Below are 72,089 nucleotides of genomic sequence, written 5' to 3'. Positions count from 1 at the left end.
CTCACATGATATTCAACAAAGTGTTGATGGCGTCCCCGGGAGCATGGTTATCGCACAACAAGCAACTTAATAAGAGATAAAGTGCATAAGTACATATTCAATACCACAATAGTTTTTAAGGCTATTTTGTCCCATGAGCTATATATTGCAAAGGCGAATGATGGAAATTTAAAGGTAGCACTCAAGCAATTTACTTTGGAGTGGCGGAGAAATACCATGTAGTAGATAGGTATGGTGGACACAAATGGCATAGTGGTTGGCTCAAGGATTTTGGATGCATGAGAAGTATTCCCTCTCGATACAAGGTTTAGGCTAGCAAGGTTATTTGAAACAAACACAAGGATGAACCGGTGCAGCAAAACTCACATAAAAGACATATTGTAAACATTATAAGACTCTACACCGTCTTCCTTGTTGTTCAAAACTCAATACTAGAAATTATCTAGACTTTAGAGAGACCAAACATGCAAACCAAATTTTAGCAAGCTCTATGTATTTCTTCATTAATAGGTGCAAAGTATATGATGCAAGAGCTTAAACATGAGCACAACAATAGCCAAGTATCAAATTATTCAAGACATTTTAGAATTACTACATGTAGCATTTCCCGATTCCAACCATATAACAATTTAACGAAGAAGATTCAACCTTCGCCATGAATACTATGAGTAAAGCCTAAGGACATATTTGTCCATATGCAACAGCGGAGCGTGTCTCTCTCCCACACAATGAATGCTAGGATCCATTTTATTCGAACAAAAACAAAAACAAAACAAACCGACGCTCCAAGCAAAGCACATAAGATGTGATGGAATAAAAATATAGTTTCGGGGAGGAACTCGATAATGTTGTCGATGAAGAAGGGGATGCCTTGGGCATCCCCAAGCTTAGACGCTTGAGTCTTCTTAAAATATGCAGGGGTGAACCACCGGGGCATCCCCAAGCTTAGAGCTTTCACTCTTCTTGATCATATTGCATCATTTTCCTCTCTTGATCCTTGAAAACTTCCTCCACACTAAACTCGAAACAACTCATTAGAGGGTTAGTGCACAATAAAAATTTACATGTTCAGAGGTGACATAATCATTCTTAACACTTCTGGACATTGCGCAAAGCTACTGGACATTAATGGATCAAAGAAATTCATCCAACATAGCAAAAGAGGCAATGCGAAATAAAAGGCAGAATCTGTCAAAACAGAACAGTTCGTAAAGACGAATTTTAAAGTGGCACCAGACTTGCTCAGATGAAAATTCCCAAATTGAATGAAAGTTGCGTACATATCTGAGGATCACTCACGTAAATTTACATAATTTTCTGAGTTACCTACAGAGAATTAGGCCCAGATTCGTGACAACAAAGAAATCTGTTCTACGCGCAGTAATCCAAATCTAGTATGAACCTTACTATCAACGACTTTACTTGGCACAACAATGCACAAAACTAAGATAAGGAGAGGTTGCTACAGTAGTAAACAACTTCCAAGACTCAAATATAAAATAAAAGTACTGTAGTAAAAACATGGGTTGTCTCCCATAAGCGCTTTTCTTTAACGCCTTTCAGCTAGGCGCAGAAAGTGTATATCAAGTGTTATCAAGAGATGCAAGTATCAACATTACCTTGGGCTTTACCCTTACCTTTCTTGTTCTTTTTCTTACTCTTTGATTTAGGGAATATATGTCTACCCCCGGGTGTAGAGGTGAATTTTAGGGTGCCTTCTCCCATATCTATGACTGCTCCCAAAAGTTTCAACAGGGATCTTCCGAGTGTGATTTGTTCTGTTCCTGCACATTCAATAACAAGATAATCAAAGGATATTGTTCTCCCAAGAACGGTTGTATGCACACCCGCAGCTATTCCTCTAGGAATTATAACAGAGTTATCAATAAGAGTTATTCCTTCTCCCCCTTCAACGAATCCCAAAGTTTCAAAGATTCATGAATACTCTTAGGCATTAAGCAAAATTCAGACATAATATCACAATTGGCATGAAGAGTTTGGTCACCGATAACAATTTTAATAGTAGGATCCCATAATGAAGGTTCGAGTTCACTAAAACTTGATCAAGACGGTTACGAACATATCTATAATTTTCATTCAAGCGAGATGCACTTGTCTCAAGAGTGTTTAATCTATTATAAATGCTAATAAGGGCTGAATCAAAGTTATTAGCTGAATCATGTGATGCAACCAACTTCTTTATGGCATTAAAACCTTGATCCCCATTGCAATGAAGGAAATCTCCTCCCACTACAGCATCCAAGGCATATCTATAGCGAATCATAAGACCAAAATAAAAGTTACTAAGGAGCAAACTTAGAGTCATTTGAGGTTCAGCTTTACGATAAGAAGTAAAAATTCTGGACCAAGCATCTTTAAAACTCTCTTCATCCCCTTGCTTAAAAGTGAAGACTAATTCCTCAGGTGAAGAAGTAACAGGTGCAGAACTAGACATGGTAGCAAAAGTAAAATGCAAGTAACTAAATTTTTTTTTTGTGTTTTTTTTTTGATATGGAGAACAAGACAGTAAATAAAGTAAAGCTAGCAACTAATTTTTTTGTGTTTTGTTTTAAGTGCAGCAAACAAAGTAGTAAATAAAATAAAGCAAGACAAAAACAAAGTAAAGAGATTGGATTGTGGAGACTCCCCTTGCAGCGTGTCTTGATCTCCCCGGCAACGGCGCCAGAAATTTACTTGCTGGCGTGTAGTTGACGTGGGAGTTAGAAATCTTTGTGGTGTAAATTTTCTTTGTTCTCCGGCAACGGCGCCAGAAATTTAGCTTGATGACGCGTAAAGCACACGCTCGTTGGGAACCCCAAGTGGAAGGTGTGATGCGTACAGCAGCAAGTTTCCCTCAGTAAGAAACCAAGGTTTATCGAACCAGTAGGAGTCAAGAAGCACGTCGAAGGTTGATGGCGGCGAAGTATAGTGCGGCGCAACACCAGGGATTCCGGCGCCAACGTGGAACCTGCACAACACAACCAAAGTACTTTGCCCCAACGAAACAGTGAGGTTGTCAATCTCATCGGCTTGCTGTAACAAAGGATTAGATGTATAGTGTGGATGATGATTGTTTGCAGAAAATAGTAAAGAACAAATATTGCAGTAGATTGTATTCGATGTAAAGAATAGGACCGGGGTCCATGAGTTCACTAGAGGTGTCTCTCCCATAAGATAAATAGCATGTTGGGTGAACAAATTACAGTCGGGCAATTGACAAATAGAGAGGGCATGACAATGCACATACATGATATGATAAGTATAGTGAGATTTAATTGGGCATTACGACAAAGTACATAGACCGCTATCCAGACATGCATCTATGCCTAAAAAGTCCACCTTCAGGTTATCATCCGAACCCCTTCCAAGTATTAAGTTGCAAACAACAGGACAATTGCATTAAGTATGGTGCGTAATGTAATCAATAACTACATCCTCGGACATAGCATCAATGTTTTATCCCTAGTGGCAACAGCACATCCACAACCTTAGAACTTTCTCGTCATCTGTCCCAGATTTAATGGAGGCATGAACCCACTATCGAGCATAAATACTCCCTCTTGGAGTTAAGAGCAAAAACTTGGCCGAGCCTCTACTAATAACGGAGAGCATGCAAGATCATAAACAACACATAGGTAATAGATTGATAATTAACATAACATAGTATTCTCAATCCATCGGATCCCGACAAACACAACATATAGCATTACGGTATAGATGATCTTGATCATGTTAGGCAGCTCACAAGATCCAACAATGAAGCACATAAGGAGAAGACGACCATCTAGCTACTGCTATGGACCCATAGTCCAGGGGTGAACTACTCACTCATCACTCCGGAGGCGACCATGGTGGTGAAGAGTCCTCCGGGAGATGATTCCCCTCTCCGGCAGTGGTGCCGGAGGCGATCTCCTGAATCCCCCGAGATGGGATTGGCGGCGGCGGCGTCTCGAAGGTTTTCCGTATCGTGGCTCTCGGTACTGGGGGTTTCGCGACGGAGGCTTTAAGTAGGCGGAAGGGCAGGTCAAAGGGCGTCACGGGGTGGCCACACAACAGGGCCGCGCGGCCAGCACCTGGGCCGCGCCGCCCTAGCGTGTCGTTGCCTCGTGGCCCCACTTCGTGACTCCTTCGGTCTTCTGGAAGCTTCGTGCAAAAATAGGCCCCTAGGCGTTGATTTCGTCCAATTCCGAGAATATTTTCTTTGTAGGATTTCTGAAACAAAAAACAACAGAAAACAGCAACTGGCTCTTCGGCATCTTGTTAATAGGTTAGTGCCGGAAAATGCATAAATACGACATAAAGTATGCATAAAACATGTAGATATTATCAATAATGTGGCATGGAACATAAGAAATTATCGATACGTCGGAGACGTATCAGTGGGGCATTGTTTGTTTTTAGGCACGAGGCCCTGATGGCATGTTACTTCACCCATTGGTAGGTTTTTAGGTGTTTTGTGGTGGCTTCGGATTTGTGATGTATGCTCTCAGTAGATTTTTGTTGAATAAAATCAAAATAGAAGGTGTATGCACAACTTAGGCTTCCCCATTTCTAAAAAAATAAACATGAACCCGTTGTAGCAAATTTGTTGCATGAATGTTGAAACAGAACCAAGAAGGCAAATAAAATATGCAACAATGATTTAGCAAGGTGGCAACAATGACGTGGGAAGAGGAAGGTGGCGGCGATTTGGGGGACGTGGATGCAGGGAGAGGAGAGATGTTGAGGAAGAAGGTGAGCAAGCAAAAAGGAACAAGGAGTAGTCGAGTGGAGCTCACGGGGTATTTCCGGAAACCCAAAAAAAATTGTACAACGGCCAAGCGATGCGGTGATGTCTAAACCGTTATACTACCTTTCTCCATAAAGGATGTTGCAAGTTTATCTAAATTTAAATGTATATAAATATTTGTTAGTGTATAGATACACTCGAATTTAGATAAATCTCCGACTTCTTTTTATGGACGAAGGGATTTTTTTTTGGGTCTGACCAATTCTCACTCCATTGAGAATTAAGTTAATTGCCACTTAGTTGATGTCATTGAATTTTAATGTCAACTCATAACTAGCACGAATCACGAAGCAATCTAACGGTTCGGGACATTTTTATTAGTTGCAACTTATGACTTACACGAATCACAAAGTAATTAAATGATCTATGTTTTTTTATCAGTTGTAGTCCTATGTTGCAACGTATGTTATCACGAATTACGGTGCAATTCAATTGTCTACAAGTTGATTGTGAACTAATCTAATTATAATTCCCACAAATAGGAAAATCATACGTAGAACGTTATACCTTTTTTTACAGCGGCACTTTATTGATCACATAACGTCAATATAAAAAATAGTCTTCCAGGTAGAATTTGGTGCAGGATGGAACTAAAACCAAGACTAGTTACATCACAAGACCTAGCCAAAATATATGCCTCTTCATTGAGAGAGCGTTTCGTATGTCGAAAAGAGACAAAGGCAAAGCTCGCCACCGCCTTCTTGATCTCCCCTATCGCCGTGTCCACCGATGAGCAGTCAAGTTTCGACGATAGTATACGTTGGATAAGGGACAAACAATCAGATGCAAAATCACCTTGTTGTAGCCATGCTCAGCCGCCACGTTCACCGTACGCAGAAGTGCCAAGGCCTCGGCCATCTAAGAGGAAGGAAATCCCCTCAACGGCTCGCTGACGGCAAGAGCACATTACCCACCGTTATCTGTGATGACTGCTCCAATGGCCGATCAAGGTTGCTCCGAACATAGTGCACTGTTGGCATTGACTAAAACCTCGCTGGGTGGCGGCGGTTTCCATCTCTCCATCTTACTGGACTCACACGTAGTACATGGCTTGGATTCGAATCAACCAACACATATATTTCGGAAGGGGTTTGCTAATTCTCAGTTAGCGGAGAACTAAATTCGTGCTCAATCAGATTCTATACCATTTGATTTGCTTCATGATTTATGCTACCGTAAGTAAGGAGTGAGATTAGATGAGTCAACTTCCAGCAGAGAAGACCGGGAGAGGTTGGAGTGTCGATCTCAAAGACTTGAGGCTGCAGAAGTAGGTCGCCTGGGCTTTGACCCAGCAAAGGCATCAGTTGCTTGGGCCTACAACACCATTAACCCGATCGCTCCATTCCAAGACGGCAAGACCCCGCAAGTCCAAGCTAGTCCGGTGTCCGTCTCTTTCGCCCTAGACCGAAGGCCCAGTGCTGTCGCCACACCTGCAACGTTTCCCTTCGCTCGACACCGCTGCAGCGCTGTTGAAGCAACGTACCGCAGTGGTACTACTCCGGTCGCCGTCCCTCTGCCCCAATCAGGCAACCACCCTCCTCAACCTCAACAACTACCCACCCCACCACCAGCTCCACCGCACCCTCTCCCCCTCCCGCCCGCCTCCGGCAGCCCGCGCGCCGCCTCCCTTCCCCTCGGCCCTCCGCGCGCGGATAGATCCCTCCGAGTCGAGGAGCGAGTCCTGGCGGCGGCGTGGAGCGCCTGCCGGCGTCATGGGCAGGACGGCGGCAGGGGAAACGTGCCTTAATCGCCGGCGAGGAACACCCCGCGACGCGACGGAGAGTCGGAGAGGCGGCGGCGGATTGACGCGCCCACGGGGTCAACTTCTTACTCGGCAAGCCTGGAGCGGTCCACGTGGCGCGCGCCAGCTGGTTGGGCCCACGCGTCAGTGGAAGAAACCCGCGCCTTGGGTTCGCCGCCCCTCCGCGTCCGGGAAGCTTATTTAAAACGCTGCGCGTTGGCATTGGCGCTACAGTGATAACCGCCGCAGGCCGCAACAACAACAAACATCCTCTCTCCCTCCCTCCTCGTCGTCTCCCTCTCTCTCTGTTCCCCACGCGCATGATCCAGTCCCTCCCCGGCATGTCGTCGTCGGAGGACCAGGACCGCGCCAAGTCCCGCTCGAAGAACGGGGCGGCGCCCGGCAAGTCGAGTTCGGCGAGGGCCGCGGCGCCCAGCAAGTCAACTTCGGCGAGCACGGCAGCGGCGCGCGCCAAGTTCAGCTCGGCGTCCCTGCCCGTGGGCGGCAAGTCCCGCTGGTCCGACGTCGGCGTGGCGCCGTTCCAGGACGGGCAGTACGTGCGTCTCCTCAACCGCGGGCGCGGCGGGTACCTCTTCGCGGACGAGACGGGGCGGGGCGTCTCCGTGGACCGCCGCCGCGAGATGGCCAACACGGCGTGGGTGGCGCAGGTGCTCGAGACCGACACCAACTACCACGTGCTGCTCCGCAGCGCCTACGGCCGCCACCTCGCCGTCACGCGCGCGCCGGCGCCCGAGGGCCACGTCGGCTGCGGCGCCGCGCAGTGCGCCTTCGACGGGCCGGACGACGCCCACGTCATGTGGTGGACCACCCCGGGGAAGGGCGGCAGCGTCGTGCTGCTCCACGGCACGTCCGCCAACCTCAGGGCGCTCCGGGCCAACGGGCGGTACCGGCGGTGGCACAGGGGCGTCACCGTCGAGGCCATCAACCGCTCCCGCGTCACCTCGATGATGGAGTGGGAGGTGGAGGTCATCCCGCTGAGGGTCGAGAGGCCGCCGTACCAGCTGCGACCAGGAGGCGCCGATGCTGTAAGCTCATCACCCTCAAGTCTTAACCCTTCCTCCGTGCACAATTCATCATGGCTATTCTTCTGGTACTTGGGACTTAGGCTATGGATCGCTTCTGACAACGTTGCAACAAGTGCTGCACAGTACACCAGTTGTATTGCCAATTCTCGGCATTGTCTGCTCAAACAGAATCCATTGCTTTCAGAACCGATCGACTATTTTTTGCTGATTGCTAGAACCTAGGCCTTGCATCATAGGTTTTCAATCGTGTTGCATATTAGCTAATTTGGGGACGTCCCCTGCTTAATTATCACTGTATGAATTGGATCCTTTGATGACCACTATCGTATTTTTTTTTTTTTTGCGAATGATCACTATCGTATTCGTATCTAATTCCCTCCACGTCACTAAACACAAAGGATAAGGTTGCAACCAGCGCTAGCAGCAACGAGAGCAGCCACACCGTTGCTTCTCAGTTCTCAAATTCTTGCCCGCGTCTCTTCGACCTGTGCAGCTTTGGCTGATTACTAGAACCTAGGTCTTGCATCATAAGCTTTCAATTCGTGCTGCATATTGGGTACTATGGGGGCGTCCCCTGCTTAGTTATCACCGTAGGAGGTCCTTGCTTAAATCTGATAATTGTGTCCTTTGATGACAGCTAATATTGTACTTAGCACTGTCAAAACTCTTGATTCTGTTCTGATTGCCCTGTAAATGCTTCAAATCGATCTTTGGAACTGAACTACTCCCTTTGTTGATTAAGGTGTTAATTTCGCGACTTGGTTTCTTTATTAGAGGACCGATCATGTGTGTCACCTATGCCTTATTTTGTGTCGCCTAAGCATTCTTCTGCAATTCGCATGGCAGCTATGGCACCCAGGTTCTGCAGAGAAGATGGAAGTCAATTGCGCTGTGGCAGATGATAACGGCAGCACCGATGGCCGGGGCTGGGAAACTATCCAGTTCCGTGGCAGGAGTCTGATGGAGCTGGGCAATGAGTTGGCACAGCGGTTGGGCGACGGCGTCAGCTTCCAGGACATCACCCTCTTTATTCAGGCAGGCAACCTTGGGCAGCCCACGCTTCTGCTCACCGACCTTCCCCATAGAGACGACCGCGTTGACATCGTGGTGTTCAGGGTTGGTACAGCAGGTGAGGATGTTTGTTCCTTTTTAGTAGTACTCTGCATGTTTGTTCTGCTGTTGGAAGATGGAACTATGCCTTTTCTTTTTGGATACATTCATCACACTGGTCCCTATGTCACATCGATGGAATTAAAGAAATAAGAGTCAAATTAGAATTAAGAATAGGTATGCTCACCTGATATGTGTAGTGTGCCATCTTGCTGTGTAGGTAGAATGTGAAACTTAAAATGCCTAATGGGCAAGTACATGTGAGTTATAATGTGATTGCATAAAGCTGTGTATTACTTCCTGTATTTCCATTATGCTAGGTCAGGATAATTTGACATAAGTACTGTCTTAAGCTATTTGGTGGGTTAAATACGCTAGTCTAAAGGGACGATCACTCCCATCTGCTTTTTAAAATATATTTATTAGTTGGTTTGTCATTCTGTGGTCTTCCATGTATAAAATGAATCCACCGGATAAAATTACTAATGGTCAACATATGTTAAGTATTCCAGTTTTTTCATGTTCAATCACCCGTTTGATACTTTGAGGTGTGTTCGGGCTCAAAGCATGTGCTGTCAGCAGCAGCAAATATTCAGTCTACTGCTGACTTCTGGGGCTGTACTAGTTTAAAGTGTGCTGACAGTGACATTCAAAGGTATCCAGCTAGCCAGTGTACAGATATACAGGCGTATGTAAAATGCTAAATAGCATATGACCTTATGCTGATACATAAATATTGGATGACTGGAAACATTTTTGTTAATGACACCCAGTTTTGTCCTGTGGTTACCTGGTTTCATGCTGTAATCAACCCCGAGAAACCAATGAACTAAACTAGCACAAACTTACTCTATTGGCAATGTACATTCTGCTGTTCCTTCCTTCATATTATATGCTTTTGTTCTAAAACTTCAAATGCCAAACTGTTTCTGAAATAGAATCCTGTTATGTTGTTTCATTTGAGTTACTGTCATATACATATTCCATGAGCGACGACATGTTATATGATTTTTGTTAGGAACGTAATATTTCATGATAATGTCTATGCTCATCTTTTGTGCACTACCTCCTGATACATGGCTTGGATTATTTTTCTTATTGTTTCTGACCTAATCTCTATCACTCGGCTCCAGGGCACGACCGACTACTGTTTCCAGATCTTGATGCTGAATAGAAGAGAATGGTGGGATCTGCAAACAATTCTTCCCCTGGATAGTACTGTCAACTCCTTCACTATTTTACAGCACAGTGATGGCCTGACAAGGATTAGCAGTTCACTTTTCTTATAGAACAGTCAGTTAGTTTATGAAACAGTGCCAAGTGATGCACCCTTCTTTGTTACCTCACTTTTGGAGCACCAGGAGACGATGCTGTTTGTTTTGGTGTTTTTTGAGACTTCGGAGAAATTAATCGCTGCTGCTTGCCTGTAGGAAGAATATGTGTTAAAAGTGCCTATAGTTGATTTCACTCGTTCTTTATATCTGTTGAACGCGACATTCTTACTCTCGAAGTCGTTGATTGCATTATTCAGTGTCATTTTTCTCATTTCCAGCTTGAGTATTTGATGCCTTTTGAGAGTAGCCAAATCTCATGAGTAGTCGAGCCTGTATTTCGGGGCAAGACAAATGGCAAGATTACAAAGAACACATCACTGATCCCTATTTACGCGAATGTTTGGAGTTACTCTCTTTTTTTCGAAAAGCTTTTTTCCCCGATGGAAAAGTTACCGATAATATTTGTTGTTTACATTTAAAGGGATTTGGAATTTTACTTGGGACCTTGGAGCATCGAACCACAAATAGGCCCTTCAAACAGTGTTTGGGGGTTGGATAGGTAGGGGTCAGCTCCTATTTGGTCTTTAGGGGCTCTGCTTTCAGCCAGTTCATCTCCAGTCGCGTCCCCAAACGGCGTCGGATTGAGCGTTTGGTGGACGTGTTTTGTTCGTGCCGCGTTTGGAGGACGTCGCTTCCCAGTCGCGTCCCCCAAATAAAATCCCCAAATAAATATTAGTGCACGAAAATAAAGGTTTTCATTCAAATTTGATTATTACAAAGTTTGAATGAAAACGGCTACATTTCATCTAAACCCTAGCCTACTGACCCGACGGTGCGTTCGACGGCCCTGCCCCGTCGTCGCCTCCCCTCCACCGCAGCTCCTGCTGCGCGCGCCGCCTCTCCATGCGTAGGGCGGTGGCCAGACGCCGCTGCTCCAGCAGCGCGTTGTGGCCTGCCCTCCCATGTTGTGCCGTCTGGTGGGAGAGCTCGACGGCGCGGTGAATCCGCGCCTCTTCGCGGACACGGGCGGCGTCCTGGAGATTCTTCTCCGACTCGAAGGACTCAACTAGCGCGTGTTGCTGATCGGCCGTCTCGTCCGGGTGCGGCCCATCGTCGTCGGACCACTCGAAATCGTTGTTCTCCTGCTCCGTCTCCTTCTCCTCCTCCGCCTCGGCCTCCGTCTCCTCCTCCTCCTCCTCCTCCTCCTCCTCCTCCTCCTCCTCCGCCTCAGCCTCCGTCTCCTCCTCCTGCTCCTCCTCCTCCGCCTCGGCCTCCGTCTCCTCCTCCCCCGCCTCGGCCTCTCGTCTCCTCCCCTCCTCCTCCATTCGTGCCTCGAGGCGCGCCGCCAACGCATCCGCCCGCCTCCCCCAGGCCGCCTCCGTTGCCACCAGCACCACCTCCCGCTGCTGACGCTCCTCCGCCGACAGCTGCAGCGACCGCTCCATCGACTCCCGCCGCCGGCGCTCGATCGCCTCCCGCCGTTCACGGTACTGCACCTCCCGCTCCTCACGCTAGTGACGGCGGTCATCAGCCCACCGCTGGGGAATCTCCTCCGTCTGGCGCCGCCGCGCCTCTTCTGCCGTGGAAGCATCGAACGCCGCAATGGTGTCCGCCAGCGCCTCCTCCTGCCACACTGCTGTCGCCGTGCTCTCGTCAGCTGCGGGGTCAGGGGCGTAGAACACCGCTTCTGCCGCCGCGTGCGCCGCCTCACGCTGCTGGCGGGTCTGCTGCTCGAGTGCCTCCCACCGCTGCTGACGATGTGCACGCCAAACCTCCATCCCTCGATGCCGCCGCTCTTCCCGAGCGTCGACGTCGATGTCGAACTGCGAATCCGGTGGTGGAGGTGGTGGTGGTGGAGGAGACGGTGGAGGGAACTGGCCATCGCCGGGGCGGTTCATCATTGCGCACTGGTGGTGGAGGAGACGGCGGTGGAGTGACGAGGGCTGTGCTTGTGGCGGAGAAAGGGGTGTCGACGGCTATGGTGGCTACCATTGAGCCGGAAGGGCCTTTTATAGACGCCGGCGTCGGGAAGAAAGCGCGGGAAGAGGCGAGAAGAGGTGGGAAGTAAGTGCGGGAACGCGCGGTGGCGTGCGAACGCCGGCGATGCGTGGAGGCTGCGCAACACGGACGAGACGTCTTGCTTGCCCCTCCGTCGCCATTAAGGCAAAGATGTCGTCGTGTGTCATTGCGCGCGAATAACTTCCTTCGTGAGGTAGGCAACGGTTAGGTTAAAATTCAATGTGCCGCTGACGGGTCGGCCCCGCCACTCCCCGCCTTGCTTTTCGTTGTGTCCGGCGTGCCCGGAGCGTCCCCTGTGGGGCGGGGACGGTGGCTCGGGGCGCCGGACACCGTATCGGACCACGCCGGATAAAAAACGGCTTTGGGGGACGCGGCTGGGAACGCTTTTTTGTCCAGCGCGCCCAAATCCCCTTAGGGGACACTTTGGGGGATGCGATTGGAGATGCTCCTAGGTCTCTCATTCATGAGTTGGACTCCTAAAAAACACAGCACCGTGAAAGCCAAATTCATCTCCGCTGGTTCTTGTTGTTCTCAACATTTTGAATTAGGCAAACACTCGAGGACCATATACCTCTCTTTTTCATAAAAACATGGAAACACAATCAAGATAATCAGCAGTCCCATCCAACATTGCCAAAGATAACATATATTGACCTGGATCATCACTTATTTCATATCCACGTGACATTTCCTCAAGCATGTTTGGACGGCAAACAACTTCTAGATATATTTACCAAGTGTCTTGATGAGTCTACATTTTGCAAACTGAGGAGTGAGCATAATATTCTTGATTCCTCTGTCCCGAATCATATAACATTGTATGTATATTAGGGTAGTTAAATATGATGACTATTACTCCCTCTATCCAGAATTAGATGTTTCAGATTTTTCAAGATTGACATTTATCTTCACACTAAAACATGTCTAGATAATGCATATATAGACAAATCCGCAACAAGTAATTCGGGACGGAGGGAGTACTACCTTATTTGTGAAAATACCAGTAATTTGTGGTATTTGTAACACATATGGTAAAATGTATTAAGTGATGAACTTGTTTCATAGGATCCAATTAGTTGTTTATCACAACAATTTGGACCATATTTCTTCGATTCCATACTCCAACTTTCAATTAAAGGTATGGTCTACAACTTCCACCCCAGCGGCAAGGTTGGCGAACTCGGGCATACTTCCTAAATATCTGCAAAATCTTATCTTCGAGTTATCCCTTTTTTCTCTCACTGAGAGAAGATAAGTTGTCTTTGGTTGAACACCAAACAAGAGCAGACCGTGGCCAACAAGATAAACCCATTACACTTGGAGATTTGGCCTCTCCTACACGGTTAGGTGTCCACCATCGAGCATCCAAGGTGTGGACTTTCCATAGAGTGGCTAGGAGATCACCTATAGAAGATCTGTCATTAGTGATCAGGAGGATCCGGTGGGCTTGCACTAACAGAGAATAAATCCTGGTTAACGGTGGGTGATAACGATTGAACTTTGGTGCATGCGTGCTTCTCCCAATGAAGACGTAGAACATTAGCCAACAATTCAAACTCCGGGAACAAATCATGTGTACTCGATTCCAACCTTTTACTCTCATGTTTCTTGAATCTATCTATTTTCACTACTCAAAGCATTATCTGTTTAAGTTTGCGGATTAAACTGCTGGTACTTCATTTTTTTACTTAGGAGTTATGCAATTTTTGAATTGTAGTATTTTTCATAAACTTCTATTCTCCCTCCTCTACTCATATTCTATGTATCAAACATTACTAAACTTTACTATTTTAAATACATTCGTGCATACAATTCATGGCAAAGCTAGGAGGTTTTTCCGGAACTAATGAAACTACTCAGACATGGGTGCACAAGACATCATCATAATAACATTATGAAAGGATGATGAATAGTTAAAATACCACACATGCAAATCCGCACTAGATTTTTAAATTACAACGAGATGGATGGAGTAATCGTCGGTGTCTTGGTGGAGATGTAGATGGTGATGATTTGATGATCAAAATTTGTGCGGTGGCCTCCAAGCCCAAGCTATGGTGGGGGTGTATGTTTTTCTGTTGGCTCCCCTGTATATCCCTTCCGGAGGTGAGGTTTCTGGATAGTTTTTGGTGTTGTGGCTTCTCTGCTCGTCTAATCACATATTTGATCACACATGGTTAAATTAATGTTACGAAGCCGCTAACATATGGTACGACAGTGGTACTAGCTGGTGCAGTCATACTAGCGGTCGTTATGTCCCCTAGCAGTTTGGTTTCTTATATCTCTTCCACTTGATTCTCTAATGTGTGTATCTTTCTATGGAAGACATTATTGCTTCCAATCAACATATTTCTGTAAAGAATGAGAACTTCTCATAGTTTGACATTCTCCTCTTTATTTTTGGCATCCTGGTGAAATCAGCAAAATAGGTGCGTGCATGCTTGGTAAATACTAAAAATCATATGTCTACTAGCCTCTTCTCCTACGCCTCGGGACGGGAAGGGGGGGTGTATTTCTCGGGTGGGTGTCTTGACATGAGTGTGTATCACTTTGTAGCCGTTTGATATGTCTATAAATTTTGATGCTCCATGCTTGTTTTACACCAATTCATATATATTTTGCTTACACTTCGTTGCACTTTTACATTCCGGCACTAACCTATTAACAAGATGCCACAGTGCCAGTTCCCTGTTTTCTACTATTTTTGTATTTCAAAAAAGTTGTACAGGAAATATTCTCGAAATTGGACAAAACAAAAGCCGAAGTCAATATTTTACCGAAACGAAGATGAAGTCCGGAGGGGGGACGAAGAGGCGCCACAGGGCGGCCAGACCACCCCACGGCGCGGCCTGGTCTGGCCCGCTCCCAGGGGTGGTGTGGGCCCCCTGGCACCCCACCGACCTAATTCCTACGCCTATGTATACATCTTCCCGGGGAAACCCTGGATACCCGAGCCTCCATCCACGAAAAGTTATGTCGCGGCCGCCATCGCAGAACCCATCTTGGGGGGGGGGGTGAAGGTCTTCCGTGCACCTTGCTGGAGGGGGAAATCATCACCGGAGGCATCTACATCGTCATGCCCGCCTCCGAAGTGATGCGTGAGTAGTTCATCCCTGGACTATGGGTCCATAACAGTAGCTAGATGGTTGTCTTATCCAATTTGTGCTTCATGTATAGATCTTGTGAGCTGCCCCACATGATCAAGATCATCCTTATGTAATCCTACATGTTGTGTTTGCTGGGATCCGATGAATATTATGTACTATGTTGAGGTCGATTATATATTCATGTCATATGTTATTTGTGATCTCGAATGCTCTCCGTTGCTAGTAGAAACTCTGGCCAAGTAGATACTTGTGATTCCAAGATGGAGTATTTATGCTCGATAGTGGGTTCATGCCTCTAGTTTTCTGGAAGAGTGACAATAGCTTCTAATATTATAGATGTGCTATTGCTACTAGGGATAAAACAACAATGTTTTATCCGAGGGTAATTCTATTGTTTACATTACACACAATGCTTAATGCAATTATCTGTTGCTTGCAACTTAATACTGAAAGGGGTGCAGACGCTAACCGGAAGGTGGATTTTTAGTCATAAATGCAGTTGGATTAGGGTCTATGTATCATGTTGTAATGCCCAATCAAATCTCATAGTAATCATCTTTTCATGTATGATCAATATTCTGTCAATTGCCCAGCTGTAATTTGTTCACCCAATAGGCTATTTATCTTTATGGAGAGACGCCTCTAGTGAATTGTGGACCTCGGTTCTTTTTCCTTTACACTGATAAATTCAACCACTGCAATCCTGCTCTGTTTACTTACTACAAACATCTCTTTCCACTCGGCCGGTAGTGCACCCTGCCACTAATCAGCCAACAACACCTTTAGAAGTCACTCCTTTGTCCTACTGGTCGATTAAACCTTGGTTTCTTACTGAGGGAAAACTTGTTGATGTGCTCATCACACCTTCCTCTTGGGGTTTCCCAACCGCTTCCACAAACTGCCAACAAGATTGTCTGGCGCCATCACCGGAGCACCATCACCGCAACCCTTCCTATATATTGGGAGTAGGTGAGGGGACACAACACTGTTGCCCGACCCCTTCCCAAAACCCTAACCCTAGCCCGTATGGGTCAAACCCGGTGACTTGTTCCTATTCGGTCTAGGTCTAACCTGACTATTTCATATGAGACGGATCTGACCCACCTGGTCCCACCCTCTTAAGTGTGTGACTGATGACGCTCATAGAGTTCGTCAATTCGTTGGGACTCCAAGTCCAGAGTGTCATAGCAAGTGTGGTTTCCCCCACAAGGATGACTCGAGGGTTTATATCAAACTCTTGGGGAATTGTCTTAGAGTTATCTTCTCTTTTTCCTCTTCCAGCAATCCTGCAAAAGCAAAGTTTTGCCTTGTGTCCCCACTCCACCGTGTAGTTGTCAAACATAAGATTTTGTATTAGTAATAGGAAATACAAGGATAAAAATAAAGCAAAGTAAAGTAAACAAACCAAGTAAACTAGATGAAAGAAAATAAAGGGCTAGTGGTATTTGGGTGTTGAGTGTGTTTAAATAAAGAAAGTATTTTTCATATTTTCGAATTAAATAATTGCAGCAAATGTAAAGTATGATAAAGTGTTGGAAAGGTGTTTCTTATGATTAAAATTGGACCAGGGTTCATGGGTTCACTTGTCTACTCTCTTTTTAAGTTGTAGTGGACACTAACAATTCATCAATGGCATAATATTGGTGGAACTTCAATATGTGTTTGATAAGATTTCATATGGGATCACGTCCTAACATAGAGATGATGCAACACATTTCTCTTATATATACTCCACAAGAAAGGGAAAATTCCAAGCAATCTTGAAATAAGAATTAACTGAGCATAACCTTTAGTATTTTGACATGATGTTTGAATATCAAATATACTACCTTGAGAAAACAAGATTGTCACAATTGTCACATGATAATATAGCACATGCATTCACTTTATCTCTAGTGAGACGGCAAAGGAAAATGTAAAACTCATAACAGATCATGAATTTGTTGTCACTATTCAATCACTACAACCATGCTACGCCATCTAATTAATACATACTTCTTCCCACACATGTTCTTGCATAGAAATTGGACCAGAACAAGCACTTAAGAACGGGGTACATGATATGCATCTATCAATATATCTTTTACATAATAGATTCCAATCTCGTATATCAATAATATAATAGAATAAAGATCCACCACATAGAATTACATATATGACCATAATCATGTTGGGCATCTGATATGGTACTAAGATCTATGAAGAACAAGAGAGAAATAGATCAAGATACTGTCACAAAGCCATAATCCATAGGTGGACTACTCCCCTTCATCATGGTGATGATGTTGAAGACGTTGGAGAGGTTGAGGTCCCTCCGGCGGCGGCTCCGGCGGAGTTTCCCCCTCCAATCTTCATTGGTTCGGCCTCTGGTTTGGTGTTTTTGTGTTTCCGCGGCGCTCTCCTCGAGTAAGCCCCAAGGGGTCGTATATATATAGGGGTTTTAGGTCAAACGAAATCAGTGTGCGAAAGAATAAGGTGAATCACACGGCCAAGAGCCAAAAGAGCATGGGTGGCTGATGCATGTAAAATGCATACATAAACTTTGCACTTTATTGCAACATATTACCATATATTTGCATCTTATATAATGGTATTCCATGTTTTATGATGTTTAGGGGATTTTCTAAAAAATCCCCTCTCCTCCGATTCTAATTCAGTTTGGCAGAAAACACCTCTTTTTTAGTGTTTTTGACTTTCTAGGAGCTACATGACTCCAAAAAAGGGCAAGGTCAGGGGCCACGCTTCGGAAATTTCGAGACGAACAAAATGAGATGAAGTGGGCCACGAGGAGATAAAGGAGCTGGAAACTAGGGAAGGTGGCGTGACCTCCCCCTCTGGGCACGCTATCGATCTTCGCTTCGCCGTCGTCTGTCCGATTCACTTCAATCCAACGCCCACTGACTTGTTTTGACCTAAAAAACCACTATATATATGACCCCCTAGGGTTGCGTCGAGGCTATGGCGGTGGAGATAAAAAACACATAAATAGAGGGTCAGCAGGCCGCCGACGGCGAAGATTGTAGCGGGTAAACGTTGTCGGAATCGCCTCCGATGGACTCAACCCCCCCCCCCTACGGTGAGGGCACCATCAACATCTTCATCATCTTCATCAACACCTACAACAAATCATTATCCCCATCTGAAATCTCTTGGCAAACATGATGTATGCTGAAATATATTATTTTCTCATGATCTATTGTATCTCTTTGTTGATGTTTGAGTAGTGAATTGTTTAGTGCAATTGTTATATAGTTTTTTGTTGGTTGAATACAAGTATATGTTATCTTCTATGATGATATATTGTACTGATATATGAGTGCACTCATATGTTGGGGAATGCACGAGGTTATCATCGTTACATGATGATAGGGAGAGGGACAACAGGAGTTGACAGAAACCTTGTCCTAATTGTTAAATATGCATGTAGTATTAATTCATGGTTAATCAACGGGGGGGGGGGGGTTCACTATGGGGAACTTTAAACTTTCAGGGATGGTGGGACTTCATGTCTTAATAATTCTCTTGTTTGCTCTAATTGGCCTTGGGATCAATCACTAGTGGTGTATTTGTTCATGTAAATGGTTACACCTATCTATGACTCATCTCTAGAAGAAACACTAAAAGACAATAATGAGCTTCACTAATTGTGACAACCACACAAATGAAATAGCAATTTGCTTGAACACTTGCTCCCTTGAGTTACTCCACTCCACTTAACTTCATCTCATTTTACTTTATTGCACTTTACTTTGTTTTACTTGCATTTTAATTTCAGCACTCATAGTCTTATTACAAAAACCTCTACACACATACACACTAGATCCTAGCTTTGCATAAAAGGCCATATAAGTGGATTATAGGGATTTAGAGAATAGATAGCTTGCCTTCAGCTCCTCGTGGGTTCGACACTCAAATACTTATCAAATTGTACTGCGGTGATCCCCTACACATGGGGATTATCAGTGGCGTGCCCACCTTGTTAGAAGTGCCACACCACATCTTTGGGGCCTCTAGGCCCCTCCTGTGAGGTCCAAGCGCTCCAGATGCTTCTCTTGATGAAATATTAATGTCCCCAAAATTCTAGCTCAATTTGAGCCCGTTTAGGTCTCTGAAAGTAAAAAAAAAACAGGGTTTTTTGATCATGTAGAGTTATAATCCTAGTAAAGGGGATCATTGGTAAATCCCCAAAAATTAATATAAAACATCAATATAACATCATATAGGTTGGAAATATGTGGGAATATGTATCAATAAACTAAAAAAGTTCATGTATGCATTTTACATGCATTAGTGACCCTATAGGATTATGGTAACCAGAACACGTTTCCAAGTCACACTCTAAGGCGATAACTCAGTAATGGCTTATAGCAAAGCTTTCCAACTCCCAAATGCCAATGATAGAAAACGAAGAAATTTCCCAACATAGGGGCTAGAGGTGAAATGGGCCGACTCCCAAATACTAATGAGTAGCTTTCCTCAATATGAAGATTTGTCCAAGTCCCTTTGCCTCACGATATTTATGGTAATCTACAGGTGAGCCAGCTCGTCATCCCCATGTAGCTTAACTCCCTTTTCCCACCTCCGTGATATGTGATCCAATTGGACTAATGGTTACTCAACTATCTTGATTAACACTTACTAAAGTAGTGCATGGTCATGCTTGCAAATAATATGACACGGGAGGGCCTAGAGAATATCTATCTAATATGGAGAGGGAAATCTCGTATTAGTTCATCCACGTCATGTTGCTTGCTTCACAGATGGCCCAAGTGCCATCTTTATGATTATTGACAGCATTTGGAGAACTCAATGCCAGCTGATCCACAACCAAGATCATGCGATCATCTCAAATCTAAGGATTCCATTGCTTTAGTAAGACCATATCACAACTTATTCATGATGACTCAAACCTTGGGTCAATCCATCTAGCATAACTCTTTGGCATAGCAAGGGTAAGTCAGATTAACATCTCCATACCCATGACATGTGAAACCTAGTCATTTGCCATCTTTCACATAAGTATCGGTAGTGTGTGTCCAACACAACCTTAATGGCTAAGGATGAAACTATATAAACTAATTAAACACAAGGTTCCATAACCAAATCACATATTCGATGATAGGTGCAATAGTTTATACATGGACTTTATCTTATGAATACAAGGATGGAATATTGTTGCCTATAGGGAACTATACCTATTAATCTCCCACTTGCAGTAGAGTCGATGGCTAGACCATACACTCATGTCAATGATATCTTGTCTATTTAAATGCCGATTGTCTTTATTTTTTTGTAAACTTACATCTCCCTCTCTCGTTTCTCCTTATATGATAGATTTAGGTAGTGATCGAGAGGATTTTAGGGCAAAGAAGAGGGGGGAAGTTCATGTGAATGAAGATGATGAAGTGCCCACGAAGAGGACCTCGGGAAGAATTAGGTGAAAACAAACTAAGAAGGCATCACACATCTCATAAAATCTAACTGAAAAGGCATCAAGTAGCTAATCGAAGCCAAATCCAAAGAACACAAGAGAAGGCAAAGAAGGTGAAGAATTCAAACCTATGGCAAGCTTGACAGAGAAAGAGTACGGAGACCTTCAGTGGGGGCCTGGGGTAGAAATCATTATAAATAGGTAGAGATCTAGATTTGGAGGACTAGAATGTCCAAACCTTTAGTCAACTTAACACCTATGACAATGTGATTCTCCAATTGAAAGAAAAGTTTGCTCCTCAAAAATATATTTATTGGAATTACATTGTTGCAATGAGATGCTTTTGAATGTGTGGCCCACTCCTCTTCAGTGAGGAGAATCTTCCCACGGCCAATGCCATTCTCACCGTCCAACTCGTGTCACCCCTCGATGGCCTTGAGACGCCATGTCAACTCCTCAATAGACATCTCTGACTGCGAGTATCATTTTGGAATGGCACATCCACAAGTTCTAGCTTCACCAAGAACGGAAAGGGCATTCATCATACCAGCGAGCCACATGGCGAATTCGTCGATGGTCTTTCCATTCTTGAAATAAATGTCATGGAATTAATTTTGGTACATCTGTGCCTTCTTGTTATGCATGTGATCTACCTCGAGGCAGATTGACTTGATGGTGTCCTAGGCCTCCTTCGACGTGTCCTTGGCACCGAGTGTGGGCACCATCTCCGGTGGGACAACACGGAGTATGGACTCCATTGCCACCCGATCGTTGTGGTAGAGTCGTCTTTGTTGCACATGTTGGCCCCTACCCCACCTTCGTCCACCACCCCACGAGCTTGTGGGATGACCCTCATCAGGAGATCCAACTCTCCATTGTTCGTCCTTGTCAGCGTCGGGTACATACTTGACCGGATTAGCTCTCTATTGTCTTGGCATCGTTGGTGTCCGATCAATAGAGCACGGGGAGCACGCATGTTCGCCACTGCTTCCACTCGGACGACCGAACCTCCCCTATTTTCGTTCTTGCTCGATGACGCAAACCTGGATGTCGGCATCGGTTCCTCTCCATATTTCTTCTTCGCAGTTTTCTTCAGATCTCCCTTCATCATCGAGATAGGTTGGGGAGCAGGAGGTTTTGATCCAAACATCAACACGAACTCTTAGAATCTTGCTCGATCTATAGGAAACGACTACTATGCCGATGGACCAAAACCCTCAACAAAGAAGAAAAAAACCCTCACTATACCTATATGTCATGGATAGCTCTTGGTATAGGGTCATTGGCACTTGCTCCATCGGCACACACCACATGGCCCTTGACATAGATACGAACGCCGAGGGTTTATGGCCACCTTTGGCAAAGTTCAGCCCACGACAAAGATGATTCACGGAGACATCCTCTAGATGGTGTCTTCCATGTATGCCAAGGGTCATTCCATCGGCATAGCATGCAACATGGTGTTCTCTAGTTTCTCCTTGGAAGGCCCTTGATGGGTGTGAAATACACCACTTTTTCTTCTTGTGTTTAAACCATTAGCTAAGTCAATAAATTGACTAAGTTTACCTCTCAACTTGCCACTATTGACTAATTACTGCAAATATGTGCAATCTCTTATATTTTTGGATGTTGTGCAGGAAATCACGTCATAATGACAAATGGATCTACAATTACTGAAGAAAATCGCGTCAGGAGCATGGAAAAGTGGAGTATGCTCGAATAGTCAGTTCCAAGGGCTTTAACGGGCATCGGTACGGGCAAGCCCCGCCCGTACCGTGCGCCCGTACCGTGTGCCGTCACATTCCTGAGGTCAAACCCTATAAGTTTCGTGAAGGGACCGACGCCAGAAGGAGAGCCATTCGTCACCAAACAGAGCTTCCATCCACCAGATTCATCTACACCGCACCGATGGAGATCCACCACCATAGTTCATCCATCCCATCTCCCATCTCCTCCATAGCCATAGCCATCACCATTGTAATAAAGGTCTCCTTGAGAATTAGCGACCATTGTAATAATATTGTGATTTCAATCTAAGTATTTTGTACAATGATTTATATCTTCGTATTTGATCTTGATATTTATGTGTGAGTAGTCCTCATGGGCTGCGGGTTGGTTTGAATCCTCGTATAATTTATGTGCATCTAATCTTATTATATGTGTAAGGATTGAATAGGAGTTTTGCAATAGTGTATCCTTGTTTCTTTGCCTCGTCTCAGTGATCTACAGGTACTCATATCATTCGATTCGATCAAACGAAGAGGTGGGATGAGTAGAGAACGGCATTCTACCGCGAAACCTCAGTGACAGAAAGGGGAATAACGGTACATGTTTAGTGATTCGTTCGGGATTATGGAACAATCATCTACCTTAAGGCTTTGGTATGTATTCATTTACTTAATAACTATTGTTGTTTGCGCCTGTAAGGACAATGGTTGGACCATTAGGCTCTTGCCACCTTTGGCTTTAGGGGCAAGATTATTTACGGATGTGCTACTCATAAATCTCTTATTTCTAATTTATTTGTTACACATATGTGCTTTAATTATATATATGTATGCATAGTTGTAGGACAAACCTTAACTCTAGCCTATTTCCATCATTGAACATAACCCCCTTAAAAGCAAACTAGATAGGTCTGGTAAACTGAAGATAAAATACACTAGCAAATCTTGGAGACGTTTCCTTTACACCATTTTAGCAGTGCTTCCCAAGGCTCGATTAAACCTAGGTCTTCTAGGAAAAAAGCTTATCATACTACAATCCGTAATCCGGATCGAAGATATCATCCCTATACCGAGAGCTAGAGCCATCGACGTACACAATGAATAAAAACATGAATATAGAGGATTTTGACTACTCAAATATATGCAACTTTTTATCTTTCTTCATGTTATGTTGGCCTTTCATGTTTGTTCGCTCTTAGCATGTTATTATAGACAATGGTGTTTCTTAAGATACAAGTACTCCAATACATTATTTCTTAGTGTGTTGTATCTAAATGTACAAAAATTGTACTCATGTGCATGTGATTGAGCTACTAATGCCTTTTGCCTATAACCGCATGCAAGTGTTGTATGATAGCTAAGAGCATCTCTAGTCGCGCTCCTAAACCGCATCCAGATTGAGCGCCGTATTGAACGTTCAGGGGACGCCGTACCTTGTTTCCAGTCACGTCCCCCAATTTTTTAATAGTATTTTATTTAAACATCAAATAAATTAAGCATTTAAACAAACAATAAATCAAACAAATAGAAGTTGGGCTAGATCAAGACGCCGACGCAGTTGCTGCCTCTTCTTTGAGCCTCCATAGATGCTCTACAAAATCATATTGCAACTGCACGTGAATATTGTTATCACGGATTCCCGTATGCATGGTGAAGAAATCAACAAACTCGGAATCTGGTGATCAACCTCCGCAAGAGGTCCCTAACACTCGTAGGGATCAACATGCCTGGCTCGATTCTTGCGGTCATTCGTAATGATCATGTTGTGCATGATTACACAAGCTTGCATCACCTCCCACTTTTTCACTTGAGACCAGGAAAAGCAGGATACCGAACAATAGCAAATTTAGCTTGAAACACACAAAATGCCCTCTCTCCTAGGGCTCAACAAAGTGGCAATTCTTCTAACCCGTTGACGCAGGGATTGTCTTGACAAATGTCACCCATATTGGATAGATACCATCAGCTAGATATTAGCCTTTGTTGTATTGGTTACCATTAACCTCATATTTGCATAGTTCAGAAAAAACTTCATATTTGCATGGTGAAGCATGACCTTCCACAAGTTTGGAAAACATCGGAGATTGCTGCAGCACGTTGATGTCAATGTGTGATCCCGCCATGACAAAAAAAGAATATCAAATACATAGGTCATAATCCACTACAACTTAAAGCACCACATTGCAGTATCCATGATGTCCTTTGTAAAAACCTTGCCAAGAAAACGGGCAGTTCTTTCATGTTAGTGCATACAATCGATGCTTCCAAGCATTTCAGGGAATCCTCTCGCTGCATTTTGTGCCATGATCCCAACAGTCTCTGCTTCAGTTGGCCCTCTCAAATAGTACGGGCCAAATTTTCTCACGACAACTCGATAGAATCTGTACATGTCCTTAATGGCAGCGGACTCACTCATGCGAAGGTAGTTATCCTATGCATCGATAGGTGCTCCATATGCAAGCATCCTCATGGCGGCGGTGCATTTTTGGATCGACGAGAAGCTAGCCATGCCAACGGCGTCGTGCTTCAGCCTGAAGTAGGGGTCGAACTCTCTCGCGCCATGAAGGATATACATGAACAAGTCTTTTCTCATCCTATAGCGCCGCAAAAAATTGTCGGCATGTGTTGCATTGTCATAGAAGTAGTCATTCTACAACACAGTATGATCCTCCAATCTCTGTCGAGGCTTCGACTTTTTCCTTCCCGGCCTTGATCCTACGCGGCGCGATCTCTTATTCTTCTCCTCTTCATCAAGTATTCTTTGAAGGCAAGCGATGACCGCAAGAATTTGTTGGATCATCTCGTCTTGGCTATCCATGTCTATGAGGTAAATCAAATAGTTAGAAATCTGTGGTGGCAATGGGCCAAACAACGACGGGTGGCGCCTACCAGACAAGCGATCGAACAACTTCTCCGGATGGTGAAGGGGGGAGTGGTTGCCGCGTTCTGGCCAGAGTAGGCGAACCACCGGCGGCGAAAAGGGAGATGAGCCAGAGTCTAGCGCAGTCGAAGTATTGCGCCAGCGGTTACCGGCGATTTGAGCGGGTGGGAGAAGAAGGAGAGGACGTGCGGCGCTAAAATACACACATTGTGAAAGCTCTTATAAATCGTACCTGCCCTCAACTCTAGCTAGCTACAATTATTCTGAAACTGTAAAACTACTTCTACTTGATAATGTGCATAAGATTTATTCAACAAGCAACGAGCAGGCACATATTGCTAGTTATTAGTAGTATATCTTAACTAGCACATTGTTCGTGCTTCGCTACGGAATCGTACTAACAACTATACACAATATAAATTTGACTTGCGATTTTTCTAAAAATCAACACAATCTTTTTAAAAATCAACGCGATCTTTTACGAATGCACTGGCTCTATTAAAGATGCCTATTTGATGATATTTGTTATCGCTAATGCCAAGGCCCCTAGCTATAGGCTCCTCCATCAGGGCTACACGCCTACACCAATTTCTTACTGCTCGTTCTCTCTCATTGTTAATTACTTGTGTGCCTATATGTGTTCACTGTTAGACTGTTGTAAGTGCTCATGGATGTTGCTGCTAAATTAAGTTATTTGAAGAAAATATTATGACATTAGTATAAGAATGGCATATGATAAGAATATGCAAGAGCTGCCTGTCCAACCTTTTTTTCGCGAGTACGCCGACGGTGTACTATATCTTTATAGAAGGCAGAAAATAGAATACAAGAAGGCTACAACTCGCTGCAAACAACGAGCGTAACACGAATTCGCTGCATGTCCAACCTATTATGTAGGAGTGTGCAAAACCTGAAACCGCTCAGGCTGCTCAGTAATTCTGTAGTTCGATCTCTTTCACATATACAATCCAAACTCTAAAGCTAGTACGATTAGAAAATCTTGAATTAGTGTAAACCAGCTAAACCGGGCAAACCGTACACACATTGTGAAAGCTCTTATAACTCCTGCCCTCAACTCTAGCTAGCTACCATTATTCTGAAACTGTAAAACTACTTCTATTTGACAATGTGCATAAGATTTATTCAACAAGCAACGCGCAGACACATATTGCTAGTTATTAGTAGTATATCTTAATTAAGCGACGGTTCGTATAATGACTTTCTTTATTAGTCAGAAATATTGTTGTTTTGTATTTTCCAAAATACAACACATTTTTAAATGAAACTTCTAGCATATAATCTCAGCCTATATATCTGGTTATATAATTCCTGGCAGAATTTTGAAGACTCAGAAGTTGGAGTTTCAGAAAGAAGACGAATGAAATCTAGCGCAGAGTCGAGAGCCAGCCTAATTGTTGGATGGTTAGGAGGGTTGTGGCGCCCTAGCTCACCAGAATTCAAATTATAGATTTGACACTTTGGTTTTTTATTAAAAAAGTAAAAAATATATCAGCGGGAGGCGACATTTCCATCAACAGCGAGACTTTCATGATGATTTCATCTATATCAATATCTGCTGGATTAGTTTCGTAAACTCGGTTTCTCACAGATATCGGTTTCAGAGATATATATGTACATGTGAGCGTCTATCGGTGTAGTGTGTTTGGAAAAAAGAAATCCAGCGTAGAGTTGCTCTTTAAAAAATCCAGCGCAGACCTCTCCCTCATCCCCTTCTCTCTCGCCCCTTCTCCGATTTGGCTTTCCTCTACTGACCAAGTGCTGCCTATGGGAGCTGTTCCGGCAACGGTGGATGGATGTCTATGTCTAGCTAGCTCTGCCTGTTGTCAGAAAGATCCACTCAATCAATTGGACATCCTGCTTCAAGAGTCGTGGCTTTTTGTGAAAGCTGCAAATCAAGGTGCGTGATGTCTGCCTGCCGCTCAGATCTCAGTAGTACCACAAGTAGAGCGTATTTACTTTTCACCCAAATACGTGCTCTGTACACTCCGTTACAGATCGATGGGATCCGCAGGTTAGCTTGTTCTAGCTTGCTTCAAAATGGAAATCGGTAGCTTGCTCGTTGCTCCTCTTTCCTCTTTACCTTTTGTTTTTTCCTCCTTATCTTGTTCCTCACCCTGAGCTAAGCTGAGCTGAGCCGCCCCAGCTCATCTAGGTAAGGCCGGTGGATCTCTCAATCTCTTCTTTTCTTTGCACGTACGTAGATATACTATATCTCTGGGCAGGTGAGAGGGCCATTGTTTGTTCATCTGGTTCTACGAAGAACCTGCTTCTGTATGCTTTTTTTTCCCGCAGGGATATACATGTATATTAGTACCACTTATGATGGCGATTTCTCTTATTATCCTGTGACCATATACTGCATCTCATTCCATACTAAGTCGCTAGCTGATTCCCTATTTCCTTGGCATCTGATTTAGCAAAGGTTTTTGTGCCATGCCCCCTCCTAGATCTGCTTCTTCCTCCTCCCCAAATGCTCATGCCACCGGGACGGATTCCCAGCCGGTTGCGGTAACGACCACGTTATAAGCGTAGATCCATGATACGTACATAATACCTCTTCTAATCAACCGATGCTGTAGATGACCATGAGGGGCGACTAAGATGAGCACTACTACTACTACTATAGTTTTTGAACCGCAGAAAATAGATGAGTACCACTATCACATGAAAGTTTAACCTTGATTTCTAATATACTCCATTGTTTTAAGTTTTTTTTCTCTCCGATCTAGCTCTGACCTGTACTCTGGCTTATTTGATACTTCCTTCATTCCGTATTACTTGCCGCTGATGTAGTACAAACCTACTAAATAAGCAACAAGTAATAATATAGAATGGAACGGAGGAGTAGTTTATTTTACCATCTTGTAGATTCATGACGGCCACCCTGCTCATGGGCGATGCGTGATTGTGCGCACTCGGATGGATCTGGCTCTTCCTTACAAGTTACATTGCCACCAGATAGGGAAATATCGATGTGAAGCTATTAACGGTACGGTTTCAATATCCGTCTTGCTTTTTTTTTCGTTCTAGAATGTTTAGACCTTGTTTTGTTGGTTATCTGCAGAGTTTCCATGCCTGTCTTACAATCTTCTTAGAACTACGCCTTCTTTTGTTGGTTCCGCGGCGTAGCACAGGTGTCTTTGCTACTACTTAAAATGAAAAACAGATATAAAGAATACTGCGAATTGATATAGACATGCTGGCTAATTTAGCCTCATTGCTCGTGTGCTTTTTTTCATCTACATGTTGTAGCCGTTCTAAACCTCACCCTGAAAAAACATTCTTTACTAACAAAAGACTTTTTGGTACACTTGAAAGGTATCCCATAATATTAAAGCAAGAGTTTGCTAATTGGTTTAGATGGATCCTTCCCGGCTGAGTCCAAAAAGAGAGAAACAATATATTGTCACAAATTGATTAGCTGCCATTTCCTTTTTTTCTAAACAAGAGTACATTTTGATGCAAAAATGGCCGTTAGACATGTTAGAATACTGGTGAAATATTGGCCAGTGAACTGTATATAGCGATACAGCACCATGATCAGTGAACTCTAAACAATAAGGTGGTGGGCGATTTTCTATTGTACTGTGTAAATATTCGTTCTTATTGTTTAGCACGGTTCAAAACCATCCGTTCAGGATCTCGATCATCTAGAAAAATAGGTCATGATAAACATATAATCTGAACACGCGCACAATAGATATATATAACTGCATGATTAGATTTTATTTTTAGTGGTGACGCACGAATAGCATACTTGTACTGCCTACATACATACAGAAAGGGCATGTCAGCATGAGTTACACTTCCTGTTGCTTGGTTTGCAAATACATCCACTCTTTAAAGTAACTCTAGATAAATATAGTGGCAACTGGCAAGTTTGGTCCTCTTAAGAACAAGACGGTCCAATGATTACTGAAAGAGCAGTGATAAACAAGAAGTGGCAGTGGAAGTGGCAGTGGAAGTGCCACTGCCGTAGCAAGTACAGAGCATAGCTAGCCGGAATAGCCATAGCAAGGACATACCAGAGCTAACTGAAAGAGCCATGTGGGAAAGTTCAATAATATAGCACAAACACAAGATATAACAACAAACACTAACATTTAAAGACATGAGTTTTCAGAAGTGCCAGCTTTTAACTTAATATATTTGAATCCACGGACCGTGCCTCTCTGGCCACCAAGGCGAATATCAGGTAGAGAACACCATTAGATTAGTACGCGATATGGATATAGTACTCTCAAATTTAGGATGTTACCAGCAGCTATAAGCTACCATCAGGGCACAAATAAAAGGTAGTACTTAATGCAGTTCAACTGATAACGACAAAATCACAGCTGCTCCAGCTTCCCTCTACCCTCTGAACTCTGCTCGAACAATTCCTGCAAAGATAAGCAACATAATTTGGTCAATACACTACGGCCTCAAAGTATTGGCAAAACATAACATAGTATAGTTTTGCATGAAGACATAAGTTTTTGTATTCTGTATCTGCTCTCAATGGTGATAACTATTTTCTATCAAAACTTGTGATGATTCAAGCACAGATCCATGGAAAGAAGAAAATAGGCGGAAATCAGAAAAGGTACATATCTAAACTCAAAATAGGAGTAAATGCTCGCAGGCTACGCTGAAGCAAAAGTACAAACAATCATCCTCCCATTAGAATCACTCAACAACAATGCATATCTTGTAAATTGTTAGTTGGGGGAAGATGGTCAGGTTGTAGCAACATTGTTAAATAGAACACTTCAATTCTAATGATTTGGATCTGATCTAGCATTATGCTGGAGAGGTGTCAGGTGATGCTAAATTCAGTGTTCCAGATGCAAGAGTTGTGCAAGAACGTGTATAATGAAAACGTAAGTTCTATTTCCTAGAAAATCTTTGATTACTAAATGCCTGTTTCAGTAGGAAACTCTGGTGTCATATTCAGGATTTTGTTATACAAGTATCCTTGTTAACACAAAATTATGCATAAAAAGACATGTAATTAAGTAGAACATATAATAGCTGGAAACTATGATATATAATTAAGTAGAATAGATAACAGTTTTGATACGAAATTATGCACAACTAAGATATATAATTTGGTAAAACATATATATAGTTTTACGGGGAAAGTAAGACACATAACTACTCATCTGTTGTCATGCTTCATGAAGATTAATGGTGAGTTTTTTTTTTTTTTTGTGATGGTGAACAGTGTCATCATCTTTGGTTTACATGTATAAGCGTCATCATGTATTTGGTTGGTAACTCTTGGAAGGGTTATCATGTTTACATACATGAGAAAAATTGGGCAAATAAAATACCCCCAAACTCTTTTCACCTGACCAAAATGAAGAGGATAGAATCTGTTTTTGCTCATGTGGAACTATGGTAGTGACAACGAAAAATCCCAGAGTGGCTAGGCACGTCAGCAACTCGGCATGTTAACAATATAAACACCAATCTGAGAGGGGTCCTAGATGGACAAGTTACTTCGGCAGTGAAACAAAACAAAAATCCTAAGTAGACAAGGTACCTAGGCGATGAAACAAAACAAACAAATTATGCTATTCACACTATGCCCAATAATCATTTTTGTCAAGTTATAATTGACATTTCTACCTCGTCTCTCACACCTGTCCACATTTTACTCTATAACATTCCATTTATTTCAGCCTGCAAATTCACAAGGCTGAAACAAATACAATATCAACTGTGAAGGACATACACTAGTTTCATGCTAAACTCAGGCATTATCAGCTTAATGCTTCCACGTTCAGCTTAACCAATACACGCATAAGCTATCCCCTATTTAGAAGCAACAGTTAATAATATGTTAAATTGGGATGTGCTTAAACAGCTTCTAATACATATTTTTACTATTAAATTGCAATCGGTGGTGTCAGTAGGTAGAAAACCCGTTTGGTACATCCAAAATCCAAGCTTCATGCCTCAAAAAAGCCGGAAGCTATCACTCGCCAAAAAACCCGAAAACCAGCGTGATATAGCGATCCGCACCAAAAAACTGGAAAACCAACACGATATAGCGATCCCGCGTCAAAAAACCGGTTGAACCACATCGATCGCCGCACATAAAAAAACCGCTTGCTAAAGTTACAGGCTTTGCCACCGCCAAGTGAAACGTATCGTTTCGCTGTTCTGTTCTGTGGAAAAGAAGAAAAAACCGTTCATCTCGCAACTGCTCCAGATCTGGGGCACAACATGGCCGATGCAGGGATTGATCTCGATCCGGCTATGGCTCAAGCTGGAGCACCAGGGCTGGAGTCAGTGCTCCTTCCGCCTTCGCGTAGATCACCCCTCTTGTTATCCGCTTTGTAGGAGGTACCCTCTGGTTCCTTATTCTAAATTGTGGTATTTTTGTTGTAGAATTGTCAAAAAACTTCTGAAACTTAAGATATTATTTAGACCCTGAAGAAGATTGTTTTTTGGTAACTATATATATTGTTTTTGTTAGTGTTAGACCCTGAAGAAGATTGAACTGACGAGAGGTGTTGCTTAAGATATTATTTAGATGCTAGTTCCTTAATCTAATATTAGGTCGCACTGTCCGAACTACTAAAGGAGTAAACTATTTTAGAAAAGGTTAACAAAAATAAATTAGTTGGTACTTACTCTTGGTAAGGAAAAAAGAGCAGACGTGGGTACAAATTAATCTTAACACTCTTAAACAAACATGAAATAAAAACTAATCATTAATAGGCGCGTACATATCAATTATTGACCCATTGCAAGCGCACGGGCACTTAGCTAGCACCAAAATAATATGCAAATGCAAGTGACAGTAAGAGACATCCCTAGACCTTGATTATTATGTTTGTCTAATTTGATACATAGGAATATCCACTATAAGTAAATTCTATACTTTTTTACCAGGGACGTAAGATATACAGCATAATTACTCTTCCCTAGTGATTTTCAATGAAGCATCATGGTGATTTTTTGGCTTTTCTTTTGCAAGGGTGACCAGTGTCATTTTGGCTGACATGCATAAGCGTCGTCACCTATTTTGCTGTTAACTCTTTGAAGGGATATAATGTCTACAGGCTTGAGAAAAAATGGGCAAACAAGATAACCCCAAAACTCTCTTCACCTGACCGAAATGAAGAGGACATTTTCGGTCATGTGGAACTATGGTAGTGATAAAAAAAGAGCACATGCTTGCGGGCTGTACTGAAGCACAAGTAGAAACAATCATCCTCACATTAGAATCACTCAACAGCAATGCAGACCTCGCATTAGAATCACTCAACAGAAATGCAGAGATATTGTGAATTGTAATTGTCAGGCTGTAGTAGCTTTGTTAAATAAAAACACTTTGATCCTAAATTTCAACCAGGTATGATTTGGATCTGCTATAATATACGTTAGAGAAGTGCCATGTGATGTTAAATTCACTGCTCCGAATGCAAGATCTCTCAAAGAATGTGTAATGAGAATGTAAGTCCACTTTCCTAGAGAACCTTTGACTACTAAATGCCTATTTCAGAAGGAAACTCTGATGTATATCATGCAGCATTTTTTTTATGCGAATCTTGTAACACTCTTTTTGTAACAATATAATAAAGCTAGAGAAAAGGAGCAGGATTTAGTTATTAGTGGGCATTACGTTCCCTTGGTCACCTAAACAAGATGGGTGCGGTGCATAGCTTATGGAAACAAAAGGCTAGCCCTATGGAAGACATTTGTGGTTAGTACGGAGTAGGATGCTGCTGACAACTCCAAGAACCAGGACTCAAAACCCGAAGCAACATCTAGATCTGACAGTTAAGCCACGAGAAAGAAAAAAAAAAGTGGATTTTTTATTCGAGCAACACACAGTCGGAAACCCTGGAAGAGAGTGTTCACCTTCATTCCCTGTGGCGTGTCCCTGACCTCCGTCCCTGCTCCCGCGCTCGCTTCGCCTGCTGCCGTGCCTCCTGCTCCTGCTTCTTGTACGCCTTGGCAGCTTCCTTTCCTGCCCGCGTCCCTTCCGCAACAGCCCTTTTCACCTCGCAGACATCATGGTCCCCTTTGTGCTGCAACAGATGAGCTTCGAAGAGGTCCCGCGGGATGTTCTTGTAGCACCACGGGCATTGGTTTGGCCCCATTAGCTTCATTCCTTTCTGGTAGATCTGGTAGACCTGGGTGCCAACCGTCGCCGCAGTCACGGCTCCACCCACCACCTTCTTGATCTGCTGCAGCTCCATCGTGTGCGAATCGGGGGAGGAGGAGGCGGAAACGGCGGCCGCTGGTCCGGCCGGGTGAGAGGGTGACGAAGAGGGAGGAAGAGGCAGGCACTCGAGTCCAGTGAGGGTCGCGTCCCGTCGGGTCCGCTTTAGTAGGGCTGAACTCCATTGTGGGCCTCTTCTTGCTTGGGCTGGGCCGCTGGAGAGCCGGATAACTTCAGATTTATATATTTTTTATTCACCCAAAAAAAAAATTACGAAACACAGTACAATCAAAGATGCTCATACATACGCGTACACACTCGCTCCTGTGAACGCACACACGCACATCCTACCCCTATAAGAACCTTCAAGAGACTACGTTGAAGAACTGATTCGGGGGGTCTTAAGATTGACGAAGTCACCACAAGTGTCTCGCTGTCGACGGGAACATCGCCTCCCACTGAAGAACTGATTCGGCGGGTCTTAAGATTGACGAAGTCACCACAAGTGTCTCGCTGTCGACGAGAACATCGCCTCCTACTGAAGAATATTCCGTATTTATGAGACAACAAAGTGTTCAAATCTGATTTGAACTCTGGTGGGCTGGGATGTCACTGCCTCCTAACCATCAAACCACAGATTGATTTTGAAAAAATATTTTTTATTAGAAAACGTAACAAAACCGGACACACGTACGACCTGGTTTGACTACGTAAGAGAACCTGTGCTGCCCGTCACGTGTATATATGGACACGAACAAACTCGATCACGGAAACTCCTGGATTGCGCTCGATATATACTCGCTGCTTGTATCACATCTACGTATTTCTTTCTTCTTTCCGACCCTCCGATTGCACGTACGACCAGCTACCACAGTCGATCGATTGATGGCGCCGCCGTGGTCTGAGCTCCCACCAGAGATCCTCCGCCTGGTCATGGCCAGACTTGCCGCCAACGACCATGCTCGGTTCCGGGTGGTGTGCCGCTCTTGGCACTCTGCCATGCAACATGAGCATGTTCCTCGGGACACTTTCCCCTGGATCGTCTGCCGGGATGGCAAACCCTTCTTTGTCACCTCAACCGATCCCTCCGTTGACATCGACAATGTGAGGTGCATCGGCTCCACCAACGACTGGATCGCCATTGACTACACGCAGGCCGACAAGACCCACATTTATTTCCTCTGCAATACCACCTCTGGAGCAATTGTGCCACTCCCTGAGCTTGATGATGTCATCGGCCGAGTTACCGAGGAATTCCGCGTCTTCAAGGTGCACATGCGGTCCACACCGGATGATGTCATCGCCGTCATGACAAACAACTGGAACTACCCCCTCATGTTGGTCCGGCCAGGGAAGGGATTGTGGTCGCCTCAGCCACGAACAACTCCTTTTGTCCGTATCATCGATGTTGCCTTTCTTGGAGACCAACTCTATGGGGTCACCCGTGCTGACAACAACACGCCTCTCGATGTGGACGGCCTTGGACTCGTCTCTCTAGATATCTCCTTTGATGATGACGGCGTACCTATGGTTACCAATGTCAAGCGTATCATTAGGCTTGATAATGAATCTGATGATTGGGGCATTATTGATAATACCGATGATGATGATGATGATAGCAACGATGACGAGGAGAAGACCGATGATGATGATGATAGCGACGATGATGAGGAGAAGACCGATGATGATGCCGATGACGAGGGGGAGAGCCATGACAAGGACAACGATGAGGTGGAGGACAAAAATGATAACGATCTTGATGATGAAATCAATGGCGACAATCTAGACGAATCGAGGAATAAGACTGGTGATGGCATGATTCTCGAAGCTATCCACTTTACCGATGATGAGGAAGTGCAAGAGGAACCCAGGGATCTAATTGCCACCTTGTGGTACTTTGTGGAGTCATGTGGGAAGATGATCATGGTGAGACGAGAATTACAAATCCCCTACTATGCTTTTAGATACACTCGCAGTGTGAAGGTCTTTGAGGTGGACATAAATACCGGCACATGGATGCCCGTGTCGGATGGTCTGTGTGGTCAATCACTTTTCATTAGCAAACCTTTCTCCAAATCTATGCCAGCTGGTGGAGAGATAGCGAAAGATGCCATTTATTTTGTCGATAGTGGTGAGGTGTTCAACATGAGATCTCGTACCATAACCCCGCCACAGGGTTTAATCGATTTCCGTTTGTCAACGTGGACCTTTCCCATGGAGCTAGTGGTTTAAGAGTTCGTGTTGTAACCTTGGATGTAAATAAGGATTTTGATCCATTCCCCTTGTTTTTTTTTATCAAATACTATCTATGTGATGTGAGGTGATCTCTCTAGAAACATTGTCATTTTTTGGCTTCTTTTCTTTTAGTTCCATGTTTTTCTCAAGTTACTTATACGTTTTGACCGAAGATACAACCGTCATAATAATGTTTGCTTGAAGAAAGACTACATCAAATACATAAAAGTGGTATGCCAAAAGGTAGATGCAATTCGGGATTACTTATTCGTTAGTGGTGATCTTTTTTCCTCTCCTTGCGATGGTTAGTTAGGATTGGAAAGAAGGAAGTTAGTGGTTATCAAAAAAAATTACTTAGAAAATCTCTCCATAAAAATTATGACCCATCGGCTAAGCCGAAAGGGGCAGGCGAGCTAGTTGCTAACTTGTCGGCTTGCTAATGCTCCACTACTAACTTTAATTAATTTTTTTAGCTAATATTGGCTAACACGTAAGCAAGAAATAGTTTAACTAAAATATGTAGGTTGCTAAAATCTTGATAGGCTAATTTTGGGGAAAAACAAACACAACGAACCTGCCACCATCCTAGTGAAAATCTTGCCTAAGGGCATCTCCAGCGGGGCGATGCATTTCGGACGTCCAAAATGTTCGCGCGCGTCATTTGCGTCGGCTTAAATGATCGAAATCGACCGTGCGTCCGTTTGTATCGGGGTGGCTCCAGCGGCACGACGCATTTTTTTATACTTTGCATTTTTTCAACATAAAAATATAATTTACATAGTAAAAGAAAGGAAAAGAAACCCTAAAACCTAAGAACGGCTGCGCCTACTGGGCGTCGTCGTCGTTGTCGATCACGATGAGCTCCGGTACCGGCCACGTCCAGTTCACAAGCGGCGGAACATAAGCCGGTGCCGCAGGCGGTGGTGGAGGTGGAGCAGCCCAGGCCGGTGGTGGAGGTTGAGCAGCCCACTTCGGTGGTGGTAGCGGCGCCGCCGATGGCGGTGGTGGAGGTGGAGGTTCCCACGGGTTGTACAACAGAGGTGGAGGCGGAGGTTGCACCGGTTGCGCGGCCGAGTCCTCGAGAGCCCGTCGTAGGGCCTCTTCCTCCTTGAGGTCCGGCGGCATGATTCCGGTGGCGTACCGGGGTAGCGGCGGCTGCACCGGTCGGTCGACCTCCGAGACGAGGACGCCGAGCCTCACGATCTCGCCGTCCGTCATCTCCTCCGGGTACTCGAACTCTCGGCCCTCCGCCATGGCCAACCGCCATTCCTGGAAAATGCAGGTGACGTAGTCGTCGTTGTCATCCTTAGCCTCCTCGTTGTGGTAGGACAGCGCCTCGTTGTACTCCTCATCGTCGTCGTCCTATGCAGGCGCTGGCGGCTGCCATGTTCGATGGCGAGGCACCGGTGGATGGTTGAAGGGGAAGTCCCTGTCACCGAGGAAGCCCGCCCTCCTCCTCGGATCCGTCTCGGTCTCGTGCCAGGTGTGCCACGTGTCGGAGTGGACGGTGTACGCGGGATCGGCGCGGAGGTCCGGTCGCAGGTACTGCCGTGTAATATCCCAGGATTCGAGACGATTGCGGGGTAGAATTAGAAAAGGGATGTGCATTGCATCGCAAAACTAGGGAAAATTTCGCGCTTAATTGCATAAAACCTAAGCGGGAAAAAGTTTCTCTCTCGAGACCAGCTAGGGTTAGGGTTTCGAGAGTGCGACAAACTTGGACATGATCTCTTCTGAAATTAGGGTTTTGAGAAGAGAGGGGAACCATTGCATCTCATGTATTAAGTTGCATGATGAATTTGACATGAGTTGAGTTGAAACTCAAACTCCAACCAAACCAAGATAATTCATAATCCAAACAATTGTTTATTCAAACAATTAATATTTCAAATAAGAATATTATAAATGACAATATAAATAAGAAAAGAATACAAATAATTTATGAAAAGCTCAATAGAGAAAACTTGAGCTTTATTGATCATCACACGCAATTTACATTGTCTTTACAATATTCAAATGAATTAAATATTACATAACACATTTCAGAAATTGATAAATGAGAAAGAAAAGGAAAATTACAAGGTATAATAGAACTAGCTAAACATCATCTTGATCTTCTTGATCAACAAGTGGAATGAGACATTCTTGATCATCCTATTGATCCCTGCAAAAACAAACACCAAAACAGAAAATCGCATTAGGCCAAGTGGCTTGCCACTTGGCAGGTTAGTTAAGAAATGTGAAATTGGAGGGATAATAGCAAACATGCCGAGCTGATCCACAGCACACAAGTACCAACCATGAGCAATACAAGCAGCTCACAAGGTGAGGTGCATGCTCACCAGCGCACGCACACAGGGGGAGTCACCACACACACACATCACCTTGTTGTCGATCAAGGAAGTGACCAGAGAGGGATATATAAACTTTTCAGTCACCAAACCCTAGAAGCCATCGGCACAAGCTTCAGCAAGGTAAGAACAGCAAGAACAGGAAGAACACAAAGTAGCCAAAGCCACCCAACAACAATTCCACCAAGGACTGATTGCTGTTGAGCAAGAAATGGTGAAGTAACACCAGCACAAGCTAGCCAGGAGGATTAGGGCAAGCACCAGCAAATCACAGAAGAAAAACCTCTACAACAACATAAATTCTAGGAGCTGGAGTGAGGTATACTCAAATCCATGAGCAAACATTGGTTTTGCTCATAATACAAGCATGTGCATCACACACACACACACACACACACACACAAGCCAAAGGGTAAGATTACCCTGTTTGCATCATCATTTGGTGTTAAACCATTTGATGCTGGAAAAATATGAAATAAGTCAGCAAAGATTAACCCTAGGGAAGAATTGGTCAAGCCAAGTGTATCACCACTAAAGCAAACCAAAGAATCCAGCTAGGATTTTATCCACAGCTAGCCTAGCCCAACTCACCTAGCAACTAGTGGTTTATTAAACCATCAGATATATATAGACAAATTATTGTCTAGTTGATTTTCAACATCAAAGGTTGCTGGCAATCCAAAAAGGAACACCCAGCAAGCAGTTATCCTATCCCAGCAAGCCAAAGTATGGTGGGAGATACCAAAGCAGCAGTCAAGTGCTGCTAAGGCCCACTCAACCAACCAAAAGCATCCAGATAGATAGCCAAACACTTGTATCATCACCCAGATGGGTTCAAAGTGGAGCTAGGGTACCCAAAAGCTGTTGGCATCCCTCTAGCTCAATCAAAGTAATTATAAGATTCATCACTGCAAGCAATTCATCTCATTTATCTAATAATTCATGATAAGCAATTCAGATAAATGAAATACACAAGCAACCAGTAACTGACACACTTGCAAATGAGCCAGTAGATCACTGCAAGCATAAGCATATGCTTTATTAAGCATTATTAATCACCAGCACATGGTGAGGTGCCACACAGATACAGAGAGCATCACCAAGAAGGCATAGACAGAAGCACAACAAGCAACCATCAAGCAGCTGATGATCATATGATCATCAGAGCTTGCTAGAGCCAAGCATAGTATCGGGAACTTAGCCAGTTACTGAATAAATACACCCAAGCCATAACTAAATAAACAGAAACTGAATAAATGACTTTATAATTGTATCTAGAAGCACATCAAGGAAATGATGTACCACTGGATCAAGTTACACAAGGATAGCACACAACACACATCACTGGCCCTTTCTCAAGCAAGGATTGCTCGCAATCAAGCCAGGGATGAATTATATGAATACACATGATTTTTTTTCAGACAGTAGCACAACAGCAGCTGGAGCAACATGGCAATGACATGGGCATCACAGCATGCTCATGAGCAGCAGCATAAGCTTCACAACAACATAACAAGCACAGCTGGCACTTACAGATGCAAGTATTGCAAGCAGCAGTAAGCCAGAGAGACATATATAAATGGCCTACACATATATCCAAGCCACAACCACAACCAGAGTCATCAAGCAAGCAATTGAGCAGCCATTAGCATAGACAGTAGCAAGGAAGGAACAACAGCAGTAGCTCATGGCATCCAAAGCATACAGCAAGCAACAACATAGCACTAGGACATGGCAAATAGAGCAGAGCAACCACCAGTAGCATAGCAGCATGCCAAGCCTTAGCGCAAGCACAGCAGCAGCACGGCATGGCCAGCATCTCCAAGAGGGGAAGCAAGGCTAGTAGCTAGAGCTAGACGAAGAGTAGGAGGAGAGAAGGAAGAAGAGCAGGGGGTACTAACCTGGAGCAGAAGCACCACGGCGTCACCGTGGCAGCACAGCCTAGTGATACGTCTCCGACGTATCGATAATTTCTTATGTTCTATGCCATATTATTGATGATACCTACATGTTTTATGCACACTTTATGTCATATTCGTGCATTTTCTGGAACTAACCTATTAACAAGATGCCGAAGTGCCGGTTCTCGTTTTCGCTGTTTTTGGTTTCGTAAATCCTAGTAACGAAATATTCTCGGAATCGGACGAAATCAAGACCCAGGTTCCTATTTTCACCGGAAGCATCCAGAACACCCGAGAGCCGCCAGAGGGGGGCCCTGTGGGCCCCAGATGATAGGGTGGCGCGGCCTATGGTGTGGCCACCCCTTCGACCCTCCTGCGCCGCCTCTTCGCCTATATAAAGCCTCCGTCGCGAAAACCCTGATGCGAAGAACCACGATACGGAAAACCTTCCAGAGCCGCCGCCATCGCGAAGCCAAGATCCGGGGGACAGGAGTCTCTGTTCGGCACCTCGCCGGAGCGGGGAAGTGCCCCGGAAGGCTTCTCCATCGACACCGCTGCCATCTCCACCGCCATCTTCATCACCGCTGTTGCTCCCATGAGGAGGGAGTAGTTCTCCATCGAGGCTCGGGGCTGTACCGGTAGCTATGTGGTTAATCTCTCCCATGTACCTCAATACAATGATCTCATGAGCTGCTTTACATGATTGAGATTCATATGAGTTTGTATCACAATTTATCTATGTGCTACTCTAGCAAAGTTATTAAAGTAGTTCTATTCCTCCTGCACGTGTGTAAAGGTGACAAGTGTGTGCACCGTGTTAGTACTTGGTTTATGCTATGATCATGATCTCTTGTAGATTGCGAAGTTAACTATTGCTATGATAATATTGATGTGATCTATTCCTCCTACATATGCATGAAGGTGACAAGTGTGCATGCTATGCTAGTACTTGGTTTAGTCCTTTTGATCTATCTTACACTAAAGGTTACTAAAATATGAGCATTATTGTGGAGCTTGTTAACTCCGGCATTGAGGATTCGTGTAATCCTACGCAATGTGTTCATCATCCAACAAGAGTGTAGAGTATGCATTTATCTATTCTGTTATGTGATCAATGTTGAGAGTGTCCACTAGCGAAAGTCTAATCCCTAGGCCTTGTTCCTAAATACTGCTATCACTGCTTGTTTACTGTTTCTATCGTGCACTACCGCTTTGCGTTACTACGCTTGTTTCTTGTCCCGGGCAAAGCATTTTTCCGGTGCCGTTGCTACTACTCATATATATTCATACCACTCGTATCTCACTATCTCTTCGCCGAACTAGTACACCTATTAGGTGTGTTGGGGACACAAGAGACTTCTTGCTTTGTGGTTGCGGGGTTGCATGAGAGGGATATCTTTGACCTCTTCCTCCCCGAGATCGATAAACCTTGGGTGATCCACTTAAGGGAAACTTGCTTGCTGTTCTACAAACCTCTCGCTCTTGGAGGCCCAACACCTGTCTACAAGAATAGAAGCACCCGTAGACATCAAGCACTTTTACGGCGCCGTTGCTCGGGAGGAAAGGTAAAAAGGCACTCATACTTAGGTTCCGGGTAACGGTACTTTTACGGCGCCATTGTGTTTGTGCTCGAAGCTATTTCCTTTAGATCCTGCAATTGCATCTTTTTGTTTCTTGTTTACACTAGTTTGGCATAATGGACAACAATGAGCTTCTTATTCTATTTCCGATTTAAAACATGGATTGTTTGATGCGAAAATTAAAAAACCTATGAAATCTTATTTGCATGCTGGTAGTAATATTAGTATGAACGCTTTGAACACCATTGTTGATAATAATATAGAAAGTTCTAAGCTTGGGGAAGCTGGTTTTCATGATCTTTTTAGTCCCCCAAGCATTGAGGAGAAAATTTTCTTTGATGATACTTTGCCTCCTATTTCTGATGATTATAATGATAGTGGTCTTTTGGTACAACCTACTATGGAGAGTAAATTTTATTGTGATTATACTATGCCTCCTACACTTGATAAGAATAATAATGATAGCTACTTTGTTGAATTTGCTCCCGCTATTACTAATAAAATTGATTATGCTTATGTGGAGAGTAATAATTTTATGCATGAGACTCATGATAAGAATGCTTTATGTGATAGTTATATTGTTGAGTTTGCTCATGTTGCTACCGAAAGTTATTATGAGAGAGGAAAATATGGTTGTAGAAATTTTCATGTTACTAAAACACCTCTCTATGTGCTGAAATTTTTGAAGCTACACTTGTTTTATCTTCCTATGCTTGTCACTTTGCTCTTCATGAACTTGTTTATTTACAAGATTCCTATGCATAGGAAGCATGTTAGACTTAAATGTGTTTTGAATTTGCCTCTTGGTGCTCTCTTTTGCTTCAAATACTATTTCTTATAAGTGCATCATTAAAACTGCTGAGCCCATCTTAATGGCTATAAAGAAAGAACTTCTTGGGAGATAACCCATGTGTTATTTTGCTACGAGTACTTTGTTTTATATTTGTGTCTTGGAAGTTGTTTACTACTGTAGCAACCTCTCCTTATCTTAGTTTTGTGTTTTGTTGTGCCAAGTAAAGTCTTTGATAGTAAAGTAAGTACTAGATTTGGATTACTGCGCGAGTTCCGATTTCTTTGCTTGTCACGAATCTGGGTCTACCTCCTCGTAGGTAGCTCGGAAAATTAAGCCAATTTACGTGCATGATCCTCGGATATGTACGCAACTTTCATTCAATTTGGGCATTTTCATTTGAGCAAGTCTGGTGCCCTAATAAAATCCATCTTTACGGACTGTTCTGTTTTGACAGATTCTGCCTTTTATTTCGCATTGCCTCTTTTGCTATGTTGGATGAATTTCTTTGTTTCATTAATGTCCAAAGTAGCTTTATGCAATGTCCGAAGTGTTAAGAATGATTGTGTCACCTCTGAACATGTTAATTTTTATTATGCACTAACCCTCTAATGAGTTGTTTCGAGTTTGGTGTGGAGGAAGTTTTCAAGGATCAAGAGAGGAGTATGATGCAATATGATCAAGGAGAGTCAAAGCTCTAAGCTTGGGGATGCCCCGGTGGTTCACCCCTGCATATTCTAAGAAGACTCAAGCGTCTAAGCTTGGGGATGCCCAAGGCATCCCCTTCTTCATCGACAACATTATCGAGTTCCTCCCCGAAACTATATTTTTATTCCGTCACATCTTATGCACTTTGCTTGGAGCGTCGGTTTGTTTTTGTTTTTTGTTTTGTTTGAATAAAATGGATCCTAGCATTCACTTTATGGGAGAGAGACACGCTCCTTCAGTAGCATATGGACAAATATGTCCTTAGGCTCTACTCATAGTATTCATGGCGAAGTTTCATCTTCGTTAAATTGTTATATGGTTGGAATTGGAAAATGATACATGTAGTAACTCTAAAATGTCTTGGATAATTTGATACTTGGCAATTGTTGTGCTCATGTTTAAGCTCTTGCATCATATACTTTGCACCCATTAATGAAGAAATACTTAGAGCTTGCTAATTTGGTTTGCATATTTGGTTTCTCTAGAGTCTAGATAACATCTAGTATTGAGTTTTGAACAACAAGGAAGACGGTATGGAGTCTTATAATGTTTACCATATGTCTTTTATGTGAGTTTTGTCTGCACCGTTCATCCTTGTGTTTGTTTCAAATAACCTTGCTAGCCTAAACCTTGTATCGAGAGGGAATACTTCTCATGCATCCAAAATCCTTGAGCCAACCACTATGCCAATTGTGTCCACCATACCTACCTACTACATGGTATTTATCCGCCATTCCAAAGTAAATTGCTTGAGTGCTACCTTTAAAATTCTATCATTCACCTTTGCAATATATAGCTCATGGGACAAATAGCTTAAAAACTATTGTGGTATTGAATATGTACTTATGCACTTTATCTCTTATTAAGTTGCTTGTTGAGCGATAACCATGTTTCGGGGACGCCATCAACTATTCTTTGTTGGATATCATGTGAGTTGCTATGCATGTCCGTCTTGTCCGAAGCAAGAGAGATCTACCACCTTCATGGTTGGAGCATGCATATTGTTAGAGAAGAACTTTGGGCCGCTAACTAAAGCCATGATTCATGGTGGAAGTTTCAGTTTGGACATATATCCTCAATCTCATATGAGAATAATAATTGTTGCCACATGCTTATGCATTAAAGAGGAGTCCATTATCCGTTGTCCATGTTGTCCCGGTATGGATGTCTAAGTTGAGAATAATCAAAAGCGAGAAATCCAAAATGCGAGCTTTCTCCTTAGACCTTTGTACAGAGCGGCATGGAGGTACCCCATTGTGACACTTGGTCAAAACATGTGCATTGCAAAGATCCGGTAGTCCAAGTTAATTAGGACAAGGTGCGGGCACTATTAGTATACTATGCATGAGACTCGCAACTTGTAAGATATAATGTACATAACTCATATGCTTTATTACTACCGTTGACAAAATTGTTTCATGTTTTCAAAATAAAAGCTCTAGCACAAATATAGCAATCGATGCTTTCCTCTTTGAAGGACCATTCTCTTTACTTTTATGTTGAGTCAGTTCACCTATTTCTCTCCACCTCAAGAAGCAAACACTTGTGTGAACTGTGCATTGATTCCTACATATTTGCATATTGCACTTGTTATATTACTCTATGTTGACAATTATCCATGAGATATACATGTTACAAGTTGAAAGCAACCGCTGAAACTTAATCTTCCTTTGTGTTGCTTCAATACCTTTACTTTGATTTATTGCTTTATAAGTTAACTCTTATGCAAGACTTATTGATGCTTGTCTTGAAGTACTAATTCATGAAAAGTCTTTGCTTTATGATTCACTTGTTTACTCATGTCATTACCATTGTTTTGATCGCTGCATCCACTACATATGTTTACAAATAGTATGATCAAAGTTATGATGGCATATCACTTCGGAAATTATCTTTGTTATCGTTTTACCTGCTCGGGACGAGCGAAACTAAGCTTGAGGGATGCTTGATACGTCTCCGACGTATCGATAATTTCTTATGTTCTATGTCATATTATTGATGATACCTACATGTTTTATGCACACTTTATGTCATATTCGTGCATTTTCTGGAACTAACCTATTAACAAGATGCCGAAGTGCCGGTTCTCGTTTTCTGCTGTTTTTGGTTTCGTAAATCCTAGTAACGAAATATTCTCGGAATCGGACGAAATCAAGACCCGGGTTCCTATTTTCACCGGAAGCATCCAGAACACCCGAGAGCCGCCGGAGGGGGCCCCGTGGGCCCCGGATGATAGGGTGGCGCGGCTCGGGCCCCGGCCGCGCCGGCCTATGGTGTGGCCACCCCTTCGACCCTCCCTGCGCCGCCTCTTCGCCTATATAAAGCCTCCGTCGCGAAAACCACGATGCGAAGAACCACGATACGGAAAACCTTCCGGAGCCGCCGCCATCGCGAAGCCAAGATCCGGGGGACAGGAGTCTCGTTCCGGCACCCTGCCGGAGCGGGGAAGTGCCCCGGAAGGCTTCTCCATCGACACCGCTGCCATCTCCACCGCCATCTTCATCACCGCTGTTGCTCCCATGAGGAGGGAGTAGTTCTCCATCGAGGCTCGGGGCTGCATGCGGTAGCTATGTGGTTAATCTCTCCCATGTACCTCAATACAATGATCTCATGAGCTGCTTTACATGATTGAGATTCATATGAGTTTGTATCACAATTTATCTATGTGCTACTCTAGCAAAGTTATTAAAGTAGTTCTATTCCTCCCGCACGTGTGTAAAGGTGACGAGTGTGTGCACCGTGTTAGTACTTGGTTTATGCTATGATCATGATCTCTTGTAGATTGCGAAGTTAACTATTGCTATGATAATATTGATGTGATCTATTCCTCCTACATATGCATGAAGGTGACGAGTGTGCATGCTATGCTAGTACTTGGTTTAGTCTGTTGATCTATCTTACACTAAAGGTTACTAAAATATGAGCATTATTGTGGAGCTTGTTAACTCCGGCATTGAGGATTCGTGTAATCCTACGCAATGTGTTCATCATCCAACAAGAGTGTAGAGTATGCATTTATCTATTCGTTATGTGATCAATGTTGAGAGTGTCCACTAGCGAAAGTCTAATCCCTAGGCCTTGTTCCTAAATACTCGTTATCCTTGCTTGTTTCTTGTTTCTATCGCGTTACTACTGCTGCGTTACTACTGCTTGTTTACTGTCCTGGGCAAAGCATTTTTCTGGTGCCGTTGCTACTACTCATATATATTCATACCACCTGTATCTCACTATCTCTTCGCCGAACTAGTACACCTATTAGGTGTGTTGGGGACACAAGAGACTTCTTGCTTTGTGGTTGCAGGGTTGCATGAGAGGGATATCTTTGACCTCTTCCTCCTCGAGATCGATAAACCTTGGGTGATCCACTTAAGGGAAACTTGCTGCTGTTCTACAAACCTCTGCTCTTGGAGGCCCAACACTGTCTACAAGAATAGAAGCACCCGTAGACATCACCTAGCCACGGCAACGCCAAGCCGCGGCCAAGCCAGGCGTTCGCCGAGCGCAGGTGCTCCAGCACAACCCTGGCGAGGCACACGGCGTCATCACGGCGACCAGGAGCGCCAGTGTGAGGCGAATCACCGTGGGCACCGCGCAACCCTAGTTGCAGTAGCGTTGGGGGTGAGCGAAGGAGGCCGCCAAACCCAGATCGACGTGGACCATCTGGTGCATGATATGTCTCAAACGTATCTATAATTTCTTATGTTCCATGCTAGTTTTATGACAATACTCACATGTTTTATACACACTTTACATCATTTATACGCATTTTCTGGCACTAACATATTAACAAGATGCCGAAGCGCCAGTTCTTGTTTTGTGCTGTTTTTGGTTTCAGAAATCCTACACAGGAAATATTCTCGGAATTGGACGAAACGAACGCCCAGGGTCTTATTTTTCCACGGAGCTTCCGGAAGACCGAAGAGGATACGAAGTGGGGCCACGGGGCGCCGACACCACGGGGCCGCGCGGCCAAGGGGGCCCGCGCCGCCCTATGGTGTGGGCCCCGATGTCTACGCACGCTTCTATTCTTGTAGACGGTGTTGGGCCTCCAAGAGCGAGAGGTTTGTAGAACAGCAGCAAGTTTTCCCTTAAGTGGATCACCCAAGGTTTATCGAACTCGAGGAGGTAGAGGACAAAGATATCCCTCTCAAGCAACCCTGCAATCACGATACAAGAAGTCTCTTGTGTCCCCAACACACCTAATACACTTGTCAGATGTATATGTGCACTAGTTCGGCGAAGAGATAGTGAAATACAAGTGGTATGAATGAATATGAGCGAGTAGTAACGGCGCCGAAAATAGCTTGCCGACGTGCGGTTGATGGTAGTAATATTGCGGGAAGTAAAGATGCGATAAAACGATAAATAAGCGATGATTGCGGTATTTGGAAACAAGGCCTAGGGATCATACTTTCACTAGTGGACACTCTCAACATTGCAATCATAATTGAATATAAATATAAGCACTTCACTATGCTATTCGAATTACTCTACGGCAAGATAACGAACACTAATTCATCATGTAGGCAAACCTTAAAGATGTATTCCCAAGTACTAATAAACACCCCACTGTCATCTGTGAGCATTCATAGGAGGTACTAACACACCACAATTTCATAGAGACATCCAACTCAAATCATAACCCAGTGAATAAGTATTCTGTGAAATATAGCCTAAGAGACCCACACGGTGCACACATTGTCACCTTTACACACGTGGAACAAGGAGTCTCCGGAGATCACATAAGTAAAATCCACTTGAATAGCATAACGACATCTAGATTACAAAGCTCATCATATGGATCTCAATCATGTAAGGCAGCTCATGAGATCATTGTATTGAAGTACATAAGAGAGAGAGAGATGAACCACATAGCAACCGGTACAGCCCTTAGCCTCGATGGAGAACTACTCCCTCCTCATGGGAGACAGCAGCGTTGATGAAGATGGCAGTGGTGTCGATGGAGATGCCTTCCGGGGGCACTTCCCCGTCCCAGCGGCGTGCCGGAACAGAGACTCCTGTCCCCCAGATCTTGGCTTCGCGATGGCGGCGACTCTGGAAGGTTTCTCGTACCGTGGCTTTTCCCTATCGAAGATTTAGGTCGGGGAGGCTTAAATAGGCGAAGAGGCGGAGTCGAAGGGGGTCTGGGGCCACCAGACACTAGGGGGCGCGCCTGGCTCCTTAGCCGCGCCGCCACCACGTGTGGGCCTCCCAGGGTTCCCCTCTGGTGCCTCTCTGGTGTTCTGGAAGCTTCGTGGAATTATAAGATGCTGGGCGTTGATTTCGTCTGATTCCGAGAATATTTCCTTACTAGGATTTCTGAAACCAAAAACAACAGAAAACAGCAACTGGCCCTTCGGCATCTCGTCAATAGGTTAGTTCCGTAAAATGCATAATAATGACATAAAGTGTGTACAAAACATGTGAGTATCATCATAAAAGTAGCATGGAACATAAGAAATTATAGATATGTTTGAGACGTATCAAGCATCCCCAAGCTTAGTTCCTACTCGCCTCGAGTAGGTAAACGATAACAAGGATAATTTCTGAAGTGACATGCTATCATAATCTTGATCAATACTATTGTAAAGCATATGAGATGAATGCGAGCGATTCGAAGCAATGATGAAGATAATGAGTAAACAAATGAATCATATAGCAAAGACTTTTCATGAATAATACTTTCAAGACAAGCATCAATAAGACTTGCCTAAGAGTTACTCATAAAGCAATAAATTCTTAGTGGAAAGCTTTGAAGCAACACAAAGGAACATATAAGTTTCAGCAATTGCTTTCAACTTCAACATATTTATCTCATGGATAATTGTCAACACAAAGTAATATAACAAGTTATTATCACCAGAATTTGACCGGATCAGAGGTGGGTCGCGATTGAAGATGGGCTTGAAGAATATACATGGAAGAAATACATGAATCGGCCTTGCATACAGAGTTTGGGCTAGTTTGCCCGTGTATCTGTAACATAGTAGGATACGTGTCGTTTAGATAGAGTTTGGCTTGTGCCCGGTTGGGATTATTCCCACGTTAGAAAGTCTACGGACTATAAATATGTATCTAGGGTTTATGGAATAAACAACAATCACGTTCACCACAAACCAATCTAGGCGCATCGCCAACTCCCTTGTCTCGAGGGTTTCTTCCGGGTAAGCATCATGCTGCCTAGATCGCATCTTGCGATCTAGGCGATACACGTTATTCGTTGTTCACGCGTTGCTCGTGCTGAAGCCTTTTTGATGGCGAGCAACGTAGTTACTCCCTCCGATCCAAAAAAAGTGTCCGAAGCCATAGTATAATTACTTTTTACAATTATCCCCTTCTAAATTCAGCTATCTCCTGGACCGCACGCCGCTGTTCTTGGTCGCAATCGAGCCCCCATTCGCCGCTAGACGCCCTCTGACGCCGCGGAATCTCCGCTGCTGGGGCCTATCGAGGGTGGCGCCGGCATGCACGAACATCTGGCTCACCTTCCCGCTCTTGTTGTCCAACGCGCGACGAATTCCGTCCGTGCCGACCGATTTAGAGTCCCTACCGGAGATCGATTTTGTACAGCCCGGCCGCACCGCGGCCGGTTCCTTCCGTGAAGGCGACGGCCGGCGGGAGGGTCTCTTGGGCGGGACGGGCGGGGGCGACGGGAGGATGGCTCGAGGCGGGTGCCGGCAGGGGTGACTCGGGTGGATGTGGTGGGGAAGAAGAGGGTGCTAGTGAGGTGCGCCCGCGTGTGTCCGACGAGGGTGGGTGCGGGGCGACGGAAAGAAAACCACGAGGGTTTTTACTGCAAATAGCATGTTTAGACACATTTTTCGGATCGGAGGGAGTATCATAGATGTGTTAGGGTTAGCATTGTTCATCGTATCATATGCTTGTCGTCGTGCAACCCGAGACGTCTAGCCGTCCTTACACCTATCTTAGGTGTAAGGGCGGCACCCACTTGATCATTATTTAGTAGATCCGATCCGTTATGATTGCTCCTTGTTCTTCAAGGATTAGTTTGATATCTGCATAGTTAGGCCTTACAAACGGGTTGAAGGATCCGAGTGGCGCGTAGGGTGTAGTTTGCTAGCCCTAGACAGGGATGTTCCGGGGATCAACTTCGTGTTGGTTTTTAGGCCTTGTCTAGGGTCGGTTTACGATCACCGTGCGTGGCCGCCAGGCTCAATCACGAGTAGGATGTTCCGATTATGCGGTGAAAACCCTAAATCGTAGTAGGTCGTTTTAGCTTTATTTTGATCAAGCAGGACCACCATCTGATCGTACACCTCGTACGCATCATGGGTGGATCGGCTCCTTGAGCCGATTCACGAGATAACCTGAGAGCCGATCGAGGCTCGTATTTAATGTTTACATGTATGCCATGCGGGAAACTAAGCGAGGCACAATCCAACACCTTCACGACCAGGTATAGGTCGGGTGGCACGCCCCTGCACCGGCATCGGACGTGCGTGCCGAGTCTTTGCGGGCCGTCGCTCGGAGGGACCAGGGCCGGCCGCAGATCCTGGGAGCCTCCCGGCTCTACGGTGTTGCCCGTCGCTGCTCGCCGGTGGGTTTCTGACCGCAACACATTCTGGCACGCCCGGTGGGACAATCTTCGACACCAACCGCATCGCCATCTACATCTGAGATGGCGGAAGGCACTCCAGTCACGTACGAGGATTTGACCGAGGAGCTCAAGAAGAAGCATCACGAGGTCAAAGCGATCCTCGAAGCTGATCTCATCGGCTCTTTTCACAGAACCCGCTCACACGGCATCAGGTGGAAAGGGTTCTCACCTGAAGGCGCGCTCGATGGATTGGACCTGTCCACCCCATCAGAAGAATGCACCAGGTCTCTGCGTCAGGAGATTAACTTCATGGTAGCTCATTCGCTACACCGCCATTCTGAGAGCCTGGTGAACACTTTGGAGCGTGTCGCTCTTCGCGTGATCCAGGAAATCATGAGGCATCAGTACTCTCCGTCAGGACCAGCTCTACGGACTCACCAAGGATAGATGCCACTCCAGTCCCGTCCACCGCTGCCGTTCGCGTTGGCAGCACCAGAAGTGCCGAATTCACCGGCATACGCCGTTGACATAGTGGAGTGCACGTACCCTGGGAGGTGCCAGCCAAGATTCTCGGTCAACATCAACATGGTAGGACTCGGGCACCACCCGAGTAAGGACAGAGACGAGGGCAGCTGCTCTCACGGCGAAGACAAGGAGGAAGCCGTTCCACGCGATCGGCCCCGAGCACTTCCAAAAAGTCCCGGTTACAATCAAGATGAAGGCCGATTCCGGCGATCGGCCCGTATTATCCTTACCACACGTTCTCCCCGTATTTGGTGTCGACCTCACAGGTGACGGAAAGTCAGGGTATGGGTTTGCATCGGCTGATGAGCTAGAAGAAGTCGACATCGGTCCTGGGGATAAGCCGCGACCAACTTTTATCAGCAAGAAGTTAGATCCACATCTTAGGGATCAGATGATAGCTCTGTTAAAAGAATACCCAGATTGCTTTGCGTGGGATTACACAGAGATGCCTGGGTTAGACAATCATCGAACATCGACTCCCCCTTAAGAAAGGATTTCGGCCATTCCAACAACGGGCACGTCAGATGAAGGCCGAAATTCTGGAAGAGGTCAAGAAAGAGATCGAGAACATGTTGGCTGTCGGGTTCATCAGGCCATGCAGATATGCTGAATGGATCTCCAGTATCGTTCCCGTAGAGAAGAAGGACGGCCGATGGCGTGTGGCCATCGATTTCCGGGATCTCAACAGAGCCACTCCAAAAGATGAATATCCGATGCCTGTGGCAGAAACGTTGATCAATGCAGCTGCTGGCCATAAGGTGTTGAGCTTCATGGATGGCAACGCCGGCTATAACCAAATCTTCATGGCTCCAGAAGATATACACAAGACCGCATTCAGAGTACCAGGGCGGTAGGCTTGTTTGAATATGTAGTCATGACCTTTGGGTTGAAGAATGCTGGTGCAACGTACCAAAGAGCCATGAATTATATATTTCACGATCCGATCGGCAAGTTGGTGGAAATCTACATCGATGACGTGGTAGTCAATGTCTGTCTCCATGGAGGGACACTTGGATGATTTGCGACGCATCCTAGACCGAACTCGGAAGTTCGGACTGAGAATGAATCCAAAGAAGTGTGCCTTTGGTGTGACGGCCGGTCGGTTCCTAGGTTTTCCGGTTCATGAACGGGGAATTGAGATCGGCTCTGAAAAGTCGGGAGGCGGTGCGTACCATGCAGCCGCCCACCACGAAGAAAGAGTCCAACGTCTTATCGGCAAGATCAACTTCGTCCGACGATTCATCTCTAACTCTGTCGGGACGAATCGAGCGGTTCATGGCGGCTGGTGAATATTAAATCCGATGACGAGTTTCATCGGGGGCGAGAACGGCAGCAGGCGTTTGACGAGATTAAGCGGTATCCGACAACACCGCTCGTGCTAGTTCCGCCCCAACAAGACAGAGCCGTTCTATATCTACTTATCAGTAGCTGACACGTCCATCGCTTCGGTGGTGGTGCAACTCTATGAGGGTGTTGAAAAGGTCGTTTTCTACCTCAGCAGAAGGATGTTGGACGCGGAGACAAGGTATCCTGAGGTCGAGAAGCTTTGCCTTTGCCTGTTCTTCACCTGCACCAAGCTTCATCACATCCTTTTGACGGCGAGAGATCATCGTCATATGCAAGTCGAGACATTGTCAAGCACATGCTGTCGGCCCTTGTTTTGAAAGGCCGGCTTGGTAAGTGGATGTTTGCGTTGACGAGAGTTCGATCTTCGGTATCAGCCTGCGAAAGCGGTCAAGGGACAAGCGTTGGCCGATCTTATAGGCTGAACGGATTAATACTAATATAGCAGCACTATCCGTACGTGCGTGGGCTATGTTCTTCGATGGATCGGCTTGTGACGATGGTTGTGGCATCGGCATTCCGCTCGTGTCGCCTCGGGGGGCAACATATTCTTTCGCCATCGAGGCTATCTACCCCTTGCACCAACAATGTTGCTGAGTATGAGGCGATTCGCAAGGGAATGGAGTTGCTTTTGGAAGCCGGGGCGAGGCGGTGGAGCTTTTTGGGGACTCGAAGTTGGTGATCTCTCAACTCACGGACGAATACAAGTGCGAGAGTGAGTCACTTTTTCCATATTGGGTGGAGTGTCGTGAGCTGATGACACATTTTCGGTACATCAATTTCAATTGGCTCCCAAGGTCTCAGAATACCGACGCCAATGATCTTGCACAGATGGCGTCAGGATACAAGGACATACCAGACGGGTCAGAAGTTCAGGTGCAGTTCCTGGAACAGGATGATTGGAGAGCCGATATCTTCAATTATTTGAAGGATTCGGCTCGGGGGCACCTAAAAGGATAAGATACAAGGCTATGAAATATGTCCTTATAGGAGATGACATGTTATACGGGACGTTGGAAGGGTTACTACTCAAATGCCCAGGACCAAGCTGAGTCTAATCGGCTCTTACATGAGGTGCATGAAGGCGCACGTGGAACTCACCAATCAGCCCATAAGATGAAGTGGTTAATTAGGCGATCAGGGTTTTATTGGCCTACCATGCTGGAGGACTGCTTCAAGTACTACAAGGGATGCCAAGCGTGTCAGATGTTCGGAAAAATCCAGATGGTACCCGCATCAGCGATGAACCCCATCATCAAACCTTGGCCATTTCGAGGTTGGGGTATGGATATGATCGGCAAAATCCATCCTCCGTCGAGCAAGAACCACGAGTGGATTACGGCCATTACGGATTATTTCACCAAATGGGTGGAGGCCGTTCCCATGAAGAAGGTAAAATCGGAAGATGTTATCCAATTTGTCAAAGAACATGTCATTCATAGGTTCGGGATTCCCCAAACCATCACGACCGATGGAGGTTCGGTCTTTGTCTCTAAAGAATTCAAGAAGTTCTGCGATGACATGGGTGTAGGATAACGTTGCATAGAAAACAAAAAATTTCCTACCGCGAACACGCAATCCAAGCCAAGATGCAATCTAGAAGACGGTAGCAACGAGGGGGTATCGAGTCTCACCCTTGAAGAGATTCCAAAGCCTACAAGATGAGGCTCTTGTTGCTGCGGTAGACGTTCACTTGCCGCTTGCAAAAGCGCGTAGAAGATCTTGATCACGATCGCTCCGGCGCCACGAACGGGCAGCACCTCCGTACTCGGTCACACGTTCGGTTGTTGATGAAGACGACGTCCACCTCCCCGTTCCAGCGGGCAGCGGAAGTAGTAGCTCCTCTTGAATCCGACAGCACGACGGCGTGTTGTCGGTGGTGGTGGAGAAATCCGGTGGAGCTTCGCTTAAGCGTGCGGGATGTGGTGGAGGAGAGAGACCGCTAGGGTTTGGGGAGAGAGGGGGGTTGGGCGCCGGCCCTCTAAGGGGTGCGGCCAAGGCTGAGGCTTGAAGTGGTCAGCCCCTCTCCTATGCCCCTCATTATATAGGTGGAAGCACCAAGAGTTCTAGTCCAAGTCTTCGAATAAGACCCCAACACTAAAACCTCCCATATGTGGGAAACCTACTCAAGGAGGGAGTCCTACCCAAGGTGGGACTCCCACCTTTCCTTGAGGTGGGTTGGCCGGCCCTTGGACTCCTCCCCTTTAGGGTTGGCTGGTCATGCAAGGTGGAGTCCCTCCGGGACTCTACTTTCCATGGTGATTTCTTCCGGACTTTTCTAGAACCTTCTAGAACCTGCCATAAATGCACGGATCATTTCCAAACTTGGAATATGACTTCCTATATATGAATCTTATTCTCCGGACCATTCGGAACTCCTCGTGATGTCCGGGATCTCATCCGGGACTCCGAACAAATATTCGAACTCCATTCCATATTCAAGTTCTACCATTTCAACATCCAACTTTAAGTGTGTCACCCTACGGTTCGTGAACTATGCGGACATGGTTGAGTACTCACTCCGACCAATAACCAATAGCGGGAGCTGGAGATCCATAATGGCTCCCACATATTCAACGATGACTTTAGTGATCGAATGAACCATTCACATACGATACCAATTCCCTTTGTCACGCGATATTTTACTTGTCCGAGGTTTGATCTTCGGTATCACTCTATACCTTGTTCATCCTCGTCTCCTGACAAGTACTCTTTACTCGTACCGTGGTATGTGGTTGTTGACTGCCAAAACCCACCGGCGGGCAGCGACTGTCAACACGGTAGAGCCGGGAAGAGCCTAGAGCTGCGGCTGGCTGAGACCCCTCCGAGCGACGGCCCGCAATGCTCTTCTGGTCACACGTCCGATGCGAAGTGCAAGGGCGTGCCACCTGACCTATACCTGGCCAGGAAGGTGATGAAGATGCCTCGCTTAGTTTCCTGCATGGCATACACGTAAACATTAAATACGAGCCTCGATCGGCTCTCAGGTTATCCTGTGAATCGGCTCAAAGAGCCGATCCACCCATGATTCGTACGGGGTGCACGAATATATGGTGGTCCTGCTTGATCAAGATACAGCTAATGAGATCTACGACGATTTAGGGTTTTCACCGCATAATCGGATCATCCTACTCCAGGTTGGGCCTTGCGGCCACGCACGGTGATCGTAAGCCGATCCTAAACAAGGCCTAAAAACCAACATGAAGTTGATCCTCGGAACATCCTGTTTAGGACTTGCGAACGACACCCTACGTGCCGCTGGATCCTCCCCCCCTTTGTAAGGCCTAACTAATGCAGATATTAAACTAATCCCTGATGAACAAGGAGCAACCGTAACGGATCAGATCTACTAAATAATGATCAAGCGGGGTGCCGCCCCCACACCTGAGATAGGTGTGAGGGCGGCTAGACATGCAAGGGTTGCACTACGTAAGCATGCTTAAACGAAGAACAATGCTAACCCTAACACATCTATGATAACTACGTTGCTCGCCATCAAAAGCGCTTCGAGTACGAGCAACGCATGAACAACGTGGGGCTTGTGCTGCCTAGATCGCAAGATGCGATCTAGGCAGACATGTCGCTACCGGATAGAAACCCTCGAGACGAAGGAGTTGGCGATGCGCCGAGATTGGTTTGTTTGGGTTGAACGTGAGTTGTTGTTTATTCCATAAACCCTAGATACATATTTATAGTCCAGGGGACTTTCTAACGTGGGCGTGCACCTAACCGTGCACAGGTAAAATTCTATCTAAGATACGATATACTATATTACAGATACATGGGCAATTTAGCCCAACTTCGCATATAAGGCCGATTCACGTACTTCTTCCATGTATATTTCTTCAAATCCATCTCGATCACGGCCCACCTCTGACTGGTCAAATTCTGGTGATAACACATGCCCCCCTGGTTTTGGAAATGACATTTCCAAAATCATTATGCTTTTCTTTCGTCGGGTCATGTCGTGGCAGAGCAGAACCGTTGCAGCATTTTCATCATGATGCCCTGTCTTCTCAATCGTTCCGCGCGATTTTGACCGTTGTCTTTGGGCACTGCCTCCTCGAAAACTGCTGTGGCATTGAATTTTTTCACCATAGCCCCTTTTATTTAACCGCTCTGAGCAGTTTGCCACTTCATCGTCCTGCTCTGTTCTGGCCATCGGCACCAAAAAAACCCCAAACCTTCCATGTCTTCCTCTTCCTCCTCCTCCTCGTCGGTCTTCCACGACTCCTCCTCCGAGCTTTCCTACGGGTCTTCTTCCTCCCGCGAGACGCCGCCGGACATCCGCGCCCCAGAAGAATGGGACCTGGAAGACCACGCCTCCTCCATCTGGTCGGAAGATGACCAGTCCTTGACCAGCGGGGATGAAGATCTTCAGTTCCTTGCCGTCGGGGAACTGGAGTCGGAAAGCGAGGACGACCAGGTCCCCTGGGACGGCTGCCCCACCTCTGAAGAAGAGGAAGAGGAAGACGACGATGACGACGGCGACTCCCTCGAGGGCTACCCGCCGGCGAAACGCCTCCGCATGTGGTGGGACGATGACAGCAGCGACGATGAAGACGGGGATGAAGCTCCCGTAGAGGGCTATGGGAGTAGCGACGAGGAACCCATCGGCAGCAGTGCCGATGAGAGTTCCGAGGATGACGACGAAGGAAGCAATGGCCCGTAGATTTAGGATCTACTAGTGTAGGCCTAGCAGTAGTAGATTGGTCAGTAGACCCTTCTTTTGTTCTTCCCTCTCCGAGAAATCGGCTCTTCCTTTGTAAGAAATCCCCTTATTAATGGAGAAAAATCCCTTAATTAATTTCACTCCCTTGTTAACCTTGCCGATTGTCGAAACAGAGTCGTCGTACAGGGAGCCGATAGCAGAGCATCGGCTCATATAGCTGTCCGAGGCCAAGCTGTTTGTATAAACACCTTAACAGGCCTAAATTTCGTCCAAACCCTTAGATTGAATCCCTCAGCATTAGGAGATTCGTCTCTCGTATCACGATTTCTGGCCTGAACCGATTCCGTTAACTTACTAATCTGAGCTTATTCCGCTGAAGTTGATATCAGTGTATCGGCTTTGTTTTTCTGAAGTCGATGTCTGCGCATCGGCTGTCTTTGCCTACTGTTAACTCCATACGTTTTCTCAAGTCGATGTCTGCGCATCGGCTGTGAATTTTGTGTTGTTTTATTTTTACTGGCCGATTTTCAAATCAGCCCCCACATCTTACTGCCCATCGTCCCACATGCTCGGGAAATATTTCTTGAGGTGTTGACCATTGACAGCCACTGGGAACTTTTCGCCGCTCAACTCTTCCAGCATGTATGCATTACCCTTCAAGGCCTGGACAACTTTGTACGGACCGTGCCAATTAGGAGACCATTTGCCATATGCCTTGTCCCTGGTTCCCAATGGCAACACAGCTTCCCATACTAGGTCACCAACTTGGAATTCCTTGGGTCTAACCTTTTTATTGTAGGCACGAGCCACCCTGGCTTTGTTCTCTTTAATCTTCTCCAACGACCAAAGCCTAAGTTCTGTTGCATCCTCAATAGTGTCACTCATCAAAGCTGCATATTCCTCAGCTGTCAGATCATTCTGAAACGTGACACGTCTTGATCCAGCCGTAATTTCCCAAGGCAATACGGCTTCCTGTCCATAGACAAGCTGGTACGGCGAAGTCTTTATAGCTCCATGGCACGACATGCGGTAGGCCCATAATGCTTCTGATAACTTCTCATGCCAATCCCTAGGGTTCTCGTCAATTTTCCTCTTGATCAGCTTGATCAGACTCTGATTGGACGCCTCAGCCTGCCCGTTAGCTTGAGCGTAGTACGGGGATGATCGGATCAGTTTAATCCCCATGTCATCACAGAACTCCTTGAATTCTTTAGAAGTAAAGACCGAACCTCCATCGGTCGTGATAGTTTGGGGGATCCCGAACCTATGAATGACGTGTTCTTTCACAAACTTGATCACATCTTCTGATTTCACCTTCTTCATCGGGATGGCTTCCACCCACTTGGTGAAGTAATCTGTGATAACCAAAATCCATTCATGTTTTTTACTTGACGCCGGATGGATTTTGCCGATCATATCCATGCCCCACCCCCGAAACGGCCAAGGCTTGATGATGGGGTTCATCGCTGATGCTGGCACCATCTGAATCTTCCCGAACATCTGACACGCTTGGCACCCCTTGTAATAATTGAAGCAATCTTCAAGCATGGTGGGCCAATAAAACCCTGACCGCCTGATTAACCACTTCATCTTATGAGCCGATTGATGAGTTCCACGAGCGCCTTCATGTACCTCATGCAAAAGCCGATTAGACTCAGTTGGCCCTAGGCACTTAAGCAGTAACCCTTCCAACGTCCTGTAGAACATATCGTCTCCTATGAGGACATACTTCATGGCCTTGTACCTTATCCATTTAGATGCCCCCCGAGTCGGATCTTTTAAATAATTTAAGATTTCGGCTCTCCAATCATCCTGTTCCAGGCACTGTACCTGAACCTCTGATCCGTCAGATATATCTATATAGCCTGACGCCATTTGCGCAAGATTGTTGGCGTCGGCATTTTGGGATCTTGAGACCCAATTAAAGTTGATGTACCGAAACTGTGTCATTAACTCACGGCATTCCACCCAATATGGGAAAAGTGATTCACTTTCGCATTTATACTCATCCGTGAGTTGGTTAATTACCAACTTTGAGTCTCCAAAAACCTCTACGGCCTCAGCTCCAGCTTCCAGTAGCAACTCCATTCCCTTACGTACTGCCTCATATTCTGCTACGTTGTTAGTGCAAGGGGTAGATAACCTGATGGAGAAGGAGTATTCTGCCCCCCGAGGCGACACGAGCAGAATGCCGATGCCACAACCATCGCCACAAACCGATCCATCGAAGAACATAGCCCATGCACGTATAGACAGTGCTGCTATATTGGTGCTGATCCGTTCAGCGATAAGATCGGCCAACGCTTGTCCCTTGACTGCCTTCGCAGGCTGGTACCGGAGATCGAATTCTGATAGCGCAAACATCCACTTACCAAGTCGGCCTTTCAAAACAGGGGCCGACAACATGTGCTTGACAACATCCGACTTGCATATCACGATGATCTCGGCCGTCAGAAGGATGTGATGAAGCTTGGTGCAGGTAAAGAACAGGCAGAGGCAAAGTTTCTCGACCTCAGGATATCTTGTCTCCGCGTCCAGCATCCTCCTCGCCGAGGTAGAAAACGACCTTCTCAACGCCATCGTAGAGTTGCACTACCACCGAAGCGATGGACGTGTCAGCTACTGACAAGTAGATGTAGAACGGCCTGTCTTGCTGGGGCGGAACTAGCACAGGCGGCGTCGTCAAATACCGTTTGATCTCATCAAACGCCTGTTGCTGTTCTGCCCCCCAGTGAAACTCGTCGTCAGATTTAGTTTTCACCAGCGCCATGAACGGCTCGATCCGCCCCGACAGATTAGAGATGAATCGTCGGACGAAATTGATTTTGCCGATGAGCCGTTGGAGCTCTTTCTTCGTGGTTGGCGGCTGCATGGTACGCACCGCCTCCTGACTTTTTAGGCCGATCTCAATTCCCCGCTCGTGAACCAGAAAACCCAGGAATTGACCGGCCGTCACGCCAAAAGCACACTTCTTCGGATTCATTCTTAGTCCGAACTTCCGAGTCCGGTCTAGGACGCGCCGTAAATCATCCAAGTGTCCCTCCATGGAGACAGATTTGACTACCACGTCGTCGATATAGATCTCAACCAACTTGCCGATCAGATCATGAAATATATAATTCATGGCTCGTTGGTACGTTGCACCAGCATTCTTCAACCCAAAGGTCATGACCACGTACTCGAACAAGCCTACTCCCCTGGTACTCTGAATGCGGTCTTGTGTATATCTTCCGGAGCCATGAAAATCTGGTTGTAACCGGCGTTGCCATCCATGAAGCTCAACACCTTGTGACCAGCAGCGGCATTTATCAACGTTTCTGCCACGGGCATTGGATACTCGTCCTTTGGAGTGGCTCTGTTAAGATCTCGGAAATCGATGGCCACACGCCATCGGCCGTCCTTCTTCTCCACCGGAACGATGCTGGAGATCCACTCAGCATACCTGCATGGCCTGATGAATCCGGCGGCCAACATTTTTTCGATCTCTTTCTTGACTTCTTCCAGAATTTCGGCCCTCATCTGACGTGCTCGTTGTTGGAACGGCCGAAATCCTTTCTTAAGGGGGAGCCGATGCTCAATGATGCTCCTATCCAACCCAGGCATCTCCGTGTAGTCCCATGCAAAGCAATCTGGGTATTCTTTTAACAGAGCTATCATCTGTCCCCTAAGCTGTGGATCTAGCCTCTTGCTGATAAAAGTCGGTCGCGGCTTATCCCCAGGACCGATATCGACTTCCTCTAGCTCATCAGCTGATGTAAACCCGTATCCTAGCTTTCTGTCTCCTGTGAGGTCGACGCCACATACTGGGAGAGCAGGTGATACGGATACTAAGGGCCGATCGCTAGCATCGGCTTCTACCTTGATCATTACCAAGATGTTTTGGCGGTGTCGGGGCCGATCGCATGGAGCAGCCTCTTCCTTGTCTTCGCCACGAGAGCAGTTGCTCTCGCCTCTATCTTCATCAGGGGGGTGCCCCAGCTCTATCATGTTGATGTTGACCGAGTATCCTGGTTGGCACCTCCCGGGGTAAGTATCGTCAACCTCGTCAACGGCGTGCGACGGTGAATTAGGCAATTCTGGTGCCGCCGATGTGAATGACGACGGTAGACGGGGCTGAAGTGGCACTTTTCCTCGGTAGGTCCCGAGAGCTGGTTCAGATAGAAAGTGCTGATTCTTCATGACCTCCTTGATCATCCGAACGGCGACATGCTCCAGATTATTCACCAGGCTCTCGGAATGGAGACGCAACGAGTGAGTCACCATGCCACTAATCTCCCGGCGCACGGCCCTGGTGCGTTCCTCCGATGGGACAGATAGGTCCACTTCATCAAGTGCGCCTTCCGGTGAGAACCCCTTCCGCCTGACGCCATGCGAACGGGTTCTGTGATATGAACCGATGAGGTCGGCTTCGAGGGTGGCCTTGATCTCGTCATATCTCTTCTTGAGCTCGTCAGGCAGCCCCTCGTAGGTGACTGGCGTGCCGTCCGCCATCTCAGATGTAGATGGCGATGTGGTTGATGTAGACGATGGTCCCACCGGGCGTGCCAGAATGTGTTGACTGCCAAAACCCACCGGCGGGCAGCGACCGTCAACACGGTAGAGCCGGGAAGAGCCTAGAGCTGCGGCTGGGCCGAGACCCCTCCGAGCGACGGCCCGCAATGCTCTTCCGGTCACACGTCCGATGCGAAGTGCAAGGGCGTGCCACCCGACCTATACCGGCCGGGAAGGTGATGAAGATGCCTCGCTTAGTTTCCTGCATGGCATACACGTAAACATTAAATACGAGCCTCGATCGGCTCTCGAGTTATCTCGTGAATCGGCTCAAAGAGCCGATCCACCCATGATTCGTACGGGGTGCACGAATATATGGTGGTCCTGCTTGATCAAGATACGGCTAATGAGATCTACGACGATTTAGGGTTTTCACCGCATAATCGGATCATCCTACTCCGAGTTGGGCCTTGCGGCCACGCACGGTGATCGTAAGCCGATCCTAAACAAGGCCTAAAAACCAACATGAAGTTGATCCTCGGAACATCCTGTTTAGGACTTGCGAACGACACCCTACGTGCCGCTGGATCCTCCCCCCTTTGTAAGGCCTAACTAATGCGGATATTAAACTAATCCCTGATGAACAAGGAGCAACCGTAACGGATCGGATCTACTAAATAATGATCAAGCGGGGTGCCGCCCCCACACCTGAGATAGGTGTGAGGGCGGCTAGACATGCAAGGGTTGCACTACGTAAGCATGCTTAAACGAAGAACAATGCTAACCCTAACACATCTATGATAACTACGTTGCTCGCCATCAAAAGCGCTTCGATACGAGCAACGCATGAACAACGTGGGGCTTGTGCTTGCCCTAGATCGCAAGATGCGATCTAGGCAGCATGTCGCTTACCGGATAGAAACCCTCGAGACGAAGGAGTTGGCGATGCGCCGAGATTGGTTTGTTTGGGTTGAACGTGAGTTGTTGTTTATTCCATAAACCCTAGATACATATTTATAGTCCAGGGGACTTTCTAACGTGGGCGTGCACCTAACCGTGCACAGGTAAAATTCTATCTAAGATACGATATACTATATTACAGATACATGGGCAATTTAGCCCAACTTCGCATATAAGGCCGATTCACGTACTTCTTCCATGTATATTTCTTCAAATCCATCTCGATCACGGCCCACCTCTGACTGGTCAAATTCTGGTGATAACAGTGGTCTCTTATGAACTTATTCATATGCTTGCAAGACATTAGACGACATTCCACCGAGAGGGCCCAGAGTATATCTATCCGTCATCGGGATGGACAAATCCCACTGTTGATCCATATGCCTCAACTCATACTTTCCGGATACTTAATCCCACCTTTATAACCACCCATTTACGCGGTGGCGTTTGATGTAATCAAAGTACCTTTCCAGGTATAAGTGATTTACATGATCTCATGGTCATAAGGACTAGGTAACTATGTATCGAAAGCTTATAGCAAATAACTTAATGACGAGATCTTATGCTACGCTTAATTGGGTGTGTCCATTACATCATTCATACAATGATATAACCTTGTTATTAATAACATCCAATGTTCATGATTATGAAACTAATCATCCATTAATCAACAAGCTAGTTAAGAGGCATACTAGGGACTTCTTTGTTGTCTACATATCACACATGTACTAATGTTTCGGTTAATACAATTATAGCATGATATATAAACATTTATCATAAACATAAAGATATAAATAATAACCATTTTATTTTTGCCTCTAGGGCATATCTCCTTCGATCTCCCACTTGCACTAGAGTCAATAATCTAGTTTACATTTGTAAAGATATAACACCTTGGCCTTCGGTGCTTTATCATGTATTGCTCACGGGAGAGGTTTTTAGTCATCGGATTCGACACGCTCGAGAAATATGTATTTTGTAATTCATTTGCGTCTCAACGCATCACTCATTTCCAAATGAGTTGGCATTAAATATGTTTGATCTTCTGGTGGAACCTTAATTCCAGTTGTCTGAAATATGTCACTAATATTGTCACACACAATATAGCTTCAAAGTTCGACTCATGTCGGAACTACACCAAGTTCTCAAAGAACCTCTTGACTTAACATCCTTTGTCATTGTCAAAATAATGACATACTCGCCTTCTTTTGTAGAAACCGTCACAATATTTAGAACTCTTCTAAATCTAGCATAGACAACTTCTAGCTCATTGTGCTACCTTTTAAACAACACTTAGTCTAATTTGAGATTGAAATTATATTTTATATGTGACAAAACCAATATCGGTGTAACACCTTACTGTGATTTGTTTGTCATTTCTTCATACAAAAATATATATATATCCTTAGTTCTTCTAAAGTACTCAAGGATATTCTTACTGTCGTCCAATGATCATCATATGAATCATTCTGGTATATGCTCATAACACTTTATAGCACATGATATCTGATTGTGTACATATTATTCGTGATCTATAATCACTCATGTGTTTTTACTCATTGAGTGTCAGATACACTCAAGTCTTGTTAAACCTTCATATGTCAAGAACATTTTTTTAACATTTCTATATTGAACTACTTCAATATCCATTCTATGTACTTTGACTTAAACTTATTATGTGTTTCAATCTATCTTCATAGATTTTGACACTAAATATGTTTCAGTCCATATCCTTTCATTGAAGTTTAATTTTCAATGAAACCTTTTAATCAAGTATATAATTACATCATTTATAACCAACTATATGTCATCTACATAAGTATTATAAATATGTCTCAGTGCTCCCACTTAATTTCTTGCCAATGCAAACCTCTTCATCGTCTCTGATGAAATCAAAAACTCTTTGACTATTTCATCTTGGTGAAGATTCCAACTCCGTGATACTCACTTCATCCAATTGAAGTTCGTATACCTATCTAGTATTCTACGGACTAGCAAAACAATTGGTTGTATCTTGTATACATACTTTAAGTAGTGTATTTTGCCATCCTACTAGCATATCTCATAAAAGAAATATGTAGTGATTACTAGAATAATCCACATAGACTATAAGCATTGCTACGGAAGATCTAATCTTATCGTAGTCAACTCTTTGAACTTTGTCGTAAACAATTTTTCGACAAGTCGAGCTTCTTTAAGGATATTTCATCCAAGTCTATAGATCCATTTACTTTCAAAAAGTATTCATCTATTATGGATTTCATGGCGTATGGCCATTTTAACGGAGTCGAGGCCCATCATACCTTCTTTGTTTGTAGTTGGTTTATCATTGTTCAAAATCAATCCTTTGTCCACAAATCATTTATTTGATCACAAAGTAAACCATACCTACAAGGTTCAATATGTACTTCGATCTCCATGACTAAAACACTTTGTAGTCATGGGAGCCATGATCGTTGTGGCCACTTCCGAAACCAATTCCGATGCTGCGCTACTCTGATCATTATGCTCAGGTTCATAAACCGTATCAAATTATATTATCCTCCCACTCAAATACTTCACTAGAAACAATTTCTCGGAAATAAGAAACATTGACAAACACTTTTGTCTTTGTCTCGTGGGAAGAATTCCCAATCAATTCTCTGGGATAACCAACAAAGACATTCATCCGATTTTGGTTGTAAACTCTTAGACCAAAATTTAAAGAAAGGACTATTAGGGTTTATACCCATGCCATAACTTGTATGGTGTCATTTCATCGGATCATGATGATGCTCTATTCAGTGTAAAAGCAGTAGTCACTAAAGCATAATCCACAAAAATATAATGACATCAATATTTTATCTCATCATTGACCCAACAAGTATTGGATACATCTCTTGGATACTTCTTCATCACTATGATACTCCAAGAAACGTGAGTTGTAGAACAATTTCATAACTCTCTTAGATGTTCGCTAAAACTCGTAATTCAAATATTTCCTCCATGATCCAATCATAGATATTTGACTTTTCTATTACGATGATTTCCACTTCATGCTAAAATTTATTTGAATCCTATTCAAATGTTTCAAACTTTTCCTTATTGAATATATCCACATATATACTCAATTCATTGTTTGAAAGTTTTCATGAAGTAGAAGAATCTTCCGCACACAACTATGCCCAGTGAACCACATATATCATTATGCATGTTTTCACTAAGTTAGTTGCCCGTTCAATTCTTCGGCCTATGAACGGTATTTCAGTCATTACCTTTTAGAAAAGATTTTGCAAGTGCCAAACGATTCAACAAATCGAATGACTCCAAAAATCCATTTGCATGGAGTTCCTTCATGCGATCCTTTCTAACATGACCTAAATGGCGGTTCCACAAATAAGTGGAATTCAAATCATTTGCCTTATGGCATTTTAGCGTCAGTGTTATGTATGTGTGTTTCACCATTAAGATTTATAATAACTTATCCATCGTATATGGAGTAATGTCATAATTTGAACAACTCATTGTTTTCATTTGACCAGAAGCAAAATAACAATTATTAAGTTCTTTATTATAAATTCTAAGGGCTAGATAGAATGCCAACGACGAACATAATAACACTTTATTTTGTTCCAGACGTACATTTCTATCATATTCCTTGTCAGTCACTTAGGCCATTGTATTCTTGTATTGTGTTGTTTTGTATGACACTTCATACCAACCAATATAGTAATAATATCCAAGAATTTCACAGTGTGACCTAACTAGGAATACAACCATAACATGTATATCATTTATATACACCTGAGCTAGACTTTCTAGTCTTTTCTTTCTTCTCGCCAAAATATCTTTTGCGGTTTCTCTTTTAGCTTTCCTCATTATTCGGAAAAACACTTCAACATTAATAACTTCTAGGTTTGTTGGTCTAATACCAATAACCTTGAGGTTCTTATTTTGAAGTTGATCATCATATGACAAGTGTTCTAGATTTCACTTATTAGTAACTATGATGAACAATTTCACTCATAATTTTATCCATCAATTCATGACAACTTTTTGAGACCATGTCTGTACATGCTAGGCTCATAAAGTTTAACCTTAGTATTCGCATGTGCAAATCTGGCTTGCACCCGTTGTAAGCACACGTAGAATCTATAACACCCGATCATCACGTGATGCTTCGATATGACGAGTCTTAGCAACGGTGCATACTAAGGATGATAACTTCATGGATATGCGAATATCGTTAGTGCCCCAATAGTTGGAGGATTGTGACGCCTGGCGTCTTCAACCTTCATACATTCCCATAAAACTTATGAGTTTATGTAGTCTCACCAAAATATATTCTATCATCTTGCAATAAGGTCTTAGATATCACATATATCTCATACCTTGATTATTTCTGAAAACTAAATTTTCAGCTCCTTACTTTTCAAACAAATTTGAACTTCAAGTTTGACGGAGACAAGATAACTTTAGGTACTAATTGAAACCTTAGCTCTTTGAATTAATAATGTGAGGTTTACTAAAAGTTTGCAATAGGACTTAATAAATTCTTGATTCTTTAACAATACGGTACCAATCCGTAAAGTTTCTTGTCAGATTTTAACAGTATTTCTATCTCAATAACAAGACTAGCGCATAGTAGAAAACGGATGCCAATACTACAAAATTAATTCAAAATACTACTCAGACTATGTTTATAATAATTAGTTCATGTTTTAATCTAATTACTAATGAACTCCCACTTAATACAACATCCCTCATAGTTGTTAAGTGGTACACGATCCAAATTCACTACACCAAAAACGATCATCACGTGAGATGATGTAGCTTCAATGGTGAACATCAACATGTTGATCATATCATCCATATGACTCGTGTTCAACCTTTCGGTTTCCGTTGTCCCGAGGCCATGTCTGTACATGCTAGGCTCGTCAAGCAAACCCAAGTATTCCGCGTGTGCAACATGGCTTACACCCGTTGTATGTGAATCGTTGAATCTATCACATCCGATCATCACGAGATGCTTTGAAACGACGAACTGTTACAACGGTGCATACGAGGGGAGAACACTTTATTATCTTGATATTAATGTGAGGGATCATCTTATAATGCTACCGTCGCGTTCTAAGCAAAATAAGATGCATAAAAGGATTAACATCACATGCGATTCATATGTGATATGATATGGCCCTTTTGTCTTTGCGCCTTCGATCTTCATCTCTAAAGCACGGACATGATCTCCATCATCAGTGGGCATGATCTCCATCATCGTCGGCGTAGCGTCAAGGTTCATGACGCCGTCTTCATGGTTGTTCACCTCATGTAGCAACTATTACAACTACTTTGAAATACTACTAAACATGAAAATTAAAGACAACCATAAGGCTCCTGCCGGTTGCCACAATACAATAATGATCATCTCATACATATTCATCATCACATTATGGCCATATCACATCACCAAACCCTGCAAAAACAAGTTAGACGTCTCTAATTTGGTTTGCATATTTTACGTGGTTTAGGGTTTTCGAGTAAGATCTAATCTACCTACGAACATGAACCACAACGGTGATACTAGTGTTGTCAATAGAAGAGTAAATTGAATCTTCACTATAGTAGGAGAGACAGACACCCGCAAAGCCTCTTATGCAATACAAGTTGCATGTCGAACGAGGAACAAGTCTCATGAACGCGGTCATGTAAAGTTAGTCCGGGCCGCTTCATCCCACTATGCCACAAAGATGCAAAGTACTCAAACTAAAGATAACAAGAGCATCAACGCCCACAAACCATTGTGTTCTACTCGTGCAACCATCTATGCATAGACACGGCTCGATACCACCGTAGGATAACGTTGCATAGAAAACAAAAAAATTCTACCGCGAACACGCAATCCAAGCCAAGATGCAATCTAGAAGACGGTAGCAACGAGGGGGTATCGAGTCTCACCCTTGAAGAGATTCCAAAGCCTACAAGATGAGGCTCTTGTTGCTGCGGTAGACGTTCACTTGCCGCTTGCAAAAGCGCGTAGAAGATCTTGATCATGATCGCTTCCGGCCCCACGAACGGGCAGCACCTCCGTACTCGGTCACACGTTCGGTTGTTGATGAAGACGACGTCCACCTCCCCGTTCCAGCGGGCAGCGGAAGTAGTAGCTCCTCTTGAATCTGACAGCACGACGGCGTGTTGTCGGTGGTGGTGGAGAAATCCGGCGGAGCTTCGCTTAAGCGTGCGGGATGTGGTGGAGGAGAGAGACCGCTAGGGTTTGGGGAGAGAGGGGGTTGGGCGCCGGCCCTCTAAGGGGTGCGGCCAAGGCTGAGGCTTGAAGTGGTCAGCCCCCTCTCCTATGCCCCTCATTATATAGGTGGAAGCACCAAGAGTTCTAGTCCAAGTCTTCGAATAAGACCCCAACACTAAAACCTCCCATATGTGGGAAACCTACTCAAGGAGGGAGTCCTACCCAAGGTGGGACTCCCACCTTTCCTTGAGGTGGGTTGGCCGGCCACCCTAGGGGAGTCCACCTTGGACTCCTCCCCTTTAGGGTTGGCTGGTCATGCAAGGTGGAGTCCCTCCGGGACTCTACTTTCCATGGTGATTTCTTCCGGACTTTTCTAGAACCTTCTAGAACCTGCCATAAATGCACCGGATCATTTCCAAACTTGGAATATGACTTCCTATATATGAATCTTATTCTCCGGACCATTCCGGAACTCCTCGTGATGTCCGGGATCTCATCCGGGACTCCGAACAAATATTCGAACTCCATTCCATATTCAAGTTCTACCATTTCAACATCCAACTTTAAGTGTGTCACCCTACGGTTCGTGAACTATGCGGACATGGTTGAGTACTCACTCCGACCAATAACCAATAGCGGGATCCGGGAGATCCATAATGGCTCCCACATATTCAATGATGACTTTAGTGATCGAATGAACCATTCACATACGATACCAATTCCCTTTGTCACGCGATATTTTACTTGTCCGAGGTTTGATCTTCGGTATCACTCTATACCTTGTTCATCCTCGTCTCCTGACAAGTACTCTTTACTCGTACCGTGGTATGTGGTCTCTTATGAACTTATTCATATGCTTGCAAGACATTAGACGACATTCCACCGAGAGGGCCCGAGTATATCTATCCGTCATCGGGATGGACAAATCCCACCGTTGATCCATATGCCTCAACTCATACTTTCCGGATACTTAATCCCACCTTTATAACCACCCATTTACGCAATGGGCGTTTGATGTAATCAAAGTACCTTTCCGGTATAAGTGATTTACATGATCTCATGGTCATAAGGACTAGGTAACTATGTATCGAAAGCTTATAGCAAATAACTTAATGACGAGATCTTATGCTACGCTTAATTGGGTGTGTCCATTACATCATTCATACAATGATATAACCTTGTTATTAATAACATCCAATGTTCATGATTATGAAACTAATCATCCATTAATCAACAAGCTAGTTAAGAGGCATACTAGGGACTTCTTTGTTGTCTACATATCACACATGTACTAATGTTTCGGTTAATACAATTATAGCATGATATATAAACATTTATCATAAACATAAAGATATAAATAATAACCATTTTATTATTGCCTCTAGGGCATATCTCCTTCAATGGGGATTAAGCTAATCCGATCATCTCCATACTATGCTCAAGCCAACGGGCAAGCCGAAGCATCCAATCAAAGCCTGATCAAGCTGATTAAGAGGAAGATTGACGAGAACCCTAGGGTGTGGCATGAGACGTTGTCAGAAGCTTTGTGGGCCTATCGCATGTCATGCCATGGAGCTATAAAGACTTCACCGTACCATCTTGTCTATGGGCAGGAGGCCGTATTACCTTGGGAGATTACGGCTGGATCGAGACGTGTCACGTTTCAGAATGATCTGACGCCTGAAGAGTATGCAACCCTGATGAGTGACACTATTGAGGATGCAACAGAACTTAGACTTTGGTCGTTGGAGAAGATTAAAGAGAACAAAGCCGGGGTAGCTCGGGCATACAATAAGAAGGTGAGACCAAAGGAGTTTCAAGTTGGTGATCTAGTATGGGAAGCCGTGTTGCCACTAGGAACCAGGGATAAAGCTTATGGCAAATGGTCTCCTAATTGGCACGGTCCTTACAAAGTCATCCGAGTTCGAAGGGCAATGCCTACATGCTTGAACAGTTGGATGGTGTGAGGTTCCCAGTGGTCGTCAATGGCCAACATCTCAAGAAGTATTTCCCAAGCATGTGGGATGATGGGCGAATGAGATATGGAGGCCGATTTTAAATCGGCCAGTAAAAAAATCACAACTGATGCACGGACATCGACTTGAGAAAACATGTGGAGACAACAAGTATGCGTACAGCCGATGCACGGGCATCGACTTCGAGAATAATAAAAGCCGATGCATTGCCATCGACTCTAGAGGAACAAGTTCAATTAAGCAGATTAACAGATCGGTTTCAAACCAGAAATCATGATATTTGGGATGAGCCTCCTAGTGGTTGCTGAGGAGTTCAATCTGCACGTTTAAGATTGGAGGATGGTTTGGACGTGAGCTAGACCTCGTTGGACCGTGTGGATAGGCAACGGCTTGGCCTCAAATCGCGTTTATAGTACGAGCCGATGCCTCGCCATCGGCTCTCGTACTGATGACTTCGTTCGATGATCGGCAAAGTTGACAAGAAAGCAAGATTGATTGGGGAATATTTTCTTCATTAGTAGTGGATTTTCTTACAAAGAAAGAGCCGATTGCTCGGGGAGGAAAGAACAAAAGCCGACTACTACTACTAGGCCCTAATCTAAGGGCCGTTGCTGCCCTCGTCGTCGTCATCGCTGCCGCCGGCGCAGCTGCTGATAGGCTCCTCATCGCTGTTCCCGTAGCCTTCTACGAGATCCTCGTCTTCCTCATCATCGTCATCGCTGTCGTCGTCCCACCAGGCGCGGAGGCGCTTCGCCGGTGGGTAACCTTCGAGGGAGTCGTCGTCGTCCTCCTCCGCCTCTTCCTCGGAGGAGGTGAAGTCGTCCCAGGAGAAGCGGTCGTCCTCGCTCTCCGCCTCCTCCTCCCCGTCGACGAGGAATTGAAGGTCGTCCTCTCCGTCGGTCAAGGATTTATCATCCTCGGACCAGATGGAGGAATCGTGTTCCTCCTTGTCCCACGTCGTTGGGGCGAGGATGTTGTGCGCCGCCAACGAGCCCCACTCTGGCGTCGGTTCACAGAAGGGAGATGATACGTAGGAGAGGTTTGAGGAGGCAGAAGAGGAGGAGGAGGAAGAAGACATGGCTACGGAGGAATGGGGGTTTTTTGCCGATGGCTAGTACGGAGCAGGAGGGTGAAGGGGCGAACTGCTCGATGCGGTTAAATAATGGGATATTGGGGAGAGTTAATGTTACAGCAGTTTCCGAGGAAGTGGTGCCAAAGAATTGTCAAAATCGCGCATAGAAGTCAAGAAGGCAAGGCATCATGATGAAGGATACTGCAGCGGTTCCGCTTCGCGCACGACATGACCCAACGAACAAAAGCGGAGTGATTTTGGAATTGTCATTTCCAAAACCAGGGGGGCATGTGTTATCACCAGAATTTGACCGAATCAGAGGTGGGCCGCGATTGAAGATGGGCTTGAAGAATATACATGGAAGAAATACATGAATCGGCCTTGCATACAGAGTTT

General features: G+C 44.8%; 1 protein-coding gene and 2 long non-coding RNA genes across 3 annotated transcripts; 2 read left to right on the top strand and 1 right to left on the bottom strand.

Moving 5' to 3' along the window:
* Positions 1–6,850: 6,850 nt before the first annotated feature.
* On the top strand, positions 6,851–10,216 carry LOC124697287. The gene is made up of 3 exons (XM_047229900.1): positions 6,851–7,576; positions 8,423–8,705; positions 9,820–10,216. The coding sequence occupies exons 1-3, from the start codon at positions 6,851–6,853 to the stop codon at positions 9,858–9,860; spliced, it is 1,050 nt and encodes a 349-aa protein (XP_047085856.1). The 3' UTR covers positions 9,861–10,216.
* Positions 10,217–26,800: 16,584 nt separating this feature from the next.
* Positions 26,801–32,750, top strand: LOC124704130. The gene is made up of 3 exons (XR_007003477.1): positions 26,801–27,043; positions 28,015–28,135; positions 32,117–32,750. It is a non-coding gene; the product is annotated as an uncharacterized LOC124704130 (long non-coding RNA).
* Positions 29,263–33,422, bottom strand: LOC124704131. The gene is made up of 2 exons (XR_007003478.1): positions 33,004–33,422; positions 29,263–29,528 (listed from the first exon to the last, which is right to left on the bottom strand). It is a non-coding gene; the product is annotated as an uncharacterized LOC124704131 (long non-coding RNA).
* Between the last annotated feature and the right edge of the window lie 38,667 nt (positions 33,423–72,089).

Source organism: Lolium rigidum, chromosome 3 (genome assembly GCF_022539505.1).
Source record: "Lolium rigidum isolate FL_2022 chromosome 3, APGP_CSIRO_Lrig_0.1, whole genome shotgun sequence".
Classification (NCBI taxonomy): Eukaryota; Viridiplantae; Streptophyta; class Magnoliopsida; order Poales; family Poaceae; genus Lolium; species Lolium rigidum.
The sequence above is the reverse complement of the archived record's forward strand: the minus strand, read 5'-3'. Positions and strand labels throughout refer to the sequence as shown.

Excerpts from the sequence above, each read along its gene's own strand:
- LOC124697287 (XM_047229900.1), top strand. The coding sequence starts at position 6,851 with ATGATCCAGTCCCTCCCCGGCATGTCGTCGTCGGAGGACCAGGACCGC. Across the intron at positions 7,577-8,422 it reads GACCAGGAGGCGCCGATGCT|CTATGGCACCCAGGTTCTGC; the intron begins GTAAGCTCATCA and ends TTCGCATGGCAG. Across the intron at positions 8,706-9,819 it reads GTTCAGGGTTGGTACAGCAG|GGCACGACCGACTACTGTTT; the intron begins GTGAGGATGTTT and ends ACTCGGCTCCAG.